Consider the following 72089-nt stretch of genomic DNA (forward strand, 5'->3'; position numbering starts at 1 on the left):
ATTATTAATTCAGCTATTCTCATTTTAAAAAAAAATTCCTCCGACTTCTTTAAAAATATTAATAGTAATATATATATATATATATATATATATATATATATATATATATATATATATATATATATATATATATATATATAATAAGAAATATAGTACGATTAGAAAATAATACAGATTCAAATTAGAACTCACGATATTAGTGTTTAAACTATAATAACTTACCATCTTCATGATTATTTTGAATGTCAAGTAAATATTTCAAGGTGTAATTTCTCAAACAAATGTCTTTAATTCAAGCATTTAATGAGAAAAGTCTATAAAAAGAAAGATTAGAACTGATAATTTTTTAGAAATATTTGTTTCTATATTTTCAGGTCCACGTCTTATATAACACATGATTTACCTTATGGTAAAAGAAGACATATCATATTATTTAAAACTATTAACAAATGAATTAAGAAAAAAGTGCAAACTCATTAGTGATTAACAAGTTAATGAGGTTTAAATAAATTAGGGATATTTTTTTCTTAAATTTAATTCACTAAAAAATTATCAAATTGTGTTGGGTATGAATTTGTGCTACCAACCAGCCTACTTATTATTTTGCTAAAAAACTTTATTGTAAATTTGACATTAGAATATGAGGAAAAAATAACACACAAACACACCAACAAAAAAAAAAAAGCAAGCCGATAAAATATTTGAAACCTTTTTATATTTTTTGTTGTTGTTGTTTAATTCTAACAAAATAAGTTTGAAATCAATGGTTAGCTCGGAAATGTAATATTTTTATTGAATAAAGATGCATATAAAATTTCTATTTTTAAATATATTATTTAAATTAACACGAATGATCTTTACAAAATAATAGGGGTACTACAATTAAAAAAATTATTTTTGTAATTAAGTGTTAGGCCCATGCTCAGCATGGTCCATCCCTCATCTAGTTAAGATAATATTTGGCTAACGCTGATACGAAAAATATTATGTGAAGTTGAAGATTGATAAGAGTGTTAAAAGGAGAAGCACATATGCCCCAGTCAGGAGGTGTGAGTGGTTGCTCTTGGGAGTAAGAGGAAGGGTAGAGGTAGGCCAAAGAAGTCTTTGGGAGAGGTGATCATGCGAGACATGACACAACTTGAGCAAACCTGTCACGACCCAATTTTTCCTATAGGCCGTGATGGCGCCCAACGTCACCGCTAGGCAAGTCAACGGCGAACTAGTCATGTATTTATTTATTAAGTAGATGAGTAGTGAAAAATTATAGTAAGGTAAATCATAAACTAATAAGAGAGTAAATACAGTGAAATAAATACTCAAACCATAAAGTGTCTACTAGAATACTCCCAAAATTCGGTGTCACAAGTTTATGAGCAACTAGTAGAATATACAAAGCACCTATGCTACTGTCTGGAATAAGATACACATAAAGTAAATACAAAAGAGAGACTGCGGGTGCTGCAGAACGGACACAGAGAGCAGCTCACCACTATGCCTCGGGATAACGGGGTTGCGTGCCTAATTGACTACCAGATGCACCTGCCTCAGATCTTGCACGATTAGTGCAGAAGTGTAGCGTGAGTACATAAATAATATGTACCCAATACGTATCTAGTCTAACTTTGAAGAAGTAGTGACAAGGGGTCGACATTGACACTTACTACGGGTCAATAAATAAAATATGAAAATTCTAAATAGGCATGGAATACATCAATAATAATAATAATAACACAATAACAAACAGTAAATAAGTGATTCTTTAACTAAAAATCAATTTAAAATCTCCAACTGACACATACTAACTTCAACAATTACGGGCCATCAAGTAAACTATAATTTCTCAAGTCATAAAAATAATATCAAGTGTAATCGGACTCCGAGCATTATCACGCGCGATTTATGCCGAGGTCGTACAACCCAATCCAGAATAATATGTATGCTGATGAGGATCGACCGGCATGAACCATAGATGTATCTATTAAATTGCTGAGGCGTTCGACTCGCTCTACAAGAAGAGAGAATACTCTACAAAAATCCGATTTAACGGTTATCACAAGAGTAATACACAAGGAGGCACAATTTCTATCAACGGTCAAGTAACTCGCCAAAACTTAAAGTAAGTGAAGTTCGGTCTTTACGAATCCTTTATCAAGTTTTAATCTAATTTAAGCACTTAAATTAACACGTTGAGTGCAAACAATACAAGTAATTTCATGGTAGGTTCCTAAAACTACCCGGGCATAAGCATGATTTGTAGCTACGCACGGACTCTCATCACTTCGTGCGTACGTAGCACCCACAATTAGAAGCAAATAGTAATTTAAAATACCTATGGAGTAAATTCCCTCTTACAAGGTTAGGCAAGAGACTTACCTCATCCCAAAGCTCACTTTTCTGTCCACAAATTCACTCTAAAGCCTTAAGTTGGTGCCGAACAATCTGAAACTAGCCAAATATTATATAAATTAATCAATATATGCTCAAAAGTTTATAATTTAGCCCCTAGAGTAATTACCCAATCCAAATTGGAAGAATCCTAAAATTCACTACCGGGCTCACGTGCCCGGATTCCGAAAATTTTCGAAGATTAATGTTACCCACAACCTCACGAACCCAAATATATAATTTTTACTCAATTCCATAATTATTTTCGTGGTCTATTCCCAATTTTATCAAAACCTAAATTTTTTAACTAAACTCATAATTTCTTCAATTTATATGTTAAGAATCTACCCAAAATTCGCGTATTAAACGCACATTAAGTAGTAATTACTTACCTCACGATGATAGGCGAAAAATTCCTCTCCAAGAGCTCCTCAATCGACCACTCCAAGTGAAAATGAGGTAAAAACCCACCTAAGTCCGATATAAATGCACCTCACTACCCCAATGATTTTCGCACATGCGACAAAACAGTCGTAGGTGCGGACCTTGCCCAGGCCAGCCACTCTCACTTCTGTAGACGAAGTCCTCTTCTGTGGATCTTCTCCACTCCTGCATGCACGCACCTGCGGACCAAGTCCGCTTCTACGCCCCCAGGCCACCTTGGCCATTTTCGCATGTGCGGAATATTCCTCGCACCTGCACTCCTAGGCCATCTCCACATACCTCGCACCTACGATGACCTCACCGTATCTGTGTGACCGCACCTGCGGCCATACCCTCCGCAGGTGCGAAGACAGCAGACTTCAGCAGCAACAACAATAACTCCCTAATTCCAATTTCTAATCCGTTTTCGATCCGAATTTCACCCGAGGCTCCTGGAACCTCGTCTGAGGATACCAAGTGTGTAAACATAAAACGGACTTGCTCAAAACCTTGGAACGCATAAAAAAAATCAAAACTAAGAATCGCACCCCAAAACCAAATCGAATTAACTTATGAACTTCAAGTTCTTCCAACTTACTCCGAATGCGCCGAATCATACTTAAACTACTCGGAATGACACCAAATTTTGCATGCAAGTTATAAATCACCACACGAAACTATTCACAAGCTCAGAATCTCAAAGGACCTTGATAATACCAAAACCTACTCCAAACCAAACTTAAAGAACCTGAAAACCTTCAATGCGCCAACTTCCAATATTAAGCATCGAAACGCTCTCAGGTCATCCGAAATTCGATCCGAACATATGCCCAAGTATAAAATCATCATACAAATATATTGGGACCATCAAATACCAGTTCCGAGGTCGTTTACTCAAAACGTTGATTCAAATCAAACTTAACCATTTTAAGCCATTATTAAGGAACTAAGTGTTCTGATTTCAACCCGAACCCTTCCAAAACCAAACTAACCATCCCCGCAAGTCATAAAAAAATAAAAACACATACATAGAGTCTTAATTAGGGGAACGGGGATCTAGAAAGCAAAACTACCGGTCAGGTCATTACATTCTCCACCTCTTAAACAAACGTTCGTCCTTGAACGGGTCTAAAATCATACCTGGAGTGTTGAATAGGTGTGGATATCTGCTCCACATGTCCTCCTCGGTCTCCCAAGTCTCCTCCTCGACTGTTTAAGCCCTTCACTGAAGCTTTACCACAGAAATCGTCTTATACCTCAACTGGCAAACCTGTCTGTCAACAATAGCAACTGGCTACTCCTCATAACCCAGGCTCTCATCTTGCTGAACCGTGTTGTAGTCTAACACATGCGACCTGTCATCATGATACTTATGGAGCATAGACACGTGGAAAATCGGGTGAACTCCCGGTAGACTGGGAGGCAAAGCAAGCTCATAAGAAACCTCCCCAACTCGCCTCAACTTCTTAAATGGGCCTATAAACCTTGGGCTCAACTTGCCCTTCTTCCTGAACCTCATGATTCCCTTCATCGGCGAGACTTTCAAGAGAACCTTCTCACCAACCTTAAATGATAAATCATGCAGCTTTAGATCCGCATAATTCTTCTGTTTGGACAAAGCTGTGCGAATTTGCTCCTGAATTAACTTCACCTTCTCCAAGGCACCCTTCACTAAATCAGTACCATATAACCTAGTCTCGCTGGGCTCAAACCACCAGATGGGAGAACGACATCACCGACCATACAAAGCCTCAAATGGAGCCATCTCAATGTTGGACTGATAACTGTTGTTATAAGCAAACTCGGCCAAAGGCAAGAATCAATCCCACAGCCCTCCGAAGTTAATCACACATGCTTTGAGCATATCCTCCAAGATTTGAACCGTCCACTCCGGCTGCCCGCCGGTCTGTGGATGAAAGGCTGTGCTGAGCTCTACCCGGTACCCAACTCGCTCTAAACTACTCTATAGAAGTGCGAAGTGAACTGAGGGCCTCTATCTGAAATGATAGAAGTATGCACACCGTGCAACCGAACAATCTCCTGAATGTAAATCTGGGATAATCTCTCTGAAGAATACGTAGTCACAACTGGAATAAAGTGTGCCGACTTGGTCAACCTGTCGACAATGACCCAAACTGCATCAAACTTCCTCAAAGTCCGCGGCAACCCAACTACGAAGTCCATAGTGATGCGCTCCCATTTCGACTCAGGTATAACCATCTGCTGGTATAGGCCACCTGGCCTCTGGTGCTCATACTTAACTTGCTGTCAATTTAGGCACCTTGCTACATACTCAACTATGTCCTTCTTCATCCGCCGCCACCAATAATGCTGCCTCAAGTTACGATACATCTTCGTATCACCTGGATGAATAGAATATCGAGAACTGTGTGCCTCATCTAGAATCTTCTCCCTCAATCCATCAACATTAGGAATACATAAATGACTCTGGAGTCGCAAAACACCATCATAGTAACCTCCTTGGCACCACCATGTAGTACCGTCTCCCTAAGAACCAGCAAGTGCGGATCATCGTACTGATGAGCCTTGATCTGCTCGAATAATGAAGATTGAGCAACGACGCATGCAAGAACTCGACTGGGCTTGAAAATATCCAACCTCACAAGTCTGTTAGACAAGGAATGAATGTCCAAAGCCAATGGCCTCTCCTCTACTGAAATGAATATCAAACTACCCATACTCTTTGCCTTTCTGCTCAAGGCATCCGTAACCACATTCGCCTTGCCCGGATGATAAAGGATGGTAATATCATAGTTCTTTAGTAAATCAAGCCACTTGCGCTGCCTCAAGTTGAGACCCCCTGCTTGAACAAATGATGCAAGCTGCGATGATCGGTGTAAACCTCACAGGACACCTCATAAAGATAATGCCTCCAGATCTTGAGACCGTGAACTATCGCGGCCAACTCCAAATCATGTACGGGGTAATTCTTCTTGTGGGGCTTTAGTTGACCTGAAGCATATGCAATAACTCGCCCCTCATGCATCAACACATAACTCAGGCCAACGTGTGAAGCGTCGCAATACACAGTATATATCCCTGAACCGGAAGGCAACACTAACATCGATTCTCTAGTCAATACGGTCTTGAGCTTCTGAAAGCTTGCCTCGCAATCATCAGACCATCGGAACGGAGCATCCTTATGGGTCAATCTAGTCAAAGGTGATGCAATAGATGAGAAGCCCTCCACACACCGGCGATAATAACCTGCTAACCCCAAGAAGCTCCTAATCTCGGTTGTTGTGGTATAAAGAGGCCAACTTTGAATTGCCTTGATCATCCTGGGATCTACCTTAATACCCTCTCCTGATACAACATGCCCCAAGAATTCCACAGAATCTAACTAGAACTCGCACTTGGAGCACTTAGCATATAGTTTCTGTTCCCGCAAGGTCTGAAGCACAACTCTCAAATATTGTTCGTGCTCCTCCATGCTACGCGAGTAGATCAATATATCATCAATGAAGACAATGACAAATGAGTCAATATATAGATTGAACACCCAGTTCATCAAATCCATAAAAGTCATCGGGGCGTTGATCAAGCCGAAGGACATCACTAGAAACTCATAGTGGCCATATCTAGTTCGAAAAGCCGTCTTCGAAACTTCTGAATCACAAATCTTCAACTGATGATACCCCGATCTCAAGTCAATCTTAGTGAATACCCTGGCACTCTGCAACTGGTCAAACAAATCATCAATACGCGAAAACGGGTACTTGTTCTTAATGGTAACTTTGTTCAACTAGCGGTAATCAATGCACATCCAAATAGTCCAATCCTTCTTCTTCACGAACAACACCAGTGCACCTCAAGGCAACACACTCGGTCTGACGAACCCTTTTGCCGGCAACTCCTCAAGCTGTTCTTTCAACTCCTTCAACTCTTTCGGAGCCATGCGGTACGGTGGAATAGAGATAGGCTGGGTACCTGGAGCCAAATCAATACAAAAATCGATATCACGATCTAGTGACATGCCTGGTAGATCAGAAGGAAACACATCTGAGAACTCCCACACCACGAGCACTGAATCAATCGTTGGAGTCTCTGCAGCAGTATCCCGAACATAAGCTAGATAAGACAAACAACCCTTCTCGACCATGTGTCGAGCCTTAAAGAAAGAGATAACCCGACTAGATGCATGGACAGATGAACCCTTCCAATCCAATCTAGGCAACTCTAGTATCGCTAAGGTAACAGTCTTGGCGTGGTAATCAAGGACAGCATGATATGGAGACAACCAGTCCATGCCAAGATGACCTCAAAGTCGGTCATATCGAGCAACAGAAGATCCACTCTAGTCTCGTAACCACAGAATATCACGATACATGATCGGTAGACCCAATCCACAACAACAAAATCGCCCACTGGCATGGACACATATACATGAGTACCCAAGGACTCACGAGGAACACTTAGAAAATGAACAAACAGAGATGAAACATATGAATACGTGGACCCTCGATCAAATAGTACTGAAGTATCCCTACTGCAGACAGAAATAATACATGTGATCACGGCATCTGAGGCTAATATATCTTGTCTGGCTAGAAAGGCATAGAACCTAGCTGGAGTGCCACCTGACTGGACTCCACCTCTAGGACGGCCCCTACCCACCTGCCCTCCGCATCTGGGTGGCCGGACGGCTGGTGCGATAATCATAGGTTGATGACCCTGCTGTACTGCCTTGCCCCGAAGCCTGAGGCAGAATATCTTCACTTGACCAAGATCCCCGCACTAGAAACAACCTCTCGGTGCGGAAGATGACTGGCCCTAAGTCTGACTTTGGGACCTGAACTCCTACTGGAGGAACCCTGAATAGCTGGAGGACGGTAGGAGCTCTCTGTAATAGCGCTGAAATAGGGCCACACTGGAGCACCCCGAGAAGGAGGCGGTGCTGGATATGTGGGCCTGCTAGACTGACCACTCACAAATTAACCTCTGCCCCCAGACGGAGCACCACTGAACCCTCCAGAATATTGAAATCGCTTGGCCCTCAGCGTCTGATCTTGGCCATACTGACGAATACCCTCGATCCTCCAAGCTATATTCACAACCTCCTTGTAAGGAGTCCCCATCTCAACCTCTCGGGCCATAGTGACCTGGATACCATATTGTAAACCCGCAATAAACCTATGCACTCTCTCTGTATCAGTGGGGAGTATTATAAGTGCATGGCGAGACAACTCAGAGAATCTAGCCTCATAGTCGGTCACTGACATTTGACCCTGCTGGAGACGCTTGAACTGACCTCGTAACACTTCCCTCTGAGAGGGTGGGATATATCTCCCAGAAAGAGACGTGTGAACTGGTCACAAGTTAAGGGAGGAGAACATGCTGGTCTGCTTAGAAGATAGGACTGCCACCATCTACGGGCCTTTCCCTCCAGTTGAAAGGTGGTAAAGTCCACCCTGTGGGACTCCAATATACTCATGTTGTACAGTTTGTCCTTGCAACGATCAATAAAGTCTTGGGGGTATTCATGTCGCTTACCTCCAAAGGCAGGAGAAAGTAGCCTGGTCGATCTATCTAATAGCTTTTGCGGCTTGCCGGTCGCGATTGGTCTGGGCTCTGGTATAGCCGCTGCAACTGGTTGAGCTCCGCCCACGGGGTGGTACACCCTGGGTTCAGATATACGGCAGCTGCATACTCTGGAGCCTAATCGGTAGGGATCTGTGCTCTTCCTCCCGCCGGATGTGGCTGGGTCTGCTAGAACTAAACCAGCCTGCGTCATAGAGTCCATAAACCTACAGCATACGGCCCAAGACCTCCTAAAATCTTGGTGCAGACATGAAATCCGCTAGGGTCGACTCTGCTGCAGGTACCTCGCCCAGCTCCTCAATAACAAGATCCTCCACTGGATCCTCTGGTGGCATAGCTGGAGCAACTCTAGGATGCCATCGTCCTCTAGCATGAGCTAGAGCCCTCCCTCGGCCTCTAACAATAGGGGAAGCAGCTCCTCCACGGTCGGGTACATCTGTCGCGCGCATTCTCACCATCTGTGAGATAATAAGAGAAAGATACGTAGCACAACATCAACTGCACGATAGGAGATTAAGAAAGAGAAGCTTCCTAACACCCTATAGCCTCTCGAAGATAAGTACGGACGTCTCTGCGCCGATCCGCAAGACTCTATTAGGTTTAGGCATGCTCATGACTTGTGAGACCTACGTAAACCTAGTGCTCTGATACCAAGTTGTCATGACCCAATTTCCCTTATAGGTCGTGATAGTACCCAACGCTGTTGCTAGGCAAGTCAACGGTGAACTAGTCATGTATTTGTTCTTTTTAATAATTTCAAAGTAGTTGATTTTTATTTATTAAGTAGATGAGTAGTGAAAAATTATAGTAAGGTAAAGCATAAACTAATAAGAGAGTAAATATAGTGTAACGACCCATCTTGTCGTTTTGAGTAATTACTCTTATATCTACTATTTGAAGTCTCGAATAGCTTCATATGATGTATTATGACTTGTATGCAAAATTTGAGGTCAATCGGACTGGATTTGATATATTTCGACATCAATTATTCAAGAATACGTGGTATCCCATTAGGAACATGAGCTCCAAATTAAGTTTTGATTGAATCATTAGATCCGTATTGAAATTTTGGAGCCATAGCAAAAAGAATCGTCGAATTCAGACGTCGTATGAGAGAGTTATGCCTATTTCTGTATCGGAAGAGATTTTCCGTCGCCGCGAGCGCCCAGGGTAGCGTGGGGCGCTAGCCCTGGCGCTGGGATATTTAAGGGTACTGGAAATAGCGCCACAGGCAGCGCCCCACGCTACCTATGACGCTCGAAAATACCAGAGGCTCTATAAACGGGTTTTTTGGCCATTTTTGGCATAAAAATAGTTGGGGAGCTCGGTTTGCGCGATATTTGGGCGATTTTCATGGGTAAACATTGGGGTAAGTATTATATATCCTATATTGATTATATTTCATGATTTCATACTCATTTACATCATGAATCCATGAATTTATGGAAGCAAAATTAGATTTTTTGTAAAATCTTTCAAAAATGTAAAATGAAGATTTGAAGGTCAATCCGATATCGGAATTTGATAAAATTGGTATGGGTGAACTCGTAATTGAATGGGTTGTCGGATTTTGTGAGTTTCGTCAGATTCCGAGACATGTGTCCCACGGGCGATTTTTGAGTTAAATTTCGGATTTTGTTGGAAATTTTGTATTCTCATATGGAATTAATTCCTACGATTCGTGTTGAGTATATTGAATTGTTTGTGACTAGATTTGGAGCTTTCGGACACGAATTCACGAGGAAAAGGTTTATTAGAATCTTGAAATTGGCTGCGAAACGAGGTAAGTGTCTTGCTTAACCTCGAGTGAGGGAATTACCCCATAAGCATCCAGTCTTATGTGCCATTTGTAAAATGTAAAAAAGCCGTGTGCGCGAGGTAACGAGTACGTACTCGGCTTATATGTGTAAATTTTATTGAGTTAAAGTTTAGAGCATATTGTGAGGTAAATTGGGTAATTATTGGTATATATTTAATCATCTATTTGTCGTGCCTAAATACTTGTTGTTGTTGAATTGTTGTTATATGACAATTTGATGTGATTGTTACTTGATTATTTATGTAATTTCTGAATTTATTGGTTTGATAATTATTGAAATTTAATTTCATTATGGATTTTTCCTCTACAAATAATTAATTAAATGAGCTTAAGAAGAGGTGTTTATATAATTATTAAAAATTTGAATTTAATGAAAACTTCGCTTTATGTTGAGTACTTTCTATCTCTATTGATTGTTTTTGGGTGTTGTACACATTGTGTGGAGCTTTTGGCTATTTGTTGTAAAATTAATTGACTTGGTTGTAGCTTTGGAATTTGGTTGTGTCCATTGGGCAAATTGTGATATGAACTGATTTTGTTATGTTGTTGTGACAATTTTCCATGTAAATTATTGTGTTGTGTGAATTGTTATTTTGGGAAGATAAGGGTGGCATTTCACCGTTGATATTATGTGGTTATAAGGGTGTCATTTCACTGTTGTATTTTGTTGGAATATTGTCTGGGCGGAGCGATAGGGGTGGCTATAGGAGCGATAAGAATGGCTATTGATATTATCTGGGCGGAGCGATAAGGGTGGCTATAGGAGTGATAAGGGTGGAAATAGGAGCGATAAGGGTGGCTATTGGCAGGGACGATATGTGATGATGTGGGGTTGTGGTGTTGATGATTTTTATGTAATGTTTTGATTTTTCTTGTGTTTATTTTTATGTCTTGTGCAATTGGTCTTGTTGATAGTAAATTGATAACAATCCGTGTTATGTTGAAATTGAGAACCTATGGCTATTGCCAGGCGGATTATAAAGTGAAATGCGGGCACGAGTTGCTGTGAGTAAATAATGATGATATTTGGTACGTGAATTGTCCGTGCAGTTGTGATATGAAGTGTGGGCACGAGGTATTGTGATGAAGTGGTAATGATATTTGGCATGCGAATTGTTCCCACAGTTGTGAGATGAAATGAGGGCACGAGGTGCCGGGGAAATATGATGATTTAATTATGGGCACGAGGTGCCGTGAAAATATGAAAATGGGCTGAGACCCGTGTTTACAAAAAATATAAAAATGGGCTGAGACCCGTATTTTTATGATTATGGTGACTTTTTAATTGAAAGAATTATATTCAAAATATTTATTTGGAAGGATTTTTACTTAGAAAGTATTATATGAAAGAATTGTATTTGAAGGATATTTATTCGAGAAAATTATATTTGAAAAGATTTATTGAAAGAATTATATTTGAAAAATAATTATTTCAGAAAATTATATTTTAAAGAGAGTTATCTGGAAGAATTATATGTGAAAGACATTTATTTGAAAGACTTGATTTAATTGGGTGTAATTGTGTTTATTAATTATTGAGTGATATTAATTGTATTCTTGTTGTCTATTGTGCAAATAACTGGTTGCTTTATCCTGCCCTTATTATATTTATTTTCTATTATTTTATATATTATATTGCACAGATTATTAGGCTAGTGAGTGTCTTGACTATACCTCGTCTCTACTCCATTGAGGTTAGTCTTGATACTTACTGGGTATCGACCGTGGCGTACTCATACTACACTTCTGCACATTTTGTGCAGAGCCAGGTATTGAAGGTAGAGTTGCTGGGTCGTCGCAGTCCCTTGGAGTCTTTTCATTTCATTGTACTGTTAACTTCTAATCAAACAGTATTGTATATTCGGTCCTCGTGATCATTCCATGTATTTAGTTAGAGTTCATGACTCAGTACTACCAGTCTTGGGAGGTTGTATATTCATATTTGTTCCGCTGTCAGTTTTGATTATTTATTTATAAAAAAAAATGGCTTCAAAAGGTAATTGAAATCGGCTTACCTAGTCTTAGAGACTAGGTGCCATCACGATGCCTGTGGTGGGATTTTGGGTCCTGACAAGTTGGTATCAGAGCTCTAGGTTCATAGGTTCTATGAGTCACGAACGAGTCTAGTAGAGTCATGCGGATCGGTACGGAGACATCTGTACTTATCTTCGAGAGGCTACAGAACTGTTAGGAAATTTCCATTTCTTTCATTCCTGTCGTGCGGAATTTGTTGAATTTGGAATTTGAACCTTTGTATCTCCATTCTCTCACAGATGGTGAGGACACGTACTGTTGAGTTAGCTGAGCAGGCATCCGCACATATTGCTAGGGCTGTAAGAGGCCGGAGCCGAGGTAGAGGCCGAGGAAGGGCACGTGCTATGACTAGAGCACCTATCAGAACAACAGTTGGGGAGCCACCAGTAGCTCCGGTTGGGGGACAGGTACCAGAAACACCTGTTGTTACCCCCGGATTTCAGTAGACTTTGGCACAGTTCCTGAGTATATTTGGTACATTACTCAGGCGGGATTTACCTCTGTTGCACCAAACATTCCGCAGATTGGGGGAGTAGCTCAGACTCCTATCACAACTCCAGAGCAGCAGGTTCACGTTGGTCAGGTTCTGGGTGTAGTACCGGTACAACCTGTTATTCCGATTCGGCGTAAGGTCATGCCCGAGGCATCAGGAGAAGAACAAATGAGACTTGAAAGGTTTAAGAAATACGATCCACCAACTTTCAGTGGCACAGCTACAGAGGATGCCCAAGAATTTCTAGAAAATTGTCACCGTATTCTCCGCACCATGGGTATTGTGGAGGTGTGCAGAGTTGCCTTTACTATATTTCAACTATCAGGCACAGCGTATCGGTGGTGGCAAATCTATGAAGAAGGTAGACCAGCCGATGCCACACCACCAACTTGGGCTCAATTTTTGGAAATGTTCTTGAAAGAGTTTGTTCCCCAGACTCTCACAGATGCGTGGCGCGCAGAGTTTGAACGGTTGCGTCAGGGCACTATGACAGTGTTAGAATATGCTATCAGGTTCAGTGAGTTAGCCCGTCATGCACCTATCTTGGTTCCTACAATCAGAGAGCGGGCCCGCGGATTCATTGAGGGGCTCGAATATGATATTAAAATATGTATGGCTCGAGAGTTGCAAACTGATGCTCCATTTCAACAAGTAGTGGAGATTGCAAGGAAGATTCAGGGTGTTTTAGGCGAGGAAACGGAGTCTAAGTAGGCCAAAAGGTCTCGAAGATCTGGAGGGTTCAGTGGATTTTATTCTTCAGCTAGAACTCATTATAGCGGAGTCTCGAGCAGCCAGTCAGCTCAGTCCGTACATCAGATTACTCGGGGTGCTCCAGTTTACAGTGCACCACCGACACGAGATTCTTACAATGGTTATTCCAGTTATCCAGCATAGATTCAGTACGAGCAACCGCGACCTCAGAGGGGTTGTTATGAGTGTGGTGATACTAGGCACATTATGAGAGATTGTCCCAGAATTGGAAGGGGTGGATTTCATCAGAACACTCAGGTTATGGGTCCCAATGCAGTTACTACCCCACGTACACAGCCAGTTAGAGGTGGAGGACAGGTGGGTAGAGGGCGCCTAAGAGATGGAGGCCTGACCTATTGATATAATTGCTATAATTTGGCTGAGGTTGATACACTAGATGGTGTCGTTACAGGTACGATCCCTATTTGTCATAAAAGGATAATTCTCCTTAATTCGATTCGGTTCTAGATATCGAGATGAGTCCTCCTATTATGCTCCACTTATGGGTGACCATCGTAATTTTGTGAACCACTTATGTGTTTATCCCTATTGGGAGATTTTATGGTGTTAGCCCACGTGTATCAATTTTGTTTTGCACATTATTGTGGGATATAAGTCCAAACGTGACTTTTTATTACTCACCACAGTAGGTTTTGATGTGATTTCGGAATAATTGATTTCAATTTTATGAATTTTATGCCCTATTGGAATGAGGGGTTCATTATGTGTTGTGAAAACTGTTTACAAAATATATTGAAAAGAAGAAAGAAAGAAAATTGAAAATTTCAGTTGGCACAAGGTGCAAAGTACTTGTGATTCGGAGTAGAGGACGAGATCCTCGCTTTTTTTTTTATGATGTGAAATATTTAAACTGGGCTACGAGCCGTGATGGAAGTTATATAAGGACAAGGTCCTTGTGGTAAAATTTTATGATTTTAAATTCTCCCTTTGTGAAGTTAAATTTGTACTATGGTACTAATAGGGAGTTATGCCTGATAGGCTTACGTGATAATTCTTTTATGTGTTTCTGTGCCATAATTGTGCTGTAATTATTAAACTTTAGCCTACGAGGTGAGTTCCCAGGTGGCGTTAAATGTGACTCGTTAAGTCGGGCAAATAGTTATGAGGTCTTCATGCCTCACATTCTGTTGTCAGTATTTTAAAAATTCGAAACGAGGTGTTGGTTAATATGAGATTAATTGATGATGCTGGAATTAATTATGAACAGCTTTTAAGACCAGAGATGTGGTGAGGAGATTACATATGATGTGCTTCATGTCCTGATATCATTATGTTAATGTAATGCTTGTAATGCTAAGATTAGTGTTATGGATATATACCTTGTGGTGTTTTGTTGGGTTGTGGAGGTGCTGTTAGGAGTTGTTTTGGTGTTACTCTGGTAGGTGGATAGGCCCAATTACAGGGGAGACTCTGCCGAAATTTCTGAAACATTTGGGAGATAGTAAAATTTGGGGGATTGAGACGTGCGAAAGAAGAGATAAGTTATGTTATATGTTTGAGGGCGGACTCTACTTCTCATTCAAGGGTGAAGAATCTTAAGTGGGGGAGAATGCAACACCTCGAAAAATTTCGAAGTACTTAAACGCTATTAAGAAAGTTGATGTGTGCATAGGCAAGAGTTGCTATATCCAGTTGAGACTAATACCGTGCGTTGATATGAAAATCGGACTTTTGAAAATGTTTGGAGTGTAAGAAATTTGGTCTTAAAGTTTACAAATATGGGTAAAAGGAATAATCTCAATTGAGATGGTATTGTCGGGCTTATGTTGAAAAGGGTGATGTGGGATCACCCTCGGGTATGTATGTGGTAAGATGTAATAGTGATTTGATGGCTTGAAAAACAACTCTTGGCACGTTCGAGGACGAACATATGTTTAAGTGGGGGAGAATATAACGACCCGTCTTATCGTTTTGAGTAATTACTCTCCTCTCTACTATTTGAAGTCTCGAATAGCTTCATATGATGTATTATGACTTGTATGCGAAATTTGAGGTCAATCGGACTGGATTTGTTATATTTCAACATCGATTATTCAAGAATACGTGGTATCCCATTAGGAAAATGAGCTCCTAATTCAGTTTTGATTGAAGCATTAGCTCCGTATTGAAATTTTGGAGCCATAGCAAAAAGAATCGGCGAATTCGGACATAGTATGAGAGAGTTATGCCCATTTCCGTATCGGAAGAGATTTTCCGTCGCCGCGAGCGCCCAGGATAGCGTGGGGAGCTAGCCCTGACACTGGGATATTTAAGGGTACTGGAAATAGCACCACAGGCAGCGCCCCACGCTACCTGTGATGCTCGAAAATACCAGAGGCTCTATAAACGGATTTTTTGGCCTTTTTTGACATAAAAATAGTTGGGGAGCTCGGTTTGGGCGATTTTTGGGCGATTTTCACGGGTAAACATTGGGGTAAGTATTCCTTAACCTATATTGATTATATTTCATGATTCCATACTCATTTACATCATGAATTCATGAATTTATGGAAGCAAAATCAGATTTTTTGTAAAATCTTCCAAAAATGTAAAATGAAGATTTGAAGGTCAATCCGATATCGGAATTTGATAAAATTGGTATGGGTGAACTCGTAATTGAATGGGTTGTCGGATTTTGTGAGTTTCGTCGAATTCTGAGACATGGGTTCTACGAGCGATTTTTGAGTTAAATTTCGGATTTTGTTGGAAATTTTGTATTCTCATATGGAATTAATTCCTACGATTCGTGTTGAGTATATTGAATTGTTTGTGACTAGATTTGGAGCTTTCGGACACGAATTCACGAGGAAAAGGTTTATTGGAATCTTAAAATTGGTTGCGAAACGAGGTAAGTGTCTTGCTTAACCTCGAGTGGGGGAATTAGCCCTTAGGCATCGAGTCTTATATGGCATTTGTAAAATGTGAAAAAGCCATGTACGCGAGGTGACGAGTACGTACTTTCTCGGCTTATATGTGTAAATTTTATTGAGTTAAAGTTTAGAGCATATTGTGTGGTAAATTGGGTAATTATTGATATATATTTAATCATCTATTTGTCGTGCCTAAATCTTTGTCGTTGTTGAATTTGTTGTTATATGACAATTTGATGTGATTGTTACTTGATTATTTATGTAATTTCTGAATTTATTGGTTTGATAATTATTGGAATTTAATTTCATTATGAATTTTTCCTCTGCAAATAATTAATTAAATGAGCTTAAGAAGAGGTGTTTATATAATTATTAAAAATTTGAATTTAATAAAAACTTCGCTTTATATTGAGTACTTTCTATCTCTATTGATTGTTTTTGGGTGTTGTACACATTGTGTGGAGCTTTTGGCTATTTGTTGTGAAATTAATTGACTTGGTTGTAGCTTTGAAATTTGGTTGTGGCCATTGGGCAAATTGTGATATGAACTGATTTTGTTATGTTGTTGTGATAATTTTTCGTGTAAATTATTGTATTGTGTGAGTTGTTATTTTGGGGAGATAAGGGTGGCATTTCATCGTTGATATTATGTGGTTATAAGGGTGTCATTTCACTGTTGTTGTATTTTGTTGGAATATTATCTGGACGGAGCGATAAAGGTGGCTATAGGAGCGATAAGGGTGGCAATAGGAGCGATAAGGCTGGCTATTGATATTATCTGGGTGGAGCGATAAGGGTTGCTATAGGAGTGATAAGGGTGGCAATAGGAGCGATAAGGGTGGCTATTGTCAGGGACGATATGTGATAATGTGGGGTTGTGGTGTTGATGATTTTTATGTAATATTTTAATTTTTTTTGTGTTTATTTTTATGCCTTGTGCAATTGGTCTTGTTGATAGTAAATTGATAACAATCCGTGTTATGTTGAAATTGAGAACCTATGGCTATTGCCAGGCGGATTATAAAGTGAAATGTGGGCCCGAGTTGCTGTGAGTAAATAATGATGATATTTGGCACGTGAATTATCCATGCAGTTGTGATATGAAGTGTGGGCACGAGGTATTGTGATGAAGTGGTAATGATATTTGGCACGCGAATTGTCCGTACAGTTGTGAGATGAAATGAGGGTACGAGGTGCCGGGAAAATATGATGATTTAATTATGGGCACGAGGTGCCGTGAAAATATAAAAATGGGCTGAGACCCGTGTTTACAAAAAATATGAAAATGGGCTAAGACCCGTATTTTTATGATTATGGTGACTTTTTAATTGAAAGAATTATATTCAAAATATTTATTTGGAAGAATTTTTACTTAGAAAGTATTATATGAAAGAATTGTATTTGAAGGATATTTATTCGAGGAAATTATATTTGAAAAGATTTATTGAAAGAATTATATTTGAAAAATAATTATTTCAGAAAATTATATTTAAAAGAGAGTTATCTGGAAGAATTATATGTGAAAGACATTTATTTGAAAGACTTGATTTAATTGGGTATAATTGTATTTATTAATTGTTGAGTGATATTAATTGTATTCTTGTTGTCTGTTGTGCAAATAACTGGTTGCTTTATCCTGCCCTTATTATTATTTATTTTCTATTATTTTGTATATTATATTGCACATATTATTAGGCTAGTGAGTGTCTTGACTGTACCTCGTCTCTACTCCATTGAGGTTAGTCTTGATACTTACTGGGTACCGACCGTGGCGTACTCATACTACACTTCTGCACATTTTGTGCAGAGCCAGGTATTGAAGATAACGGACTTGAGCGAAGTTAAAGCGGGATCGTAAGGATTCAAGGTAGAGCTGTTGGGTCGTCGCAGTCCCTTGGAGTCTTTTCATTTCATTGTACTGTTAACTTCTAATCAAACAGTATTGTATATTCGGTCCTCGTGATCATTCCATGTATTTAGTTAGAGTTCATGACTTAGTACTACCAGTCTTGGGAGGTTGTATATTCATATTTGTTCCGCTGTCAGTTTTGATTATTTATTTTAAAAAAAACAATTGGCTTCAAAAGGTAATTGAAATTGGCATACCTAGTCTTAGAGATTAGGTGCCATCACGACGCCTGTGGTGGGATTTTGGGTCGTGACATATAGTGAAATAAATACTCAAACCATAAAGTGTCTACTAGAATACTCCCAAAATTCGGTGTCACAAGTTTATGAGCAAGTAGTAGAATATACAAACCACCTATGCTATTGTCTGGAATAATATAGACAGAAAATAGATACAAAAAAGAGACTGCGGGTGTTGCAGAACGGACACAGAGAGCAGCTCACCACTATGCCTCGGAGTAACGGGGGTGCGTGCCTGAATGACTACTAGATGCACTTGCCTCAGATCCTGCACGATTAGTGCAGAAGTGTAGCGTGAGTACATAAATAACTTGTACCCAGTAAGTATCTAGTCTAACCTCGAAGAAGTAGTGATGAGGGGTCGAAATCGACACTTACTGTGGGACAATAAATAAAATACGAAAATTCTAAATAGACATGGAATACATCAATAATAATAACACAATAACAAGCAGTAAATAAGTGATTCTTTAACTAAAAGTCAATTTAAAATCTCTAACTGACACATACTTACTTCAACAATTATGGGCCATCAAGTAAATTATAATTTCTCAAGTCATAAAATTAATATCAAGTGTAATCGGACTCCGAGCATTATCACGCACGATTTATGTCAAGGTCATATGGCCCGATCTAAAATAATGTGTACATTGCCGAGGGTCGACCTCCACGAACCATAGATGCATCTATTATATTGCCGAGGCGTTCGATCCGCTCCACAAGAAGAGAGAATACTCTACGAATATTCGATTTAACAATTATCACAAGATTAATACACAAGGAGGCACAATTCCTATCAACGGTCAAGTAACTCGCCAAAACTTGAAGTAAGTGAAGTTTGGTCTTTACGAATCCTTTATCAAGTTTCAATATAATTTAAGCACTTAAATTAACATGTAGAGTACAAACAATACAAGTAATTTCATGATGGGGTCCTAAAACTACACGGACATAAGCATGATTTGTAGCTACGTACGGACTCTCGTCACTTCGTGCGTACGTAGCACCCACAATGAGAAGCAAATAGTAATTTAAAATACCTATGGGGTAAATCCCTCTAACAAGGTTAGGCAAGAGACTTACCTCGTCCCAAAGCTCACTTTTCGGTCCACAAATTGACTATAAAGCCTCAAGTCGGTGCCGAACAATCCGAAAACTAGCCAAATATTATATAAATTAATCAATATATGCTTAAAAGTTTATAATTTAGCCCCTAGAGTAATTACCAACCCAAATTGGAAGATTCCTAAAATTTACCCCTAGGCCCACGTACCCGGTTTCCCGAAATTTTTAAAGATAAATATTACCCACAACCTCACGAACCCAAATATATAATTTCTACTCAATTCCATAATCATTTTCGTGGTCTAATCTCATTTTTATCAAAATCTAGGTTTTACAACTAAACCCATAATTTCTATAATTTATATGTTAAGAATCTACCCAAAATATGCGTATTAAACTTACATTAAGTAGCAATTACTTACCTCACGATAATAGGTGAAAAACCCATCTCCAAGAGCTCCTTTATCAGCCACTCCAAGTGAAAATAAGGTAAAAACCCACCTAAGTCCGATACCCAACGATTTTTGCACCTACGACAAAATGGTGGCACCTGCGGCTCTGCTTCTGCGGACAAATCATCACAGGTGAGGACCTTGCCAAGGCCATCCACTCTCACTTCTGCGGACGAAGTTCGCTTCTGCGGATTTTCTCTGCTCCTGCGCGCACGCACCTGCGGACCAAGTCTGCTTCTACGCCCCACGCCACCTTGACCATTTCCACATCTGTGACCTCGCAGGTGCGGAATATTTCTTGCACATGCGATGACCCCACCGCATCTGCGTGACCGCACCTGCGGCCATACCCTTCGCAGGTGCGAAGACACTAGACTTTAGCAGCAACAACAACTCCCCAATTCCAAGTTCCAATCTGTTTGCGATTCGAATTTTATCCGAGGCCCCCAAAATCATGTCCGAGCATACTAACAAGTTTGTAAACATAAAACGGACTTGCTCGAACCCTCGGAACGCATAAAACAACATCAAAATTAAGAATCGCACCCCAAAACGAAATCGAATCAACTTATGAACTTCAAGTTCTTCCAACTTACTCCGAAAGCGCCGAATCATACTTAAACTACTCAGAATGACACCAAATTTTGCATGAAAGACATAAATCACCATACAAAACTATTTTGAGGCTCGAAATCCCAAATGGACCTCAAAAAAACCAAAACCTACTCCAAACCAAACAGAAAGAACCTGAAAACCTTCGATGCGCCAACTTCCAATATTAAGCGCCGAAACGCTCCTGGGTCATCCGAAACCCGATCCAAACATACGCCCAAGTCCAAAATCATCATACAAACCTATTGGAACCGTCAAATCCCGATTTCAAGGTCGTTTACTCAAAACGTTGACTCAAGTCAAACTTAACCATTTTAGGCCATTATTAATGAACTAAGTGTTTATATTTCTACCCGAATCCTTCCAAACCCGAACTAACCATCCCCGCAAGTCATGAAATAGTAAAATCACATACGTGGAGTCTTAATAAGGGGAACAAGGATCTAGAAGTCAAAACGACTGATCGAGTCGTTACATAACCGAGGACATGACCCTTAATAGAATGGTGTAGAGGTTAAGAATTAGGGTAGAAGGTTAGTAGGTAGTCGAGTATTTTTCTGTGTCTTCCTTAGTTCAATAATATTAGTGTTGGTATGGTATCCCTTTTATCCTTAGTTTGCTATTACCACATATCTTGTACTGTTGTTACTTGCCTTCTGTATGCCCTTAGTTTGCTATCACTTCATATCTTGTACTGTTATTACTGACTATTAGTACTTCTTTGATACTCTTTGTTGCTATCTTGGATTTCATTTTCTAAATACCTTGTTTTTTCTTTCATTCTTTCTTTAGCCAAGGGTCTATCGAAAATAGTCTATATGCCCTTCTAGGGTAGGGGTAAGACTGCGTATATCCTACCTTTCCCATATCCCACTTATGGGTTTACATTGGGTTATTGTTGTTGTTGTTGTTGTTGTTGTTGTTGTTGTTGTTATTATTATTGTTGTTGTTGTTGTTGTTATTGTTGTTGTTGTTGTTGAAGTTTGATAAGAGTATTTGGATGTTGAAGATTTATATTTGTCATTGATTTAACTTGAAAAGTTAAACTTTTGTGAAAATCATTTCACTTCAAAATTGAGATGTCCCTCAAACAAAATTTTCAACTTTCAAGTTTTTATTTCTAAGTTAAAGTTGTCACAATGAATTAAATTATAAAATATATTGAGTTGCATATAATATTTCAGGTTGAAGTTGAAATAATTTATGTTTAAATAAATCCGAATAATATTTAATTGAATATAAAGTCTAAAAGTGAATGAAGTTCTTAACACATAAAATAAATATATAAACTTTATAATAGCAAAAATGATTACTATTATTTTGTGAATTTCTTCTCATCTGTCCAATCCTTAATTAATACTTCATCCATTTCAATTTTTGTGAACCCATTTGATTGGGCACATAGTTTAAAAAAATAGAGAAGATTTTTGAACTTGGGGTGTAAAATGAGACATATATTTTGTGTGACTATAAATCATTACATAAAGGTAAATTGTTTTCAAATAGAGAAAATGGTCATTTTTTTTGATAAATTCTAAAAAGAAAATAAGTTCACATAAATTGATTAAAATGAAGGATGTATAATTTTATAGTATATGTCTTGGTAAGAGATACTAAGTAACTAATAAAATATTTAAAGTACTCACAAAGTAATTGGTACACCACCGTCATAAATTTTCTTTTTGGTGGACTTATACATGTTATATAATTCTTTATTAATATTAAAAAATACTAAAAGGAGCATCTTTTTCTCCTCAACACGTGGGATGTTATGATTGGTTGTAGGCATAAGACCGTCGAGTTTTATTTAAAAGGTGACTAGGTTTTACCGATTATCACAACAACGACATATGACTGGCTATTACCGGTTACCACTTTCAACGGTTGCCATCTGATTTTATTCTTTTAAGAATCTTACAAATACTTTTTTGAGCACTTTCTTCTCTAGTCTTTCTTTCCCTAAGTCCACCCCCCTCTCTGCTTCTCTAAGGTATGCCCTTTTCTCATTTCTTTCATATTCATTATATTTGACATAGTTAAGTGGATTTTCTTGATTTGTTTTCTTCTTAAGCACTTCATATTTGAACTCAATTTTATGTTGAAGTTATTGACTACGACTATTTATAAACTTGTGCAAAGATTTTGCTGGACCCTTCACTAATGTTTGGCAAAAAGAAACTTGTATGTAGTCTTTAAATAGTGATAAAGATTAAATTTTGTTAATGCAGACTTTGCTGTTGTTTTCTTGATTTTAAGGTGTTGTTAAAGTTTCTGTCTTTTTACTATTTTGAGAGCTATTACTTGTGTGTGTTCCACCTTTGAGCTTAAGTTTGTTATGGTTGTCACAGATATATTATATATTTATGACTGCAACTTCCATTTGGCATCATTGACTTTGAGGTTGGTTAGAGAAGTTTGCCAATTTGGCTGAAATGGATCCGAGGTTTAATGGAAACCCGAGTTCTTTGAATGATTTTCGACTAGGGAACCAATCATTACCTATTTCTTCAGATGGGAGTATGATTAATGGACCAAGATTTGAACTTATTTATCCAGATCAGAAGCTACATAATGGTCCTAGACTTGAAAATAGCTTTGTCCAACACAATTTTGGTGGTGTTGGATGTATAAACGGTGACCGTTTACCTAGTAATCTAGAATCAAGATCTGACCTTGGCGGCGTTGAGGAGGACTTCAATGAAGATATTGATTTCTCGGATGTAGTTTTGAGTTATATAAATCAGATGCTTATGGAAGAAGAAATGGAGGATAAGACCGACATGCTTCAGGAATCCTTGGAACTTCAAGCAAAAGAGAAGTCATTCTACGAGGCCCTTGGCAAAAAGTATCCACCTTCGCCAGAGCAAAATGCGTTTACTAATCAGTACAGTGAGAGTCCTGATGACTACTTCTCGGGGAGTATATACAATTCCACAAGTAATACTAGTGAAAATAGTGGTAACTTAGTCGATTCAAGGGGGGTTAACATTTCCACCGACTACAGTTCTGCTTATGTCGAAAGCCTTTCATTTCGTAATACTTCAGTATGCTCATCAAATAGTGGGAATACTATGGTAGATGGGTTCTTAGACTCTCCTGTTAGTTCTTTTCATATTCCTGATATATATAATGAGAGCCAATCTATTTGGAGTTTTAGGAAAGGAGTTGAAGAAGCAAGCAAATTCCTCCCAACTAATAATAAGTTGTTGAACAATGACTTGCCGTCTCGGGAGTCTAAAGGGGAAGCTGGTTATGTGGTTGGTCAGGTGGGAGAAAAGGACGAGGTAGACACTTCACCAACTGAAGCGAGAGGGAGGAAAAATCCTCAGAGGGATGATAATTATAATGAAGAAGAAAGAAGTAGCAAACAGGCAGCAATTTTTACAGAATCAACTCTTCGGTCTGAGGAGTTTGATATCGTCTTGCTGCATAGCATGGGAAAGGGAGAGGAAGCACTGGAAGCTTATCGACAGAACCTGAGGAATGCTAAAAGCAAAACCACAGTGCAGATACCAAAAGGATCAAAAGGAGGAAAGGGCCGCGGGAAAAAGCAAGGTGGAAAGAAGGAAGTCATAGATTTAAGAACTCTTATGATAAATTGTGCGCAGGCTGTAGCTGCTGATGATTCCAAGAGTGCGTATGAGCTGTTGAAACAGATCAGACAACATTCATACCCTTTTGGAGATGGAAACCAGAGATTGGCTCATTGCTTTGCAGATGGTCTCGAGGCGCGCTTGGCTGGTACCGGCAGCCAGATTTATAAGGCCCTTGTCAATAAAAGAACATCTGCAGCCGACCTTTTGAAGGCCTACCATTTGTATCTTGCGTCGTGCCCATTCAGGAAGATCTCAAGTTTTGCTTCAAACAAGACGATCATGATAAAGGCAAAGAATGCAACAAGGGTTCATGTCATTGACTTTGGCATCCTATATGGATTCCAGTGGCCTACATTCATTCAACGTTTTGCAGAAAGAGAAGGGGGCCCACCGAAGCTTCGTATTACTGGTATAGAGTTTCCCCAACCAGGCTTCAGGCCAGCGGAACGGATTGAGGAATCTGGTCGCCGTTTAGCTGATTATGCTCGGTCCTTTAATGTTCCATTTGAATACCATGCAATTGCAAAGAAATGGGAGACCATCACAGTTGATGATCTAAAGCTCGACAAGGATGAATTTCTCGCTGTCACCTGCTTGTATCGCTTTAAGAACCTGTATGATGAGACTGTGGTAGCTGACAGTTCAAGAACTGTTGTTCTCACCCTCATAAGGAAGATCAATCCAGATATCTTCATCCATGGAATTGTCAATGGGGCCTATAGTGCCCCATTTTTTGTTACACGATTTCGTGAGGCCTTATTCCACTTTTCAGCACTATTTGATATGCTTGAAACTATTGTTCCGCGAGAGATTCCCGAGAGAGGGTTAATTGAGAGAGAGATCTTTGGGAGGGAAGCGCTGAATGTCATAGCTTGTGAGGGGTGGGAAAGAGTTGAAAGGCCAGAGACATACAAGCAGTGGCAAGTCCGTATCCTGGGGGCAAGGTTTACGCAAATACCTTTTGAAAGGGAGTTTGTGAATAAGGCAGTAGAAAAGGTGAGGTTAGGATACCATAGAGATTTTGTAATTGATGAAGATAGCCGGTGGTTGTTGCTGGGGTGGAAAGGAAGAACAATTTACGCCATATCTTGTTGGAAACCTGTTTAAAGAAACTTGAAACACATGCTTCCTTCGGAAACCCCAAGTCCGCCCATATATTTGCAGAGATCAAATGCTGCAAAACAGTTTGTAAGACTCTTGATATATTTGTATAATTTCTTTTTTACATCTTGTTCACTACTCTTAACTGACACAATTTGCCGATGTCACAGGTAACTGGCTGTTCATGTCTTGATACATACAGTAATTGAGACTGCTTGCAGAAGCAACAAGAAGATCATTCGGTTGCTAAAGCCCTCGAGTTCGTACATGTGACAGGGCTGAAACTGCAGCTTTACAGCTTCAACAACCAACAGATAATCAGAGAAGATGAAGCGTTGGTGATGGTCATCTGTGTATAAAGCGAGAGGATTGACCCTGAAATGGTATGATTGACTGAGTCGATATTTCATAGATGAATGACCTAGGCCATAAAATCATACATTGAACAGCTTGCGGACCGGCCATTGCTGCGTAGCGTGCATCAGATATGTATACCGGAACGCTTTGAACTTAGCAATACATGTTTTTTTTAAAGAAGAATAAGTTTATTGATGATTCTTTGTGGGTACAATGTTGTTTGCCCGTTGATTCTTCTCTTGTTCTCCGTGATTTGAGGGCTTAAGCAACGTATTTCTCGAACGTAGAATGACGTGGACTTCCCTGGGATGTATTTGATCTCCGTGAAAAGGAAGAACATCTCTTGATCACTTCGGCGGCTTTGAGAAAGACAATATTTGATGTCTTTGATCTCTTTGAGAATATCCATGAGTTTATGGGATTTTTGAGATACCTTAGCCGTACATATTTAACATTTGAAAGTTTGTTCAACATACTTGTATCCCTTCTCCATTTGCCTTTCCATGATTGGAAAGAGAACAAGTTTTAGATCTGTTTAATTTCTCCATTTTATGATGTATTAACTGTAGGAACTAAGGTGTCCAAGTAGAATGGTACAGATTTGGAGGAATAGCCGACTCCAGCTAGCTTGGAATTTTGGATTGATGGGCTAATATGTTTGGTAATTTGAGTTGTAATTTGTAAAATGAGGCTAAATCTTCATTTGAACTTTTATAGTCTACTTTGTCTTAATATTATTGCATGGTTCTTATTGGAAAAAAAAAACATATGATTTCTCAAAATTAAATCACCTTAATTTTGGAGGTTGTTGCAATTGGTGCTTTCCTAGTAGAATCTGAACTATAAGTGAGTGGTCGCTTTACTACTATTTAAAATGAGAACAAAATCCTCCATGATTTGCCATGTTAGGGATTCCTTAAATAATTGCAATAAAAACTATATGCGACAAGTTGAGAAAGATTTATGTCCAATTGATTAGTAAAACACTTGGAAAATCGTGATGTCATTTAGCTGAGGGACAGAAAGGAGAGCTTATTAGAGGATTCTTAAAAGTTAGTAAAACTATATTTGGCCCATAATTCTTTGTGCAGAGAGCTTTTTAAAAGCTTTGATCGCTCAGGATGCAGTAACTCGAGGTATATATATATATATATATACATACATAAAATTATTTAATCTCAACTTGCATGGCCCTTTGACATAATAAAGCTTGTAAACTGAATCAAATTTAGAATTTAAAGTTTGTAAGCTCGGTTGAGTGTAACCGTATATGTATACATTCTTTTTTGTGTGCATACACTTACATACTTTAAGTAAAATATAATGAATTTAGTTGAATTCACAAAACTCGCTATAGATACATTTCTAGTCATAGCTAATTTTAACTTGGTGGTAGGTGTACATTTTCCCTAGATTTTGATGGGACTTATAGCATGTTTGGCCAAGTTGCAAAAATCAGCTTATTTTGAGAAGTATTTTGGTGAGAAGCAGTTTGTGTTTGCCTAATTAATTTGAAAAACACTTATGAGCAGCAATTAGTGTTTGGTCAAGCTTTTAAAAACCGTTTTCAAGTATATTTTTCTCAAAAATACTTTTCAAAAAAGTAATTTTGGAGAGAAGCTATTTTTTTCTGCTTCTGCTTCTCCTCAAAATACTTTTTTTTTCTTCCAAAAGATTATCCAAACACTTCAACTTTAAAAAAAAATACTTTTTTTTTTTTGAAAAAAATGTGCTTTTAAGATTGAAAAAACTTGGTGAAACAGGCTATTATTCTTAAAATTGCAGTCAAAACCAGAAAAAGAGAATTTTATAACACTAATAAGCACAAATAACGGCTGAAACGCCACTGACAAAGACATAGTGCTTGCCAATAAGTTTGTATAGATTAATATTCTCTTGGACCAATGAGAAATGAACTGAAGTATTGATTTTGGAAATAACATATCAACAGAAGTGATGTACTTATATATACATTATAATACCGACACTATTTTCCCTCAAAGTTGCTTAACCACTCACCTACAGCCAATCAGATCAATAGCCTTTGGTACAAAATAAATATACGCCTTCTTGTCGCACGCAAACCATAAATTAAAAGTCACAGTTCAAATCTTTTAAAAACAAAATGTCAGTTCGGTGAACGAAATATTTTGCGTTCACGTAGGTTTCGTATAAGAACCGTATCCCAAGAGGATGTGATGTAGGACAACCTACTTAATACAAGTATTAATGGCTGATTTCATGACTTAAACCCCGTAATTTATTGGTCATACGGAGACAAAACTTTATCATTATTTCAAGGCTCCCCTTCATAGTTCAAATCATAATAGAGACCAAAAAAAATCATCAGGAGATGATATGTGATTATGTTCTCATTTGCCTGACCTTTATGTTTGGAGAATTACTAGTTGCTTGTACCGGTGGAAGATAACAAGTATATATGCCCCTCGAAAATAATTAAATGCCTTCTCATCATGCACATAAGCAACCGCAGTAGAAACAAATGAGAATGAATATTGTAGTTCTTAGTAGGGGTGTCAATAGATCTTTAATATCTGACTAAATCGCACTGTATTAAATTTATTTTAATATAACTGTAGGTTTTTATATAAACTTATAATTGTACCGAATAATAGGGTAGGTTTTTAATTTTATAAAAATAAATCGAAAAAATATCGAACCGTACCGAATAAATTTATATATTAGAAATATATTTTAATACTAAGTTTAAAACTAACAAAGAAATTCTTTTTCTTTGGTCTTGGGATTATGAAAATGGCTACAAGTGACCAAATAATTAATATCTATGTCCTTACTTCCAAACATATTCTACAACTCATATCGAAACTAAATTAGTTCTAACATCTTGAGTAGCAAGCCACTAGGTATTCCAGCGATCTTCAATAGCAAGCCACAAGGTATTGGATATCTTTCCTCTCGTATAATTTAGATTTCTCTTGTTGGATACTAATCTTTTAATAAGTTGTATTCTTGAGTCCCAACTTGATTAGTATCTTTCCACTCGTATGATTTATATTTCTCGTATTTGCTTAATTTGTTTTACGCTACCATAGAATAGTGGAATTAATCTCTATTATGGACATCTTTCATGTTCCTTTGATCATCACTTTTAAAATAGTAAAAATATTTAGAGAGATTTGCCAAAATCCGATGCAAGTACACATTATCGCATTCTAACTTTAACTAGCAACTCTTGCATGATATTTTGAAAAAAAAAAACCGAAAAATTAATCAAACCATACCGATACCGAAGAGAAATCGAGATGATTGGGATGGTTTCGAAAAGTCTAGTTTTGGTTATACAAAATGGAATAACCGAAAATTTAATAAGGTACAAATTTTATAAAATAACCGGCCGAACTAAACCATTAATACCCCCGGTTCTTAGTCAAAAGCAAGCTAATTTAAACAAATTTTAAGATTTTTGTCAAGATCATCACGATAACTTGGTTAGGTGACTTTTAGTTTAGAAGCGTAAATGTGATACAATCAAAGCAATGATCATTCAATTATCTTCTTCAGTAACCTGGGGTAGTTTAGCATTGGACAGAAAGTGTTAATTAATTCTTTGACTATCAGAAAAATATAAGGTTTGTAGTATATCAAGGGTTGTTGGTGAAAGATATATGCCAACTAAACTAGGTTTTTAAATGTTTGTGAAACTCGTAATGTTAACTCCATTAGATGACTTTTAGTTTAGAACAGTAATCAAATCATTGTAGATATGTAATCAAAACAATTGTCATTCAGCTATCTTCATATATTTCTTAAGATAATACATAGTCAAGTAACAAAGATTATTATGCTTTTGGCCTTGAGTTATAGGGTCAAAGACGCCACTTCTACTTGGAGGACTTCAGTCGACTTCAATGATGGAAACAACCTCTGGCAGGGGTATACAATGACCAGATTGGTTCGATTTTTTTCAAAACCAAACCAAATCAACTATATCGGTTTGATTGGTTCGGTTTTGTCGAGTTTTTCGAATTTTTTTGTTACATGAATATTATTTCAATCTTACTTTGTTAAATTTTTGAGAAGCAAATATAGATTTAGTAAAAATTGAAAGAATTGACAAACATATGATCTATTAACATATTCTTATAGGAGAATTTTCTTAGTAACATATGATAGTTATTTTTTTAGTTATCTGACAATAATTTTTCGTTGATGTACATTTTCAAGGTTAACTGAATTTAATAATTAAACATAAAAATCAATATGATACATATATAATGATATGTTCTATTTAATTTTAAATTATCGAAATACCACTTCAAATTCGAAAAATATAGGAGTATAAGAATTTAATAGATGCAGCCGGTTACAGGCGAGTCAGAAGCCCATATCATCAATTTCAATCACGAGAATCTATCACTTGTTATTACTCGTGAGTTAATAGTACCATTAATAGTACCATAATGTACAATGTTGTACCATAATAGCAAAGCAGATTAGTGGAATGTTATTAAAGTTATAAAAGTTGTATTGCGTTATATTGATTCGTGAAATGGTATCAATGTTTTAAGATATCCAAATTGAAAATTTATACATATATAGAGCTAAAATAACAAAAAGATTTAAGTAAGTTTGATTCTTTATTAGATCATGGAAATTCACTCTCCAAACATGTAAACTTGGAACCATTTACTTGTGAACTTGAAAATCACGCCCTGAATCCAAGAAATACGTTTGTTTACAAGCAAAGAGGCATACTATTATAACCATGAAAATGAAACACTAATTGGTGAAACATGGAATGAAAACAAGTATATAGTTGTTTTTTCAACACTAGTTCAAAAATGCTTATTTAGTCTATCGCCTTCCCCAAGTATCAGATAGATGTACAAAGGCACATGATAAAAGCCTCCATTGTGCCATTGAATTGATAAAATATGATGTTCCCACAGAACCTATTGGCAGTCAATTGAATCAGTGAAGTTAGCTGCTGCGCAAGGGGGAAGGGGGAGGGACGGGCATTGGTACAACCAAACTCAGATGCCTTATCTACCTTAAGGCTTTAGCCTCACTTTTGAACAAATGTTGGAATAATAGAGTGATGAAAATTCGCACAGTCATGGTGAGCGGTATATCAGAAACGAGCACTGATTTGTGCAAATAGAGCCTTGAAATCTGTGGTTGGTGTGCCAGTTCCCTCAGGTTTCGAGGCCAGATCAAGTGCCTTAAATTTAGCTTCCTCATACTGCAGTGCCTGTCAACACAAAAATGCCACGAAGGTTTTTATTCAGAAGATGAGCGAAAAGAAAGCAAAGCTATAGGGAGTGAGCTGTAGGCGTGAAGCATTGAAGCTGACTAAAGAAGCAGCAAAACATCTAGATAGCGTACAAAAAGACCAAAGACCAATGAGTAATATACCTGAATGCAAACTTCTGCAACATCAGCCCTGGCAATGGTTCTTGTTTCTGTCTGAAGAAGTTCATCGTCCTTTCCTACAAGTAGTTCCCTTATACCACCTTCTTTATCTTGTAATCCTCCAGCCCTGAACAAAGAAGAGAAATGAAATGATGATCAGTAAATTTAAACCAAAGAGCATAACATGGAGATCATTTAACCATAATCGTTACACAGTGTCTGGACTGACATTAAAAATGATAGCAGGAACATCAAAATAAAATTTAGCTCTATCTGATGAAGATATAAATTTGATTTTTCGAGTACAACAACGAGGTAACTACAGAAGTTGATTCAGATTTGAAGTTATTTCCACGTGACCTCCTGGTCACATGACAACAACTTTACTAGTTACGCCAATGCTCCCCTTCCTTTTCTTTATATACTTGTGACATAGAATCCACGAACAAGTGGAAGCATGATTTAAATGTTTCTTGTTGACAACTCTCGTGAAAACTAAAACGTTTTAACAACTTTCTCAGGTTTGTGATAGTTTATGTAGTTCTCTTATCTTTGAAATTCCGCTTTCCAATATTCTACACATGATAGTATTTAAATTAGGTAAGTCTAATTCAATTTAGTTCTAGTTCGATTCCCTATGACTTACTCCCTCTGTTCCAGTTTATTCCCTACGGCTTATTACTTTTCATGCAAGCAAAAATCACCTAACGGAGCTAACGGAACCATCAAAATTCAAATCCGAGATCGTTTACACATAGGTCCATATCCGGTCTACTTTTCTAGCTTAAATTTTTCAATTATGAGACTGGGTGTCTTATTTCACTCCAAAACTACTCTGAACCCAAACCTACCAACTCGATACAACTCAACACAGTTGAACAACACATAAATAAGCAGAAATGGGGAAAACGGGCCTACAACTCTCGGAACGACTGGCCGGGTCATGGCCAGGTCGTTACACTTTAAGACACAACATATCCACAAAATGAGCGTGTTCAAATCACAAATAGCAAAATAGATGTGCGGTCATACAAGATCGTACCAGATTGGAAATGATCACATCAGAGAGAGGGTGCTAGTGACACACGTGACGAATAAAATGGGAAGTGGCATAAGATGGTTTTCATAATGTCCTACACAGATCTCTGAATGTACAGTTGATAAGTGTGCCATTAAGATGATTAAGGATACTAAGATGGGACTAGGTGAGGTAGATCATCAGGATAGTGTTATCACTTTAAACTTTTGCCTATTCTTATCCTTTTAGTTAAAGATAAGAATATTAGTAGTTTCCAGAGTCTAAAGTCCAAACCTCCCTTTCTATATGGACCAATATTTTGTATGTCTATGTTCTTTCTATCTTTTACTGGGGTTTGTTATTGTAAGAGTTGTTATGTGACCTGCATAGGGATTTCCAACCTTTGGTGAAGGTTAAGGTTCTTGTTCCCCTTGCCCTTCTATAACAACCCCCCAATCCTCCATCAGCAACTCTTTTTGACAATATTCATTCGAAATCCCATTAGCAAGACTAAGGCAATTCTTTACAAAACCTTTTAAATTAAACCCTTCATTTTGGAATCTTCTGTAAGATTTCCCATAGTTATGGGATAATGCTTTTAACTTAATGATCACCTATCGAGGTTTAGATATTTTTTATTTGATAAAGCTAATGAGGCTTAGATATTAGGAATTCAGTATCATCTAAAGGAGCACCTTTGGATTAACAAGACCAAAATTCAAAGTGTTTTTATTCCTGTAGGATCAAACAGAATTGATACAAATATTTAAATTGAACGGACCTTATAATTGTGTATGGAATACCAGAGTCGGCCAAGTATTGTTCAGCCTTTCTCTTCCAAACCTGTAACATTGATACAAGTTAGACTGGCAGAACTTTTGGATGAAAACGATTCCAACAAATAAAGCAGGTCAAAATGAAAGAGGTAAAAACAATTTTAAGAACCATCGCCTAAAACCTGCCAGCAATTAAAATTATTGAATGCCCTTGAACTACATTTTTTGCCCTTGATCTAAATAGTAGTACCCGCCTAAGATGCAATCAGAGGACTAATTTAGCAAGAAAAGTTCAGGTGAGATGGCCATCAAAATGGCAGAAAAAATACAACTACGCCCCAGTCCCAAAAAAGTTGGGGTTGGTAATATGATTCCTCGCCGACCATTTTTCTCATTTAAGTTCATCTCAGGCCAAAATAATAGAAGAAATAAAGAAAAAGAGTCAAGGAACAAACCAATATATTCCCATTGCCAATACTGTTCAAGGGGTGGTTAGGATTTGTCCCTCCCATTGACCCAACTAGCACGATCTGCTTCACACCAGCAGCTTTAGCTGTAAACATGCAAAAAGTATATCTAAGATAAACAGAGAGCATCCTATATCCAGTAACAATAGTGTCAAAGACGACTCCTTACCAGCATCTATTTGGTTCTTCTGGCCAATCCAGTCTACCTACAAATACAAAGTCAGTATTTTTTTGTGTCAGACAAAGACAACTACAAACCTGAGGACATGAGTAGCCATAGCTTTCTATACCTGTTCAGGGTATGCCCCATCCTCAAAATAGAATTCCGGTCTTCCACCTTGAGTTGGATCAAACCCGGGCTTCATTTTTGGCACAGCACTTGTAAGAATAACAAGAGCATCAATACCTTGTATGGCAGGAATAATACTCTCAGTATCCCTGATATCACCAATATAAACATCATCGGCACCGCCAATTTTTTGTTTGCTTTCCTCCGTTCTAACCAATCCTCTCGCTGTATATTTCTCTGACCTCTCCTTCAACTTCTTATAAACAATTGATCCTACAATGTAAACAACTTGTTAATGAGGGAGCCGTGAAATTGTTTGATCGTGAGAGGAACAGGAATAGCTCAATTTACATCATACCCTAAAGCTCATGGCCACTTGACATGATTGATTCTAGCATTAGTCATTTACTAAGAAGCCTAAGAAGCAAAATTCTAAGAATAGTTGTTGCTTTGGAATACTTCAAAATCCAGTATACGAACCCCTAAGTCATTGTTTGAAAGTTCAACATTTTCAAGTTCAGTCATGCATTTACTTATTAAACAGCCAATTGAAATGAGATGATAAAAAACCCACTAGACCAACCAAATTCGGAGTTAGAGCATGCAATTTATGAGTCATCTTCACCATTGGAAACAATTGATGAGTGATCCCAACTCCTAAGAATAAATAAATAGTCCTAAAATACAGCAAAATTGTACATTCTTGAAAGCTATAAAGAACCTCCTCAATAGATTTGAGAAGAAATGCTTATAGGACAACAATCCATATATTACTGTTACAAGACTTCAACGCAAAAATAATCTAACTGCTTGGGCTCCTATCTCTTCTTTTAGAGTATTCTTTTTTGAAGGGAGAAAAAGGGAAAGACAAAAGCAATATGTTATAGTACAATATGTATCACCAGACTTCCATTCAACAGTTTTTTCATATCCACCGAATACCTGCTACTTCTCACCAGCACAGTATAGGTATGGAGTAACTCAGTCCGTTAGACTGATGGGAAGAAATAACCTATTTTTATTTTTTTTTGGTCTCGAATTGGATTTGAACCCGTGGGATTTTAATTTCCATCCACTTAATTGACCAGTAGGCTAAGCCCTTTTATGAATACAATTGTGTAATCACCATGTGCCTTAGTTAGGTCTCCTTATGATCATGCTCATACAAATTTCAATGCCTTAATCCCACATAACCCGTTAACATTACTTCCAACAAAAAAAGCCAAAATCATAAACAGAATTCCCCAGAATTAGACCCCACAAACTGCATATATACTAAATTAACACCTCATAGCCAAAGATTAGCAGTGGTTACAGCAGTACTTCACATTCAACAATTTAAAATTTTCAGAAAATGAAGATTACATATATAAATGCTCTAAAACCCTTGAGCCATGAATGAATGTATCAAAATCAAGAAACCCCAAAAAAGGAAAATTTACCAGTTCTGCCACCAGCACCGGTAACAAGAACAGTACTTGTGTTCAAATCAGCCATGGCCAAAACTGAGAATTTGCTAAATTTCTTGTTTTTCTTTGGAAATGAAACAAGTGATGATGAGGTAGTTGCTAGAAGTGAGGACAACTCTGGATGTCTATGATTTACCAAACTTAATTTATGGCATTGTGATACACGTGTCAAAGCAGCCATTTTTATAGCAAGAAAATTTTAGTCCAATATTCAAGAATTATGTGAACTTAGAGGTGATACTCAAAAGTTAGTGTTATTTTGTTCTATTTTCCTGATTAATAGGTAGTTGGGATTATTGTACATTTTTCTTATCCATTTGTCAGATTTCCTTGTGACCAATCACCTTATCAACTTCTTATGTTGTTTTTTTGACAGTTCTCATCACTCATGAGGTGTTTGGACTTTGGAGTGGGGTTTTAGATATAAAATCTAATTATTGGGCCATCAAGTAAACCTAATGGGCTGGGGTCACACTCCATCTATTGGGCCTTCAAAAGTTTTTTCAAGGGATTTTACTTATTTATAATCAAGTTTTAACTTAATTACATGGTCATATGCAATTTATTAATTATATACATGTTAGTTTTAAATAAATATTCCTTTATTGTAGCCTTTTAATTTAGTAAATCCCGAAAAATCCTCACAATTCCTTACTTACCTAGACAAACCCCAATCTTTCTAAAGGATTTTTCTCTCTTTGAAATCAACATTCTTTCTACATCGATTCTACAAGATTTTTTTCTTCTAAAACTCATAATTTTCTCTAACAATGGCGAAGAAAGGGATTAATTTTTTATCGATTTGAATTTTGCCATGGCTGGAGTTTGGAGCTTTTATGGGCTTCCCTTTTCTTGTTGGTATTCCGATGGTAGGCTAGCAGTACATGTATATTAATTATTTGGATGGATTGTTCAAATTAAAATTTTCAATCAATAAATTTTAAAGGTGTTTGACTCTCCACCATTGACAGCAATTAAAAAGATTCGAAGCGTTGAATTCGAATTCGAATTTTCAAAAAATATTTTTTGTTTGGATTGGGTGTTATTGCAAACGATTGAGAATATTCTATGGATTTTATATCTCATTTTTGAGGGTATTTGGTGAATATTAGATTGATTTGGCTGGATTTTCATATTGAAATTCGGATAAGAAGCCGAAGAACACACCACATATAAAAAATATACAAATTATATACAAAATGTATATAAAAGACATTGTATAAAATTTATATGAAAATTATATTTAAGTTGTATGATATTTTAGTTGTATTTAACTGGGTAAGAATGATATATAAAAGTTATAGATAAGTTGTAAATAAGTTGTATACTGTATAATTAGTTGTATGAAATTTGTTTTAGTATGTATGTTGTTGTAGATATATCAAATTTTGTATGAAATTTATTTTTAATTTGTATGCTGATGTACCATACATTATCTTTTCTTAAAATAAGTAATTACAGAGAGAGGGAAGAGTTGCACTAATTATGGCTTAAAATAGGTAATACACAACTAGAAGGAGTCTTATTTGGATGGAAGGACAATTTGAACTTCGTTCCCTTCAGTTACGCCCTTTTCCAAGCAAAGAATCCCCTAAATTAAGGCACTAATAATTGATTGTATATAATTGTAAGAAAAATTTATTATACAAAATTTGGACAATTTTGATAAATAAGTTTCAAATATCGTATAGCAATAAGGAAAAAAAAAATCCTTTTTTCAATCATATCGAATCATCATCGCCTCACAGACTCGTTTATGAAACTAATAATAGTGTTATTTATCATGGAGTTTAACTTTTTAATAATCTAAAAGATATTTTTATGTAACCTTCATAAAAAGTGAAATTCATAATCTTGAAATAAAACAGATAACCTATTCAATAGTAAAAGTGACCTAGCGTAAAATATATTTATAACGTTGGTGGATATTAATTAAACTCTCACATCCCATTAAGAGGACATGAGATATGGAAAAAAAATCATTTGAATGTTTTAATCCCAAAGTGGGTCAGAAATCAGAAAACAATGAAAGTTCAAGCTTCTATTAAACCAAGGGATCTTACAGTCGGCCGGGTTCACCGTTTACTTTTATCAATCGGTATACATAAGTTATAAATAAAAACAAAAATAATATATATATATATATATATATATATATATATATTAAACAGTAAATGAATAATATTTTAGATTAATTATTCTTAAACCAAAGGCACGGTGCATACACCTTCCTTCTCAAGGCTGAAGCACATCCAAAGTTAGCGCTTCCAAGGCTTCAATCATAAGACGTTAGCCCCCATCCTTGAAGAGCTGAAGGCACAATCCAGCCATTGGGCCTGAGAAAAGATAGCTAAGCCCAAGAAACATTGCATATAACCGGGGCTTTTGCATCTATACTCGGTTTTGGGGTGACAATTGAACCTATACCTACTTTGCAAAAAACAATTGCAAGTCTACCCACTTTACGATCAACTTCAAACTTATCGGTTTTGAAGTTAAATTTTTTTTAGTCTGAAGTGAAAAAATTATACTTTAGATGCACTTAAGGCCAAATAGGTCTGAAGTGCAACCAATAATTTCATGCACTTAAGGCCAATAAGTCTGAAGTAAAAAATTGCACTTCACATGCACTTAATGCCAAAAGGTCTGAAGTGCAACAAACGTTTTTCTACGCTTAAGGCCAATAAGTTTGAAGTTAAAAATAACACTTTAGATGCACTTAAGGCCAAATAGATCTAAAGTGCAACCAATGATTTCATGCAGTTAAGCCCAATAAGTCTGAAGTGAAAAATTGCACTTCAGATGTACTTAAAGCCAAAAGGTCTCAAGTGCAAAAAACGTTTTCTTACAATTAAGGCCAATAAGTCTGAAGTGAAAAATTGTACTTCAAATACACTTAAGGCCAAATAGGTCTGAAGTGCAACCAATAGTTTCATGCACTTAAGGCCAATAAGTCTGAAGTGAAAAATTGCACTTCAGATGCACCTAAAGCCAAAAGGTCTGAAGTGCAACTAAAGTTTTCCTTCACTTAAGGCTAATGAGTCTGAAGTAAAAAATTGCACTTCAGATATACTTAAGATCAAAAGTCTGAAGTGCAACTAACGTTTTCATGCACTTAAGGCCCAATAGGGCTAAAGTGCAAAATGCCCAGAAATAAAAAATTGTTCTTTAAATTTTAACAATCAAATATACGATTTAATACCTAAATCTACTCCAAGTGAGCTCAAATTTGAAACATAACATCCAAATATCATCAAGAGCAAACCCCAATCATCAATTTATCAAAACAACAATAAATCTAACAAACCTATTTTGCAATTAAGAAAAAGAAAAAGAAGAAACCCTAAGCAATAGTAAAAAATAAAGCGCCACAACAGCTCACCACCGTAAAACATTATAAAACTACCTTAAAATATATTCACAAATACCATATAAAATTATTATTACCCGAAGAAGAAGAAGAAGAGGAGGAGAAAAGGGCTTGAAATTGTTTAAACAGTAGATACAAATTAAAAAAAATTAAAAAAATAGGTACATGTTAAATAGGGTGACCAAATAGGACGCCCCGTGCAAATTTTACCATATAACCTTCCTTTCTAATAAGACATTAGCTAGGATGATTTCTTGAAAAGACAAAAAAGGGGTAGGGGCAAAAAGGAAAATAATATAGTGAATAATCGCTTAGGTTACTCAAAACGTGGCCTGATGTAGCGGGAGCAAAATTATGAGATCTCATGTTCTTATTCTAGTCGAGGCAAAAATTATTAAGTGATTTTTTTTATTTGGTGGATAGAGTTATTCGATATCTGTATTGGTGGAAGGTCTGTTTAAACTTTGGTAGATAAAATTATTCGATATATGTATTAATAAAAAATAGTATATACTTGAAATAATAGAAGTGAGCGCAAGTAGACGGGGACACCAATGTCATCAAACGAAGGCGTCTCAACCTAGCCGTTGAAAATGAAGGCGTTTTACTACTGAACCAATCCCTTTAAATTCCTTTTGCAGCAGTATTATAGTCGTGGAAGAAAAATCCTTTCTTCCACGAACTTGCCTAGTCCTAATCCATCTACAGGCCTCAGACCACCACCTACATTAAGTCTAAATTAGTTCTTAATCATATCATTTGTCTTCACATGGAAATGCAGGCACTAATGACATCATCCCTACCCATCACACCTATAATTGCACAAGATGTCATATGGTCAAAATCTGAAAAAAAACAAAAAATTTCCAAAGCAATTATTGAGCTGATGCCAGATTGATACATACATCTTAATCATAATTTGTTATGTCTGAACAACGTATTAATATCAATATCCTTGCCATGTGATTCATGTTTGATACGTTACGCAAGTGGCTAAAACTATATTATTAGAACATTATTATGATCTTTAAACCAATCTTCTTGAGTCATTTGGGTAATAATAAAACTTCTATCAACCCCTTGTAAAATATGTTGGCTATTGTTTATAGTCCAATCATAGTAAATTATGGGTGTCAATTTAAGCCCAAACCCATTAAATTCGTTCAAGGTTGGGCCGCTCATTGATTCGTTTATTGTTGAACTCAGTTTATCTTGACCCAACTTATCTCATCCCAACTTTAAAATAATCTTTTTTTGTTTGAATGTTATATATGACCATAACAAAAAAAAAAAAAGTCTTATTTAATAATTACACAATTCATAAAAAAACAACACACATTAATTAAAATTTGGTAAGAGTTGAGCGGTTTGGCTATGACCCAAATTTTAGCCCATTTTGACCTAACTCAAGTAACTTTTGGGTGGGTCACCCGCCCATTTATTTACTCAGTTGATTTTAACCCTCACAAAATCAGCCCAACCAGCCCATTTCACGCCCCTACTTGAAATGATGCAAAACTTTACCCTTTAGAATAATAATAATAATAATTCAACTTTATATAATCATAGAAAGAGTAGAGGCTGATAAAAAGGAATGGAGAAAAAGAAGGGAGTTTATTTACAAGGTTTGTGGATCATTATCATCACTAGTTGAAAGGAAGTACTAATAGACTAATTAATTTGATAATGACAACAAAACATGTACATCATTTAATCAAATTGACAGGAAATTTTGGATCCCATAATCATTCATTGATTTTTTTTTTTCTCCCAACAGCAGCAGTACTAAGGCATGATATATTATCTTAAGCTGTCACAGATGTCTCAACAGCAACACCTGAGTAGTTTACTTCAGCCACCCTGTCAACTTCCCAAAGTTGTGGTAAGGCTTCCCTTATGTTGTGGATGCTTTCTAATGCATAATCTGCTCCTACAACTCTTTGGGAATTGCCAACCTGAAAATAACAGCAACAACAGTACAACATTAGCAACACAACAAAATAAGAGTGTAACGGGTTCGAGCCGTAGATTCAGCCACTGATACTTGCATTAGGATAGACTGTCTACATCACACCCCTTAGCATATGGTCCCTCTCCGGACCCTATGTGAACACGGAATGCTTTGTGCACCAAGCTGCTCGTTTTAGTGCACAAGATTGCTCCAGTAAATACTATTCCCTCTGTTTCATTTATTATGACACTGTTCGACTGAGTACATAGTTTTTTGAAAAGAAAACTTTCGCTCACATACCATAAAATAACCTCAGGATTTATCTTAAACATGTCATGATATTTTTGTGCTTATAAGACAGTGACATTAATGGTAAAATGCAGAATTTCCGAATATATAATGGTGTCATTATTTTTCAACATCCAGGAAAAAAGTGTCATATAAAATAAAACAGAGGAAGTACAACGTACCAATACTGTATCAAGACCAACACGCTTGCCAGCTTGAATGTTACGGACACTGTCTTCAAAGAAAAGCTGAAAAATGGAAACTTTCCAAATCAGTACATTGAGATAGCAATGATTTTTTAAAATAGGATTGAAGAAGTTGAACAGTTAATCTTACAGTTCTGTGTGGATTAATGTTGGCTATCTTTAAAGCGCGTTCAATGGCAATTTCTGAAGGTTTGCAAACAATTGGTGTTTTTGGCAATACTGATCCAACTTTAGGTTGAGCAAAATGTCCAATAATGTCAAAGATCTCAGTGCCATTAGTAGCAGCAGTGTTTGAGAATGTGGCTGATCCCAAAAACTCAATATCATCCTCATCATCTGATGGACTGCTCTTGTGAATTGGATTCAGAGTCTCAAAACATAAAATCCCTTCAAAACAATCTTCTAATCCTAGCCTACTCAAAGCTTTCAGAGCATGGACCTTATCAGCATTTGTAAAGATCTGTAATAGGAAAAAAAAAACATTCAAAAAAGGCTCTTTGGCCGGTAAATAAGGATCTTTACACAAATAGCCAGCCATATTCACTGTTTACTTTGACAAGAAGGGTCACGAGTTCGAGCCGGGAAAACAACCTCTTGTGGAGGGTATGGCCGAGTACAATAGACACTATTTACTTTTCTAGCCATATACATAGATTATACACATATAATACTTAAATCATGCAGGTATGTCCACCGGCTAGTTTTAGTTTTGACCAATTGTTTGTATGGCTATTTGGGTTAATTCTTCTAAATATAAAACAAAAATGTTCGTGAATTGTGAAAATGGACTTACAACTTTGCGGATTGGTAAGCTTAGCAAAAGACTTCTCAGAACAGGGTCAGGCCTTAAATTTTCATAAGGTAACCTCCCATGGACAAAACTGCAAAAAAACAAATCGGCAAAATCAAAATCAATAAACTAAAACAATGAGAGTTTAAAATGAATAGAGTGCAACTTCAGCTACAAATACTCACTTATGGTACTCATCATAATCAAAATCATAGCCAATTGCCTGCCAAAAAACCAAATGATTTATCTCATAAGTTAGATTTGTCAATAAAACTTAGTTTTATTAATGATCAAATGTTAAGAAAGGGTGAAAAAGATGTACCCTAAGGCCAGCCATTGTAGTCCCATAATTCTTGTACAGTAAATTACCCAACTCAGCAATTTTGCTTTGTTCTATACCAAGCTTTTCAACCATATAATCTGTAAAAGCACATTGAATCCTAAATTAGACATCATTTAACCATTTGTAAAAGGATATTTAGTCTTAAGAAATTTGAAGAACAGATCAAGTATACCTTCAATATTCTTGCGAACACTCGCCGCCAAACCAGTGCTAAGGGGATATAGAGTATCATCTAAATCTGTATTATTCAAAATGTTTAATCATCAAACTTGCTCAAAAATTGAATGAAAAAAATGGGATTTGACAACTAATTTTTTCAGAAAAGATAACATACCAAAAAGAAGACAGTCGTACTTTGGTCTTTGAACATGTCCATATTCCATTTTGGCCTAAGAAAACTTGAGTAAAGAAGTGAAATACGTAAGAACAGTGGACAAAGATAATCTAAATCCAGCCAAACCAATTTGAAAATTCAATCTAAGTCTCAATCTACATTTCTTCATTATGGCTTCAACAATTATTGAGTTCCAATAAAAATCCTTGAGTCAGCATATATAATTTTTACAAGGATAACAAAAAGAGGCTAGCATCCTATATGTCCCCCACTTCAGAGCGTAATAATACAATTTTTAAGTTCTGATAAAAACAAAGCCACAAGTTCATAACCTATTTTTTATGTCAAGCCAAAATAGAAAGTGGACCCTTGGCCTGAGGCTTGCTCAAGAAAAAAGAAGAAAAAAATACAAAATAGAAAAATTCATACTTTTTCAAATGCAGAAACAATTCTGAAACAAAAGCTAATGCACTTCATAACTAACATCATTTTAATCATCCAACATATTAACATCAAATACATATGTGTTTATAGCGAAAACTACACAAACATCACAAAATAGGAAAACAAATTAAAGAAAACACCCATCATCCACCAATGGTGGACTTTTGTTTAAAAAAAAAAAAATTAAAGAAAACAAGCCTTTCGCTATGATTACTCCTTTTGATTTCTAATTTCTCTAAAAAGGAACATGACAACCAAAAAAGAAAACAGAAACCAAACTTTAAGATAATAGAACTGTTACATAAAATCAGAAAGTTCACAAAACACATAAATTTTAACAATAATTAATAACACGGTAACTAAATTTCAACTGTTTTTATGATTTAGCTAATCATTACATAATTCGGTTAAAATGTTCGGTGCAAATTTTTTATTACTTCTTAAAAATTTGAATACGCTTAATAAAATTCCTGACTAGTTTAGTGGGTCAAAGAACTAACTTTGACCCTCCAACATACACAAATGAACATATTTATAAGATTTCACTAGGTATGTTATTATTTTTGTTGTTACCAAAAATCACTAGAATGAGAGAGAATGAAGAGAAAAACGTACCAAGAATCAAAATGGGAATGATCAAAGAGAAGAAAATGAAGATACACAGAGAGTTTTTCTTTGTAGTAAAAGCTTTTGTGTAGTATTTGAAAGAAGGGAAGGAAGAAGGGGAGGAATACGAGTTGGCATTGAATGGGTTTATATAGGCAAAGAGTTGCGTCTTTTCTCATTTAAAAATTAGAAGTAACTGATTATAAATCTGCTTAAGGCTTTCTTCGACTTTTCCATTTAATTAAAAAAAGAGACTTTTTTTTTGCCTCTCCGTTGTACTTTTGGGACTATTTTTATTGAAACGTTTGAATTTGTCCTCTCCATTTATTCTATATTTTCCCCCTAAATATGCCACATTTTCTCTTTCTCTACCTCAAAATCCCCTTGTTTTTTAAAAAAATTAAACAATTGTTATTTGAGGAGTACTTGAAAACTGTTTTGTGAATCTTTTGACAATAGAAGATTATGATTTAGAAATTATATAAAAATGCAAAATATTGAGGAATCAACATTTTGAATTCAAATGCCAAACTAGGTGTTTTGACCTTTCATTTCGAGAAAGGTTTATGTTTTATAAACTAAGTATTAAATTACATCTAATATGTAAAAAATACTTACAATGTGAAAAACACTTAACGCGTAGTGAAATATATTAAACTTAGCTGAAACACTACATATTGTTACTGAATTATAAGAACATTGATCAAAGTTTAAATTAAATATAAGATTAATTGACCACTAAACTGTCCAATGAACGTAATAGTATTTCATCAAGTAAATTATGAAAAATGTCGAGAATTTGAGCCAAGTGTTTTGGGAGAAAATATCAGGATATAATAATTGAACCTACCATATCGGGTTTTGGTGATGGAGTGATAAATACTTTTATATTTTTAATCAAAGGTCTCGAGTTCAAGCACTAAAATCGAAAAAACTTTCGGTAGAAGCATTTAACTCGTAAAGTGAAATTTTCCGTCGCGCATGCGAATTAATTAGGCCCCAAAACAAATATCTAACACAGATAAAAAAAACCAAAAATAAAAATAAAAATAAAATTAGCTATTTAATCGAACGCCTGTCTTGTGTGGTTGTTAGGGTGCGCGTAGAGCCATTGTGCGGGATATTCCATATTTGATCTCCATTCAATATTTCAACTTTCAAGATTTCAAATTAATTTATTTAAGCGTGCTATTTTTATCCAAACGAATATTCGTCCGAATTTCTGATCTATAATTAATGATCAGATGAAATTAGATCCTCTCCTTCTCTTCGAAAAATGTGGTAGGTAGACTACGTCCCATATACTTCACATAAAAGTTAAACTCAATTTGCATCAAATTCTAAGTTCTCCTCCCCACCCCAAAAATTTAAAACGCAAAAGGTTTAAATATGTCCTTGAATTATGCAAAACTGAGTGGATTTTAATATTTTGGTACACATGCCTATGTCGTCTAATACTTGCTTCAAATATGTCCTTATATTAAACATTCCATATGAAGGGCATTTTTGGTTCTACACGAATACTTTGAAAGCATATTTGGCCCATTAAAGTTCTTAAACTTTTATGTTATTGAGTTATCTTGTTAGTTTATGGCGACATAATAAAAGTTTATAATGATAAATTCCCCTCGATTACTTTCCTTTTGTAAATCTTAGATAGGCGTTCAAATACATCCATTGCTCTCGCTCGAGTTTTAAAATGCATATTTGTACTGAATTTCACAATTATCACTAAATATATATTGACGGAGCGGTAATACCTAGTGACTTAGAATATTGAATTTGTATATGAGTGAAACCGAGCCCTTTGGACGCCTCGGTTCTTGATGAAGTAAATAAAGCAAAGATATGACTGTAAGGAACCGGAATCGGGGCAAGGAGCCCCTCGAGTCGGGGTCCGGGCAAAACACCTGCCCTCGGAAGAATCGGGGCCACGTCCCCGAGGTCCGATTAGAACCCCAAAACGTTGGAGAGCATTATCAGATAATCGAGCACGACAAACAAAGGGACATGATATCCGTGCCCAGCCAGAAGTTACGGCGTGAATCTCGGCACGTATCGGCAGAAATCAGTGATTAGTAAAATAGAATATTTTTACTTCTTTTGAAATTGTACTTAGGGTAAAACTCCCCTACGATATAAAAGGGAGTCTAAGTATTCATTAAGTATCATTGTAACATGCATATCAAGGCAATATACTCTTATTTTCTCTATTATTCAAAGTTCTTACTTTTGTTCATCAGTTCTTCATTATCGTGAGCCCGAGATCGAAGGCAGGCATTTCATTAAAGTTTCTGAGTCCGGGATCACTCCCCTTAATTTGTTTTGACAATTTATTACGTCCTTTATCTGTTTAATCTAACACATTTTATCATTTGTATTGAATTAATCCGCGTATCCTTAAATCACATATAAATTTAATTGTTATCCATTTTTTAAGGTAAATTATTTGGCGCCCACCGTGGAGCTAAGGAAGTAAGGATAATAGTTGCAATTTGATACAAATTTTCATAACACACTCTATTTTATACTTGTTCTTTTAGCTCCTAATTTCATGTCAAATTAAAAATGTCAAATTTCCAATCTGCCCATTTGAACGTTGATGTTTAATCTGGCCACCATGGCGAGAACAACAATGTGGTGCCCAACAACGAGGTGCATCCTGTTAACCCCAACGGAGTTTCAGTTGCGGACCCGATCGATGCTAACTCACATGTGAAAATCGAAACAAACTTGCCAACCGACCCTGAAAACAGCATTCGCGGGGGAACCTGATCGATAGCCCGGAGTACACATGACGGCGAAGGCGATGGGATCAACTTGCGGGTGATATTCGAAATGTTACATGTTCAACAGGCAGCGATAACCCATTTGTAGAACCAGAGCCGCGCCCCAAGCAGAGTTGAGCCAGAACCGTCCCAGAAAAACACTTGCAGAAATGAACCAGTCACAGAAAGGCCGAATGAGGCTGAACCCAGGACCAACCTCGAGATAATAAAGATGCTCGAGGAACTGATAAAATAGGTAGAATCAGGAAAAAAGAAAATCGAAGCCAACGACAAAAAAGTGAAGATCTATAACTCCAGGGTCGATCAAATCCCAGGAGCACCACCGATACTGAAAGGCCTGGATTCCAAGAAGTTTGTCCAAAAGTCTTTCCCTCGAGCGCAGGTCCGAAGCCGATTCCGAAGAAGTTCCGTATGCCCGAAATTCTGAAGTATAATAGAACGAGTGATCCAAACGAACATGTGACCTCCTACACGTGCGCCATCAAGGGGAACGACTTGGAAGATGATAAAATCGAATCCGTTCTGCTAAAAATATTCGGAGATACCTTGTCAAAAGGAGCTATGATATGGTATCACAACTTACCCCTTAATTCTATTGACTCGTTTGCTATGCTTGCAGATGCCTTTGTAAAAGCGCACGCGGGGGCCATCAAGTTTAAGACCAAGTTAGACCTTTTCAAGTAAATAAAAGAGATATCGAGATGCTCAGGGAATTCGTGTCGACGTTTCAAATGGAACGGATGGATCTACCCCCGATCGCGAATGATTTGGACGTTCAGGCATTCACCCAATGACTCAACCCTTAAATCTCATTGTCTTCGTTGTAGTTGAAGCAAAATTTGATAGAATATTCGGTGGTAATTTGGGCCGACATCCATAACATGTTCCAATCATAAATTAGGGTCGAAGACGATTAGCTTGGGCCCCCTTCTGGATTCGTTTATCCCGTAAAGACTAGTGACAGGTCCAAAAGAGTCGTCGATCATGAACCAAGATCGAACAGAGAATGGTATCAATCATACAATGGAGATCTAAGGAGTAATGGGTCCGGACGCAACCCTGCAAGGAATGAAAGAAGAAACGATCGAGATCATATGGAGAGTACTCATGAGCAAAAACGGTTTTGACAGATCCATCGGGTCCAAGGAACCGAATACTGCCGAGAACTGAGAGAAGAAGTAGCCCGATTATTCAATAACGGACACCTCCAAGAGTTTCTGAGTGATCGAGCCAAAAATTACTTCAGGAATAGGGACTCTAACAAGCAGATCGAGCTAGAGGAACCTCAGCACATCATTAACATGATCATTGTAAGAGTTGACATTCTCCAAGGGTCGATGTTAAAGCGCACTAAAGTGTTAATTACAAGGGAAAAACGGACTCAAGATTACGTATTGAAGGGAACCGTTTATTTCAACGACGAGGAAGTTGAAGGCATCGTACAACCACACAATGATACACTGGTAATATCTGTACTCATAAATAAATCTCGAGTTAAACGTGTATTAATTGATCTAGGTAGTTTGGCCAATATCATCAGATTGAGGGTCGTGGAACAGCTGGGTCTACAAGACCAAATAGCGCATGCAGTTTGAGTTTTAAACGGATTTAACATGGCATGGGAGACTACTAAAGGGAAGATAACCCTGCCACTAAACACCACCGGAACCGTTCAGGAAAAAAGGTTCTACGTGATCGAAGGAGTTATGAGATACAATGCTCTATTCGGGAGGTCATGGATTCACAATATGAGGGCAGTACCCTCGACGCTACATCAGGCATTGAAATTTCCCACATCGGGAGGAATCAAAACCTTTTACGGGGAGCAACCAGCCACAAAAGAAATGTTAGGGGTCGATGAAGTAGTCCCGATATCCGCACTCTCGACATGATAGAAACCGAGTTCGATCACCAAGGAAGAAACCAAATAACAATCACCGACACTGGCCCCGACCGAACTAGAAAAGTAGGAGACATGCGAGGATAACGATTACGAAGTCCCCAGGTCTTTCATAGCCCCTGACTATTCCGATGCCACCAAGTCAACAGTTGAGGAGCTAGAGCAAGTCATATTGATCGAGCACCTGCCCGATCGGAAGGTATATATGGGCACGGGGATAAATCCCGAGCTCAAGAAAAAACTCATTGAATTCCTTATAGCTAACATAGATTGTTTCACTTGGTCCCATCTTGACTTGACAGGGATCCCGCTGGAAATAACTACCCACAAGCTGAGCTTAGATCCAAAGTTTTACCCAGTTAAACAAAAGAGGAGGCCTCAGTTCGAAGTCAAGCATGCATTCATTAAAGACGAGGTATCCAAACTCCTTAAAATAGGCTCCATTCGGAAAGTTAAGTACCCGGATTGGTTAGCAAATATAATGGTATTGCCTAAAAAGGGAAATAAATTAAAAATATGTGTAGACTACAAATACTTGAACAAGGCATGCCCTAAGGACTCTTTTCCTTTGCCTAACATCGACCGCATGATCGATGCGATGGCCGACCACGAGATACTCAGCTTTCTCGATGCCTATTCCGGGTACAACTAGATCCAGATGGATTTGGGCGACCAAGAAAAGACTTCCTTCATCACTAAATATGACACCTATTGTTATAACGTAATGCCATTCGGTTTAAAAAATGATGGTGCCACTTACCAACGCCTAGTAAATCGGATATTCGAAGAAAAATAGAAAAATCAATAGAGGTTTACATTGACGACTTGTTAGTTAAGTCCCTATGAGCAGAGGACCATTTGAAGCATTTGCAGAAATCCTTAACATACTGAAGAAATACAATATGAAGCTGAACCCGGAGAAATGCGCATTCGGAGTTGGGTCCGAAAAGTTCTTGGATTCATGGTGTCCAACTGGGGAATCGAGATCAATCCCGACAAGATCAAGGATATAGAAGACATCACCGTGGTGGACAATGTCAAGGCCGTTCAAAGGCTAACCGGGCGCATAGCCGCCCTGGGTCGTTTCATTTCATGGTCCTCCGATAAGAGCCATCAGTTCTTATCATTATTGAAGAAGAAGAATAACTTCTCGTGGACCCTGGAGTGACAACATGCTTTGGAAGAACTCAAACGGTACCTTTCGAGTCCACCTTTGCTCATACTCCGATGGCAGACAAGCAATTGGACTTGTACTTAGCGGTATCTGAGATAGCGGTAAGTGGAGTCTTAGTTCGAGAAGAAGAAGGTATGCAATTTCCTACATATTATGTTAGCAGGATTCTAGGCGAGGCCGAAACGAGGTATCCTCACCTGGATAAATTGGCGCTCGCTTTGCTAAGCGCCTCCAGAAAGTTAAGGCCACATTTTCAATGCCATCCCATATGTGTCGTGACTACTTACCCATTGAGGAACATAATTCACAACATGAGCTCTCGGGACGATTGGCCAAATGGGCTGTGGAAAATAGTGGGTACGATATTGAATATCGACCCCGAACTGCCATTAAATCTCAAAATTTGGCAGCCTTCATGGCCGACTTCACATCGGCCTTAATACCTGAAGTCGAAAAAGAATTGTTGTTAACATCAAGGACCTCCTCGGGGATTTGGACCCTCTTTACGGACATTGCCTCGAACGAAAAAGGGCCCGAACTCGGCATCATGTTGAAGCTTAACCTACAGGTAATGTAATTAGCCAATTTATTAGAACTGTGAAGTTGACAAACAATGAGGCCGAGTATGAGGCCATGATTGCAAGTTTTGAATTGGCAAAAAACCTGGGGGCCAAAGCGATCGAAGCTAAATGCGATTCCCTCCTTGTGGTGAATCAAGTTAATGGGACATTCAAAGTGAAAGAGGAACAAATGCGAAGATACTTGGATAAACTACAAGTAACGCTACATCTATTCCAGGAATGGAGCCTACAACATGTGCCTAGGGATGAAAATATAGAAGCCGATGCCTTGGCTAACTTGGGGTTGTCGGTTGGCGACGATGAATTCAGCTTGGGAACGGTCGTACAACTCATGAAATCGATAGTGGAAGAAGGCCACATCGAGATAAACTCGACAAGCTTAACCTGGGACTGGAGAAACAAGTATATAGATTATCTGAAGACCAGGAAGCTTCCCTCGGATCCTAAAGAATCGAGAGCTCTACGTACTAAGGCGGCCAAGTTCAACCTGTCTGAAGATAACACCTTGTTCAGAAGAACATTCAATGGCCCACTCGCCATATGTCTGGGACCGGGAGATACCGAATATGTTTTGAGGGAAGTTCACGAAGGTACATGTAGAAATCATTCGGGGACCGAATCGTTGGTTCGTAAGATAATCAGAGCTGGCTATTACTGGATCGACATAAAGACATATGCAAAGGAATTCGTACGAAAATGTGACGGCTGTCAGAGACACGCACCACTGATCCATCAGTCCGGAGAGCTACTACATTCGGTCTTGTCAATGTGGCCAATCATGAAATGGGAAATGCACATCGTCATTCCTTACCATGGGCACCCAGTAAAGCTCAATTTATATTAATTATGACTGGCTACTTTTCTAAATGGGTTGAAGCTCAGGCATTTGAGAAAGTCGAAGAAAAAGAAGTTATTGATTTTATTTGGGATCACATAATTTGTCGGTTTGGGATGCTGGCAGAGATCGTATGTGACAACGGGAAGCAGTTCATCGGTAGCAAGGTAAGCAAATTTTTCGAGGACCATAAGATCAAAAGGATCTTGTCAACACCCTATCACATTAGTGGGAATGGGCAGGCGGAGTCTACAAACAAGACCATACTCCAAAACCTTAAGAAAAGGTTGACCGATGCCACAGGAAAATGAAAGGAAATTTTTCCCGAAGTCCTGTAGGCATATCGTACGACCTCAAAATCTAGTATCGGGGCGACCACATTTTTGTTGGTCTACGGTGCCGAAGCACTAATACCGGTCGAGGTAGGAGAACTGAGTCTCAGGTTCTGATATGCAACCGAAGAGTCAAACGGTGAGGCCATGAGCACGAGCCTGGAACTATTGGATGAGAGGCATGAGGCCGCCCTAGTCCGGTTGGTTGATCACATCCAAATTCACTCCTCTAACGAGGTACTTTAATGTCAGGGACTTGGTGTTAAGAAAGGTGACACTGAACACCCAAAACCCGAACAAAGGAAAGCTGGGACCGAATTAGGAAGGTCCATATCAAATTATCGAGATTACCGGCAAAGGTTCGTACAAACTCGAAGCAGGAAACGGTGAGTGGCTACCGAACAAGTGGAACGTGACCCACTTAAAATGAATACTACTGCTAAGGTACGACCCTATTCATTCGTTTATATATATATATATATAACGAATTGGACTAACACTTGCAGGCCTCCTCGAGCATGGACTTGGTATAGGAAGTCTACCCTAAAATCTCTATTACACCGGGTTCCTCCTTCGGGGTATGGCCGGCATTCCTGGAAGTCTCGGCCCGGGTCTCTTCATCGACCCCCCGGGCCTGAGGGGGATTAGCTTCATGGATATCCTCTTCAACGGCTTCTCGCTCCTCGGGGGATGTCGGCCCGTGGGCCATGAAAAAATCATCTTCTTCGGGCTCATCCCTGAGTCGATAAAGTGAATCCGAGTCGGGCGCTAGAGAGCTAGAACTTTCCTTTGGCTTATAGTCGAACCTTTTCTTTGGCTTCTTCTCCTCTAAGCTCGGGGAGCCCAGAGCCTTCATTTTCTTCTTTTCTCCTGCTGCAACCCCGAGCTGCCCCAAGCGGAGGGGTCAACGGATGGATCCTCTTCCCCTACTAAAGGCCTAAGATCTATGGTCTTAGGCAAACCTGCAATGGGAAAATTGAAGAAAAGAGGCTAGGTATGATGCGAATGAGAGAGCCAGATGTTACCTATTTGAGGAAGGGTCTTACCGTGAGAACGAGCCTCCTAACAGCCCCTCGAGAGTTTGCGCCATGAGCGCTCGGAATAAGGCATCTGTGAACAAATGCCCCCGATCCACTCCTTGAGCCGAGGAATCGCGTTTGGGACTTGAGCGACGGCTGTACCACCACAAATATCAGTAAGAAAAGAGGAGATGAAGGTAAAATGGCATTCAAGGGAATACTATACTTACGAGATGCGTTCCACTTCTCGGGGAACGACATGAGTTCGAGGAGAACAAAGTCTTTGGTCTTCACCAGAACAAAACGTGCCTGCCAGCTCCGATTCCGGTCCTCATCGATGCTAAAGAATGGGGATTTGCTGTCCCGATGTGTGAGCTTTATTAGCCCCTTGGAAGATTTGGGGACCTTATAGGCGGAGAACGTGATCAATGGTGAGCTGACGGGACTCGGTCTTGTTCACTAAATAACAAAGGAGGATCACGATCCTCCACAGTGACATGTGGATTTGATCAAGGCATACTTTGTACCTCTTGCAGAAATTCAAGATAACCGGGTCCACCAAGCCCAACATGATGGGATACGTGTAAACATTTAGATAACCCTCCACGTGGGTAATGATGGCGTCCGCAGGCCCTGAGACTACTACATCCTTACCTGCCCAGTTGTTGTCCTTTAGGACCGCGAGAAGGACGTCTTTGGTAATGGATTATATATATCTTGATACTCCCTCACACCGGCCCTGCACGGACGAGGGCTTATCAACCTTAAAGTCATCGGTAACATAACAACTACCGGAAATAAACATTTTCAAAGGAGGCTCGACAGCCGGTTCATCGCTACTCGCGTTAGGAGTGGTCCTCTCGAGGACGACCACATCGGGAGAAGTCTCATCAATTTTAGCAGTCGGTTGTGAAGAAGAAGAAGAATCGACTATTTGGGGACCAAATTTGGAAGTTTTAGTCATTGTTATCTGGAAAAAGCTTGAAAACTATGAAGAGAGGTTGAAAGATAAAAGGTCAAGTGCGCTGATTTGGGTAGAAAATAAGTAAAAACTTACAACTTACTGAGAAGTTTTGAAGAACGGAGGTGAAAATATTTGAGTATGAAGAAGGGTAGTGGTATCATGAAAACCCGAAGGTAGAAGCTTGGTCAAAAGGTAAAAAAATGAATGAAGGAGGAAAGTATTTATAGAGGTTTCACGCCGTTTCACATTCAGGGATGACCTGTCGATGGCTGATGCGTGTTTGAAGTCATAATGACACTAATGACGGGACATTTCAGATTCTTTGTCGTTTCTGTCACGACATATTGAAGAAAGAATGGAAGTGCATATGTCGTTTCTCATCGTTTCCATAAACTTACTCTCCGAGAAACGAGGGGACTATCTGTATACGGGTGAAACCGAACCCTTTGGATGCCTCAGTTCCTGATGAAGTAAACGAAGCAGAGAAGTGACTGTAAGAAACCAGAATCGGGGCAAGGATCCCCTCGAGTCGGGGTTCGGGTAAAAGAAAAAATACTTGTTTTCAGCTACTCGACTTACAGCATTTTAATACTACAAAACATTATCCTTGATAAAAATCCAAGGTTAATGTCAAAATTTTGTCCACCATATAAAACACCTGTTCAAAAAATTTCCACCATACATAAATACCTATCTGAAAAGAAAATGAGAAATATATATTTTTAGTTGTTCCTAAAAATATAGCTGACAAACTATATATTTTTTTATATATATGAATTAGAGTGTACAAAGAAAATCCATAAATCGCACAAAACCGATAATTCGAGTCAAATCGACAAAAAAAACCCGATTGTGATTTAGTATTGGAAAAAAAACTCGATCATAATTGGTTTTGTTTTGTTTTGACTAAAAAAAGTGAAACCGAAATCAAACCAACCCGATAGTGCATTTATACAAGTTTTTAAAAATATTTTATACATATAAATATTTATTGTAATGTAATTTACTAATATTTCTTACACTTTTACACAGTTTCTTTTAACGTATTATTTCAAGTTTGAACTTAACAATCTTGAATAGTAAATAAATTTTATAGCCCATAAATATAGTATCTCAAACAAAGTTCAAATCAATACTAATGCTAACAAAAGAAATTCAATTTAACACTAGTAATGATGATAGTGTTGGATATCTATTTTTTAGTTTTATATTGGTTTATAATGAAAATGCATAACTTAGTTTATCTTTTTCTTTGGTGCTTAGTTATGTAATTAATAGTACTTATTATCTATACTTATTTTAGCATGACCTATATAGTATTTTTTAGATTATATTAATTTTTATTATGGCTTATTAATTAGCAATATTTGCTTTATGCAATATTCGACCCTGATATCAATAAATTCAACTATCGGTCAAACTTCTCAATCTCCCAAACCTTCAACTTTCTAGTTGTATTATATTAGGGATAAAGAAATATTTGGAGCATAAGTTACATATTTTGTGCTATGAAGACTTTACCGGAAAGAATTCGAAAACCCGAAAAAACCAAAAAATTCAAAAAAAATCAAGATTGAAAAACCCGACTTTATTGGTTTGGTTTGATTTATAAATTTAAAAATCCGGCATCATTAATTTGATTTGGTAATTGAAAAATTCTATCCAACCCCGACCTATATATACTCTTATAATATTATATACAAAAAACATATATTTTTTATATACTTCTAATTAGTTAGCAAATATAATTAGTTTTGACAGAAGCCGTTTTTCCAATGAACATTATAAGTTGGTCACTTAGGCAGTCTACTCGGTGCTTCAGAATCAATATTTTAACAATTAGATAGGTATAGCTCGTCATCAACTCTATAATCGCACAGATGGATCACCAATAGTATCTAACAATATAGAAGTGACTCAAAGGTTCTAGAGGCATTAAAATTGGCACTTAAATTACATAAACAATTCAACGGCCAATAGTTTTGCTCAACATTTTCTGCCAATGATTGGCTTGTTCATCTGATTTCAAAGAGTTATTTGTTAGGTTAGTGCGGTGTGAATGAGAAATGTTAGGAACTTTATCTTTCACCAAAAAAAATAAAAGAAAAATATTGTGTTTATACTGAGAAGCATTTTTTCTGGCTATTAAAGATTTTAGAAGAAAGTAACTCTAGCACTGCTGTCGCTTGGCTTCGGATTCGATTACGGTCTACTAACATTGTTGTGATTATAGTCATTTGGAACAACATATTTATTCTCGACAATTACCGTCTTTTTCCCATCCTCAAGCTAGAAGATTAACCGTTTAACTCAGTTACTTCCTATCCAGTTGGATTTTGAGCTTTTACACTGAAACATCTATATAATTCTGGTCACATGTTGTGCTCCTAGTCCTAATAATATGGTCACATTTATGAGTATGATATTTTAAGAAAGGACAAAGCAACATGTTATTAAAATTAATAGGAACAGCATTGTTAGTACAGAAACAAAATCGTACATAGCACCTGTACGAGACAAAAAAAGGAATGATGAATTATCGAAGCCTTGCTCCTCTTTCAAATTCATGCAACTATTTAAGTTAAAAAATACCCTCAAATTTATATGATAAAAAGAAACGTAAAAAGAAGTGCATAAAGTGGACAAAACATGTGCTTCACAGAAGATTAGGTAATGATATTAGTCCTACAATATTCAACGTGATTATTTAAGATATTGCAAACAATTTTTGATGGAATTTTGTGGTCAAAATGGAATTTTCTTGGGTTTTCCAGAAAGAAAATCTGCATGAAACTCTCCATGAAAAGTCACAAATAAATCCATAGGATATTTTTGTCAAAATTTTGTGGTAAAAGTAAATTTTTAGGACTTTCATGTGAATAATCGGTAAGAAAATTCCCATGAAAAAACCGCTAAGAAAACTGCATGCAATTCCCCAGGTAAATTTTTGTAGGTAAATCCTTAAGTAAAATTTTTAGCTAAAATGATACATTTTTGTACATTATATACAAAAATATACAAATTTTATATACTTTTTCAACTACCGAATATAATAATTTCGGCCGCGAACTAAAAGTAATCTTTGCTCAATTTCTTATTTAGCCTCAAAGTTTGTTCTAAATCCCCAAGAAAAATTCCCAACTATTTCTCAAGCAAATCTAAATGTAAAATATGCATGAATTTCCTCATGTAATTGTTTTCACAGGTAGATCCCAATGTAAAATTTGATGCAATTTGGGATTAATCCCCATGAAAATCAGTATCTAATTTGCATTTTTTTTTAAATGTTGATTGTATTTTTTCTTTATTCCCATCATGTTCAATGCAGCTCATGAATTGCTCTTGCAGCTTTTCCTACTCATTCTTTTTCCAAATTCTATTCAATACTAAACTCAAATCAGTCAAAATAAAAGGAAAAAATATAATTCATAACAGTAACACGTACTACTATATAAATCCTCCTAAGTTAATTTTTTCTTTCTATTACACTATATTATGGACTTAACTATAGAATAAATAAATTTTATTATAAAGTAAAAAAGAAAAAAATAGTTTTCAGACATATATAATGTTGGAACAAAATATTTCAGAAAAGTTTTCAAGCATATACAACGTCTATTATAAAGGTAAGTTTGAAAAATCTAATTGAGTGATCTTCTAAGTATTATAGAAATAGTTAAGTGACTTTTCTGTTATAAATAAAAGAAATATGACTTTACTAGGTTTTTACCATAAAAACAGATAACAATTGAATTTATATGTGGTTTTAAGGATATGTGGATTATTTCGATACGAGTGATTAATGACGTTAGATTAAGCAAATGAAAGACATAATAAATGGCCAAATCAATGATAAGAGTGATTCCGAGCTCGGTTGATGGCTCAATGAGGAACCTGCTCTCGATTCCAAACTTACACTTATGAAGAACTTAAGAACAAAAATAAGAGCTTTTAACAACAAAGAGAACTGAAATAAATTGCCTTGGTATGCGTGTTACATTGTCCGTCATGAATAATAAGCTTCCCCCTTGATTTAGTAGGGGAGTTTTACCCTAAGTACAGTTCTAAGAAAGGTAAAATTCTTCCATTTTGCTAATCACTGATTTTCTGCCAATACGAGTCGAGATTCACGCCGTGATATCCGGTTGTGCACGGATATCACTGCCCTTTGTTAGTCGTGTGCAGTTGTTTGGTCATGCTTTCCGAAATCTTGATTCTCGAACCGGACCCGGAGTATATGGCCCCGATAACCTCCACGGTAGGTGTTTTGCCTGAGCCCCGATAGGAGGGGCTCCTTGCTCTGACTCGGAATCATTACGGTCACGTTCCTATTCCGTTTACCTCACCGAAAAATCGAGGTGTTCAGTGGGCTCGGGTTTACCCGTATACAGATAGTTTCCTTATTTCTCAGAGAGTAGGCTTGCCGAAACGATAAGAAACGACAGATGACTCCGGTTCCTTCCTTTGTACGTTACAACGAGGGAGCCGAAACGTCCCATCAGTCGCATCGTTCTGACTTTGGACATGTGTCGCTCACCGACATATTGCCCCCGAATGCTAAGCGTCGGTTGTTTCCCTATAAAAGCTTCCTCCTTTCATCCTTTTTCTATTTTTCCGACTAAATCACTACCTTCGAGCTTTCCAGCCATCATCAAACCTTCTTCAAACCGTCATATCTTTATCCTTGTTCTTCAATGTCCATAGTAATCTCTAGATTTCTGCCCAGATTTTTTTCAAATCTTCATACTATGTTCTTTATCTTCAAAACTCGTTTTTCCAAAACTGTGCGTTCTTTCCTAAAATTTTCAAACACTCCCCCAGATGACAATGGCCAAAACATCGAAAACTGTTCCTTAACAAGTTGCCTCTTCATCTTCTCAACCGGCCGCTGGTATTGAAGCGGTTGCTCCTGAAGTGGTTTCCCTCAAAACGACTTCTCCCGTTGTGTCTTCTAACGAACCGACCGTCGAGCCTCCCTTGTCAGCGTTCATTCCCGGGGGCTGCTCAATTGCAGATGACTTTAAAGTCGAGAAGCTCTAGCGCAAACAAGATCGGGGTGAAGGAGTCTCGAGGTACATATGTTCTGCGACTGAAGATGTTCTTCCCAAAGTTCGTAAGGACTGCAATTGGGAAGGCAAGAACGTAGTCGTCCCGGGGTCCGAGGACGCCGTTACTACCCATGTGGAGGGGTACTTAAGTGTTTACACTTATCCCTTCACACTGGGCCCGATAGACCCGATCGTTCTAGATTTTGCAAGAGATACGAGGTGTGCCTCGGGCAAATTCACCCATCATTGTGGAGGATCATGACCCTCCTCTGCTACTTCGTGAACAAGACTGAATCGCGTCGGTTCAGGATCGACCACCTGCTTTGATTATACAACCCCCAGATGTTCCGAGGGAGACTGATCAAACTTACTCCCGGGATAGCAAGGCCCCCTTTTCGAGTATCGATGAAGACCGAGACTGGGGCTGGCAGGGACGCTTTGTCCGAGTGAAAACCGAGGATTTAAACCCCTGAAATACATGCCATTCCCTAAGAAGTGAAATGTGTCTCGTAAGTGCAATTCTATCTTTAAACATCAAAATTCTTTTTCTTCAATTTCTATCTTCTCATTCATGCTTGTGGTTGTGCAGCTGTCGCCCGGGTTCCGAATGCGGTTCCTCGATTAAATGAGTGGATCAAGGGCATCTGTACTCAGATGTCTTACTTCGAGCGCATATGGCGCAGACTCTTGAAGAGCCGATGGGAGGCCCGTTCTCATGGTAAGACTTATTTTTGAGTAGCCAATACTACGTTTCTACCTTTTATTATACTAACTCCTCTTTCCTTTTGTTATTGCAGGTTTGCCTAAGACCACCGAACTTAGGCTCTCAGAAGGGGAAAAGGATGTGCCTCTGCCCGTTGGTCCCTCCATTGTTGCCACGAAGGGAAAAAAGAAGAGGAAGAGAAAACCCTCGGGCTCCCCGGGCTCCGAGGTGAAGAATCCAAAGAAACGGGTGCTCCACAAGCCCAAGAGGGGCTCCAATTCCCGGGTGCTGGATTCCGACTCCCTCATCTGGCTTAAGGACGAGCCAGAGGATGAATCTATTTTTGTTACCCATGGGACGACCTATCCCGGGGTCTCAGATGCATTCGAGGGGGAGACTCGTAAGATCGACCCCCTAAAACTCAAAAGACCGATGTGGATACCTAGGGTGAAACTTCCCAGGATGTCGGCTCCGCTCCAAAGAAAGTGCTCGGCATAATCGAGATCTCGGGGACACACTCCTACACTGAGTCCATGCTAGAAGAGGCCCAAGCGAGAAAGGAGAAGTCCAACGAGGGGGTCCATGGTGCGGAAGATCCCCTTCACTTCTTTTTCGACGGTGTGGACTCGACTGCTTTGGAAGACTTCTCCGGGATGGGTGACCTGGAAGTTTCGAAGAAAGACACATCCTTGGGAACATGCGGGCCGAGCTCGATCCCTAAATTGACCGATCATTGACCTTCTCCGAGTATGGACCCCGGGAGCAAGAGATCGATTATACTGACTGTACTGGAGGATGCCCGGGTTTTGTCTACTCCCTTGGGGGTAGCTAGTTACTTCCGGTGCCTAGTGACCTAGTCGGATCAGGAAAAAATGAATGAGGTGAACGTTCCATGCCTCTTCAATGAGGCGCAGCAGGCGCTGAACAGGGTAAGGCACCGTTTCTTTCCATTGATTTATTGTTATCTTCATTTGATGTTTCTTACATTTTTTGTCCCTTTGCGGGCCTCGGTACTTCACCACGAGAGTTTTCTTCAGTACCGGATTGAGGTCAATCAACTCAAGCTCGAGATCAAGGAGCTTGCCCAAAAAAGGGACATGTACAAGCTTCTTAGCGATCAACAAGAATAGGTCGCCAAGAACCTCCAGGCCGAGTTGGATGCGGCTTAGAAAGAGGCATCAGCCTTAAAGCAGGAACACGCCGACTTGGTGGAAAAAGTAAACGTTTTTGAAGTTAGACACGAGGGTCCGGTAGCATAGGCTAGTAACAATACTTCACAGGTCCAGCAAAAGATCGACCAAATCTACCAACTCCGCAAAGAGATGGACGAGATCCAAATAATGGCCGACGGGTGGAAAACAAGATGGACTTGCTGACCTCGGAGAAGGAGACCGCCCAGGCCAAGTTGTCTTCGGTGGAAGTTCAGCTTCGGGTGGCGAATGAGAAGGCTGATATACGGGCTCAGCAAAATGAGGACCTCCAATCACGATTGGGCTCGGCCATCGCTGAATGGGGTGCCCTCGGCAAGAAGCTCGAAATAATAAGGTCGAGGTAGGAAGTAACCTCGGTTGATGCTGACGAGATGAGTCGGATTCCGATGAAGACCAGGCATAGATACCTTAGGATTTTTTAATTTTTGTATCCTTTACATATATTTACTTGAGGCCGTTTTTATTGGGCCTTTTTAAAGATATTTCGGAATATATAAAATTTTTCCCTTTTGGCAATTTTTAAGTCTATTATCTTGGCATCTTTTTACGATTGCAAACATTTCTAACGCCTTAGCACAGAATCAAACTTAGTAATAAATCATTTTTCGGAGGTCCGAACAAGACCTGTCCTCTATGCAATGTTTTCTCGAAACTTTGTGGAAACTCGGAGTGACCGGAAATTTCCCCAAAATGCTTGCTTAAATGCTTTTAGACTATATCTTTGGTGAGGGTAACCTTTGAATTGGTTTAGAATTTTGTTGAAGTCCTTATGTTTTGATTGCGGGCTTCGAACATCTCCGAACATCTCAGAACCCTTTTTTAGGGTGGTCGTAGCCTCTTAGGTTTAGGCACTGCCTAATAGGCTTTGTACTTTCGGGTTTCGATAACCCGAGCCGCCCGAACTTATTTCAGACGATAGCCTACGAGTGGGGGTAGCCCTTTGGGCTCGGATAGGGGTGGCCTTTGTTCTCGATAGTCCTCGGGTAGGAATAGCCCTTAGGCTCGATACTTTTAATAAGCAAAAGTGCGTATTAGCAAGGCAGAAACTTTCTTTCATTTTTGTGTATAACGTACAAGATTGTAAGTGTGTAAAAGCTCGTATTATGGATAACGTGGCCTACGCGGGCATGGTTCACTTGACCATTTGACCCTTACAATAAATCCTAACCATCGAGCCTAGACTGTTCAAGCACAAAGTTTCCTTCCTTGCTAAAACTCTTGATCCGATAGGGATGGCCCCCAGTATTCGAGGTCGATCTCGAGAGGGCTCGGATACTGTTGATGCGACCATTGACACCGGGTTAAAATCGATCTTCGATTCTAAATTAGCCCGATTTACTGTTGCCTCGTTAAAAACCTTGCCGGAAAACTCATTTGGGACAAAACCGGTTCAATGGAAAAAGAGTGCAACGCGTGCTTTCAGACCTAACAGCCACATTCTCCTTTGGTTGTTGCCTGTAAGTGTTAGTCCAATTCATAATATTAAGAAATAAAAAGTGAATGAGATCGTACCTTAGCAGTAGTACTGTTTTAAGTGGGTCACGTTCTAGTTGTTCGGTAGCTGTCACCATTTCCTGCTTCAAGTTTGTATGAAACTTTACCAGTAATCCTGATAACTCGATATGGACCTTCCTAATTCGGTCACAGCTTCCCTTCATTCGGGTTCCGGGTGTTCAGTGTTATTTTTCTTAACACCAAGTCCCCGATATTAAAGTGTCGGAGGTTGGCTTTTTGGTTGTAATATCTTTCAATCCACTGTTTCTGGGCGGCCAACCGGACTAGGGTGGCCTCGCGCCTCTCATCCAATAATTCCAGGCTCGTGTTCATGGCCTCAACATTTGATTCTTCGGTTGCATATTGAAACCTGAGGCTCGGTTCTCCCACCTCAACTAGTGCTTCGGCATCGTAGACCAACGAAAACAGAGTGGCCCTGGTACTAGATTTTGAGGTCGTACGGAATGCCCACAAGACTTCGGGAAATATTTCCTTCCATTTCCCTTTGGCATTAGTCATCATTTTCTTAAGATTTTGTAATATTGTCTTGTTCGTAGACTCCGCCTATCCGTTCCTACTAGGGTGATAGGGTTTTGACAAGATCTTTTTGATCTTATGATCCTCAAAAAATTTGCTTACCTTGCTTCCGATGAACTGCTTTCCATTATCACACACTATCTCGTCCGGTATACCGGTCGTCTTCGACCCACTTAGAGAAATAGTCAGTCATAAATAGTATAAATTAAGCCTTACCGGGTGCCCACAGTAGGGGACCGACAATGTACATTTCCCATTTCATGAATGCCCAAGGCGACATGACCGAATGTAGTAACTCTCCGAGTTGATGGATTATTGGTGCATGCCTCTGACAGCTGTGGCATCTCCGTACAAAGTCCTTCATAACTTTCTCTATGTCGATCCAGTAATAGCCAGCTTTGATTAACTTACGAACCAAAGATTCTGTCCCCGAATGGTTTCCGTAGGTGCCTTCGTGAACTTTCCTCAAAACGTATTCGGTGTCTCCCGGCCCCAAGCATATGGCGAGTGGGCCATCGAACGTTCTTCTGAATAGGATATCTTCGGATAGGCTAAACCTGGCCGCCTTCGTGCGTAGAGCTCTCGATTATTTAGGATCCGAGGGCAGCTTCCCAGTCTTCAGGTAATGTATATACTTGTTTCTCCAGTCCTCCAAGTTAAACTTGTTGAGTTTATTTTAGCATGGCCTTCTTCTACTACCGATTTCATGAGGGGTACGACTGTTCCTGAGCCGAATTCATCATCATCAACCGATGACCTCAAGTTAACCAGAGCATCGGCTTTACTATTTAGATCTTGGGGTACGTGTTGTAGGGTCTATTCCTTGAATCGGTGCAGCGTTACCTGTAATTTATCCAGGTATCTTCGCATTTGTTCCTCTTTCACTTTGAATATCTCATTGACTTGATTTACCATAAGAAGGGAATCACACTTAGCTTCGACCACTTCGGCCTCCAGGCTTTTAGCCAATTCGAGATCTACAATCATGGCCTCATACTCGGCCTCATTGTTAGTCAATTTCACAGCTCTAATAGATTGCATGATTAAGTTACCCGTAGGTGGCTTCAATATGATGCCGAGTCCGAACCCCTTTGCACTCCAGGCACCATCCATAAAGAGGGTTCAGATTCTTGAGGAAGTCCCCAAGGTTAACAACAATTCCCTTTTGACTTGGGGTATCAAGGCCGGAGTGAAGTCGGCCACAAAGTCTACCAAAATTTGAGATTTGATGGCAGTCCGGGGTTGATATTCGATATCGTACCCGCTAATTTCTGTGACCCATTTAGCCAATCGGCCCGAGAGCTCGGGTTTGTGCATTATGTTCCTCAGTAGGTAAGAAGTTACGACACATATGGGATGGCATTGAAAATACGGTTTTAACTTTCTAGAGGCGCTTAGCAAAGCGAGCGCCAATTTCTCTAGGTGAGGGTACCTTGTTTCGGCCTCGCCTAGAGTCCTGCTAACATCATAGATAGAAAATTGTGTACCTTCCTCTTCCCGGACTAGGACTCCACTTACCGCTAAGTACATGTACAACTGCTCGTGTGCCTTCGAAGTATAAAGCAAAGGTGGACTCGAAAGGTACCGTTTGAGTTCTTCCAAAACTTGTTGGCACTTCGGGGTCCACGAAAAGTTATTCTTCCTCTTCAATAATGAGAAGAACTGATGGCTCTTATCGGACGACCTTGATATGAACCGACCCAAGGCGGCTATCCGCCCGGTTAGCCTCTAAATGGCCTTGACATTGTCCACCATGGTGGTGTCTTCTATAGCTTTTATCTTGTTAGAATTGATCTCGATCCCCCGGTTGGACACTATGAATCCAAGGAACTTCCCGGAACCGACCCCGAATGCACATTTCTCCGGGTTCAGCTTCATATTGTATTTCTTCAGTATTTTGAAGGTTTCCTACAAATGTTCCAAATGGTCCTCTGCTTGCAGGCTTGCACAGACTTAACTAACTTGTCGTCAACATAAATCTCCATTGATTTTCCTATTTGTTCTTCTAACATCCGGTTTACTAGGCGTTGATAAGTGCCACCGGCATTTTTTTTAGTCCGAACGGATTACGTTATAACAATAGATGCCAAATTTAGTGATGCAGGAAGTTTTTTCTTGATCGCCCGAGTCCATACGGATTTGGTTGTAGCCAGATTAGGCGTCGCGAAAGCTGAGTATCTCATGCCCGACGGTTGCGTCGATTATGCGATCTATGTCAGGCAAAGGAAAAGAATCCTTAGTGCATGCCTTGTTCAAGTCTTTGTAATTTACGCACATTGTTAATTTATTTCCCTTTTTAGGCACTACTTCTACGTTAGCCAACCAATCTGGGTACTTAACTTCCCGAATAGAACATATTCTAAGGAGTTTGGATAGCTTGTCCTTGATGAATGCATGCTTGACTTCGGACTGAGGCCTCCTTTTCTGTTTAATCGGGTGGAACTTCGGGTCCAAGCTTAGCTTATGAGTGGTTACTTCTGGTGGGATCCCTATCATATCTAGATGGGACCAAGTAAGACAATCCACGTTAGCTATAAGCAATTTAATGAGTTTTTTCCTGAGCTCGGGAGTCAACCCCGTGCCTAGGTATACCTTCTGATCGGGCAAGTGTTCGATCAATATAACTTGCTCCAGCTCCTCGACCATCGACTTTGTGGCATCAGATTCGATCGGGGCCGGTGTCGGTGATTGTTATTTAGTTTCTTCCTTCCTAACCGACTTCGAGTTCTTTGATGTCGAGAGTGCAGACACTGGGATCACCTCATCGACCGCGAATATTTCTTTTGTGGCCGGCTGTTCTCCGTAAACTATCTTGATCCCTCTCGCTGTGGGGAACTTCAATGCGTGGTGTAGTGTCAAGGGTATTGCCCTCATGTTGGGAATCCATGGCCTTTTGAATAGAGCGTTATATCTCATATCCCCTTCGATGACGTAGAACTTTGTTTCCTGAATGGTTCCAGCGGTGTTCACTGGCAGGGTTATCTCCCATTTAGTAGTTTCACATGCCATGTTGACTCCGTTTAAGACTCAGACTGCATGCACTATTTGGTCTTGTAGACCAGTTGCTCTACGACCCTCGATCTGATGATGTTGGCTGAGCTACCTGGATCAATCAACAAACGCTTAACTCGAGATTTATTTATGAGTACAGAAATTACCAGTGCATCATTATGCGGTTGCACGTTGCCTTCAACGTTTTCATCGTTGAAAGAGATGGTCCCCAACGACATGTAATCTCGGGTCCGCTTTTCCCATGTGATGGACACCTTAGTGCGCTTCAGCATTAGCCCTAGGGGATGTCGACTCCACCAATGATCATGTTGATGATGTGCTGAGGTTCCTCTTGCTCGGTCTTCTTGTTAGAGTCCCTATTCCTGAAGTGATTTTTTGCTCGATCACTCAGGAATTCCCAGAGGTGTCCGTTATTGAATAACCGGGCCCTTTCTTCTCCTTAGCTGTCTGCAGTTTTTGGTCCTGTAGCCGTAAGTGCCATGATACTTACACATTAGGTTGGGGTCTCTTTGGGTAGGATCGAACTGTAATGGACGAGGCCACTTAGTGTCTTTGATGCGTCCGATGGCTGATACGATGCCGACAACATCGATGCTCAAGTTGTATTCCGATAATCTCGGTGCCTCCCTGGCCCCGATTGGCTTGTCAAAACTATTTCTTCTCATGAGTCCCTCGCTATTATGACCTCGATCGATTCTTTTTTCATTCCTCGCAGGGTTACGTCCGGATCCGCTGCCCCTTCGATCTCCGCTATACGGTTGATACCGATTTCTGCTAGGTCTTGGTTCATGATCGACGACTCTTTTGGACCCCTCATTAGTTCTGATGGGATACACGGACCCAGATAGGGCCCCGAGATGATCTTCCTTGACTCTGATTTTCGATTGGTACCTGTTATGGACGTCAACCCAAATCATCATTGGGTACTCTATCAAATTTTGTTTCAGCTGCTGTGAAGCCAAGGAGCTTTGGGGGTTGAGTCCTTGAGTGAATGATTGAACGTCCCAATCATCCGCAACCAGAGGCAAGTCCATTCTTTCCATTTGAAACATCGATACGAATTCCCTGAGAATTTCATTATCTCTTTGTTTCACTTTAAAAAGGTCCGATTTCCTGGTCTCGACTTTGATGACCCAGGGCTGAGCCTTTACGAAGGCATCTGCAAGCATAGCAAATGAATCAATAGAATTAAGGGGCAGGTTGTGATACCATATTATTGCTCCTTTGGACAGGGTTTTTCTGAACTTTTTCAGCAGCACCGACTCGATTTCGTCATCTTCTAAGTCATTTTCCTTGATGGCACATGTGCAGGAGGTCACATGTTCATTTGGATCCGTGGTCCCATTAAACTTTAGAATTTCGGGCATACAAAACTTCTTTGGGATTGATTTCGGAGCTGCGATCGGAGGGAAAGGCTTTTGGACAAATTTCTTGGAATACAAGCCTTTCAGTATCGGTGGTGCTCGTGGGATTTGATCAACCCTGGAGTTATAGGTCTCCATTTTTTTGTCGTTGGCTTCGATATTCTTTTCTCACGATTCCACCCGCTTTGTCAGTTCCTCAAGCATCTTTATTATCTCGGGGTTGGTCCCGGGTTCAACTTTACTTGGCCATTTTGTGGCTGGTTCATTTCTGTGGGTATTTCCCCGGGATGGTTAGGGCTCAACTCTGCTGGGGGCGCGACTTTGGTTATGCAACTGGGCTATCGCCGCCTGTTGAGCCTGTAGTATCTCGAAGATCACCCGTAAACTGATCCTATCGCCTTCACCGTCGTGTGTACTCCGGGCTATCGATCAGGCTTCACCACGAACGCTCTTTTCGGGGCCGATAGGGAAGTTTGCGTCGAAGGCTACATGTGAGTTGGCATCGATTGGGTCCGCCGACCGGAACTCTGTTAGGGTTAACGGGAGGCACCTCGTTGCTGGGCACTACATTGTTATTCTCGCCATGGTGTCCAGACTCAGCATCAACGTTCAAATGAGTAGATTGAGAGTTTGACATTTTTGGGTTGACCTGAAATTAAAATCTCAAAGAACAAGCGTAAAAGAGAGTGCGTTATGGAAATTTATATCAAATTACCACTATTATCCCTAGTCCCACGGTGGACGCCAAACAGTTTACCCTAAAAAAACGGATAACAATTGAATTTATATGTGATTTTAAGGATATATGGATTAATTCAATACGAGTGATTAATGACGTTAGATTAAGCAAATAAAAGACGTAATAAATGGCCAAACCAATGATAAGAGTGATTCCGAGCTCGGTTGATCGCTCAATGAGGAACCTGCCCTCGATTCCAAGCTTACACTTATGAAAAACTTAAGAACAAAAATAAGAGCTTTTAACAATAAAGTGAATTAAAATAAATTGCCTTGGTATGCGTGTTGCAATGTCCGTTATGAATAATAAGTTTTTCCCTTTATATAGTAGGAGAGTTTTACCCTAAGTACAATTCTAAGAAAGGTAAAAATCTTTCGTTTTGCTAATAACTTATTTTCTGTCGATACGGGTTGAGATTCACGCCGTGATATGCGGTTGTGCACGTACATCACTGCCCTTTGTTAGTCATGTGCAGCTGTTTGGTAATACTCTCCGAAATCTTGATCCTTGAACCGGACCCGAAGGATATGGACTCGATACCCCCGAGGGCAGGTGTTTTGCCCGAGCCCCGATACGAGGGGCTCCTCGCTCTGATTCCGATTCATTACGGTCACATTTCTGTTCCGTTTGTCTCACCGAAAAATCGGGATATTCAGTGGGCTCGATTTTATCCGTATACATAATCATTTAAGTAATAGACTCTTTTATCGTCTCCGAAAAACAAACACAACAAAAGATTATTTAATTCTCCCAATGCACTAATCTTCCAAAACTATATAAACCAGCATATATTTTCTCCCAGAAAACATAATAAAACCGATACAAACAAAAGAAAAACCAAACACTAACTGTTTATTTTAATCCTAAAGCCACTTAAATCTTGTCTTTAAATTCAAAACTTAGCTAATTTCAATTATAGTCTCGACATTATGTGGCGTATAGGGCGAAATTTCTTTCTTTTTAATTTTTTTTCCTCTATGACGGTGTTGAGGTCTTGAGTTTATTTTCACATTTCTAACTATTTTACCGGATACTTGCTATATCATAAGTGGTACGTTGAACACCCTTTGATTGAAAAGTTATATATACTTTATATATTACTTCTTGAACACTGTTAGCGAAATTTATAGTTTCTTAATTGCTTGCGACCTTCCACGAAATTATCAAAATTTTAAATTTTTGTTAAAATTTAAACCCTAATATCGTAATTTTATTCGCTTCATCATGTGTTAGGCTACACCCTTAAATGCAATACAGATCGATCTTTCTTGACAATGATGTGGTGGATAGTCTTGTCCATTTATCTCTTTATGTACCTAAAATAAATCGAAAAAGTTAGTAAGATCTACACACTCTCAACAATCACATGCTTCAAATGAAAAAGGCCAAATTTCAGTTCTTTGAACCTTACAACGTGATCCATCAAATCTTAGAACGTATTTTCAAGAAGTACAAAGTGTACAGCTCAACCTTTTCTTTTTACCTATCTTTTGTTTGAATATGGAGGTGTTTAATGAGGAAGGTGAAATTATGAGCTCATTGTTTCAAAGAGAGGAATTAGGTATTTATAGAAAAAAAGTGGGGTTCGCATTACTTTGTGCGTGAAATTTGAACTGTCTTCCAACTTGTGAGAGCTAGCTGTCCACCAAAATTAAAGCCTAGAGTCATACTTAATATATTGGTTCTTTTATTTTGTAAATCTTTGATTATCTAGAAACTAGATGTGTCCGATAGAATAATTCACTGACTCGACTAATTCAGATTTATGCCTGAATTGGTGAAAATAAGATTTTCACTAAAAGATAAAAAAAGTAAACACGGAGATTCAACATCTAATATAATAAATAGTGTAATTTTCGGCAAAGGGGTTCTGAACCCCCTTCCGTCCATCTAGCTCCTTCCCTGCATCCGATAGGTTCACTATCGGAATAAAATACTCTCTATCAATAATTTCTTCATTCCTATGACTTGAAACTAAAAATTCTAATTAAAGATGAAGAAATCTAAATCTCCCACCACATCTTTTAGGTGATCCTTCATTTTATATTACAAGTATACCAAAACTTTCCAGCTAAGATGTTAAAAGCAGTGTTCTTTTGAGTAATGTTTGGTTTGGCAATTTAGTGATATGATTCCTTGTTGGTTTGTATGTGGCCTTGGGGATGGAGATTGGAGATGGTCCTTCCATTCCCCAATGGAAAGTACAATGTAAAACTCACCAAATATACAAACTGACAAAAGCATCTCTAATCTCTAATTAAAGACTCTTGGTTGAATCCAGAGCATCTTGAGTGCTAAGAATTAAGTTAGAGTTACTGATATTGCAATTCTTTAAGAATTTGAATTTGTTTATCACTAGTACTATTCAACAGTAATGGATAGAATATATTGCCCTAGGTGTATTCTCGTTTTATTATTATGATAATTTTTACATGACATGATTTAACAGAATTAAAATTCTCAATAAAACAAATGCTTTAGTAATTAAAATTAGTACTCTTGGCTTAAATTATGAGTAAATTTCACAAATGGTCATATAACTATCATTTTTTTTTACCAAAGTCATATAACTTTGTTTTCTGACGCAAAAATCATAAAACTTTTACTAACTCACGTAAAAATCATAGTGACCGAAAAATGCAACTTTTCACTAGTATTTTCTTATCCCACAAATTTTTATTTTTTATTTTCAATCTAATAAGTAATAAGCCAATTAAAATAGGAATGACCCAACCCGGCCCGATCTACCCGACCCAAAACTTATATATAAAAATTAAAATAAGACTAAAAGTGAACCCTTCAAAACACAATACGTCTATCTTTTATTTTATTTTTTTCAAGATTTTCATTCAAATTGATAGCATTTTTGTTTCAACTACTCTATAATTATATAATTTTTTTGTCAGAATCTCATGCATTCCGAACTAAGTTTTTTTGTGGGGCAAGAATTCAATTTTAGTATTATTTTAATTTATGTATATAGGTATTGGGTAGGTTGGGTTGAGTCATTCCTATTTTAAGAAAAAATACAAAATTAACTGGTATCGAAACTAATCGCATTCGCTAGAAAAAAAGAATATATTTGGAAGCGGCTAAAAATATGTATTTTTTCTATTTTAATTGAGTTATTATTAATTAGACTAAAAATAAAAAATAAAAAATATGAAATAAGAAAATACTATAGGAAAATTATGTTTCCCGGTCACTATAATTTTTGTGTAAGTTAGTAAAAATTTTATGATTTTTGTGTGAGAAAATAAAATTATATGACTTTAATAAAACAAAGTCATAGTTATATGACCATTTGTGAAATTTATCGCCTTAAATTTTACAATGTAAAAACGTTCACACCTTGTCCATTTCACACGCTATATAATACTCCTACATATATTTGAATAAAAAGGTAAATAGGAGATGTACTTTGAACCTTTCTAGACAGTATAAATAAAAGCGTAATAAAGGCCTGGAAACTGGAAAATAAGAAATGTCTTAATATTGATGCATGACACCTCGAAATATGTTTCTCCCATTTGGGTGGTATATAAATATATAAACAAAGAAAAAATCTAAAGTCTGTGCCGCCATTACCTAATTGAAAATGACTAAGCATAAAATGACAATAAAAATTCTTGATTTGTTCAATAAAAAAGCACAATAATTGGAACCTAACAGTCTTCTGACTCTATAAGAAAATGTAAAAACTACAAAAGTCCCCTTAAAAAAGCTAAAATAGACCCTTATTCTAGTCTTTTTATTAAATATCTCCTTCACAGTTACATGCTGAATATATATTTAATTATTTAAGCATTACGCAATATAATCTTTTTATACTATTAATATTGTTTAATCAGTAATAAATTAATTATAATTATAAACAAATTATTATTATTATTTATAATAAATATGCTGAATTATCTTATGATCTTTGTGAAAATATTTTTTGTACAGTTAATTCATATAAATTAAATATTCAAAGGAAAGATCAATACGATAGACACAATGAAGTCATATGCTAATAATTGGTGGGTTTCTATATAATTGGTTCCCTTTGAACGTGAGCACTTAACTCTTTCACTTGAAATCCTATTCCCCCTCAATTATTTACACCACCTGGCTGGCTTTGATTATGACACATATTTAATCAAATGTTATTTTAACTGACACTCCTAATTATTTGCATCAATTTATTTAATTTCGTAACCTTCTAGTAGGTGAAGTCTAGTTTCCATGAAAGATACGGCAACGGGCATCCTAATTCCCAAAATCAATTACAATTTGATTAATTAATTTTTATTAAGTTCTTTAATCTTTTTATATTTGTTCCCTTTGCAGTGACATTTCCACCCATTTTCATATGAATTGTTACAAATATATATTAAATAAATAAAAATGGCAGCCCGGTGCACTAAGTTCTCGCTATGCGCCGGGTCTGGAGTAGGGCCGGACCACAAAAGTGTGTTGTACGCAGCATTACCATATATTTCTGCAAGAGATTGTTTCCACGTCTCGAACCCGTGACCTCTTGGTTACATGACAACAACTTTACCAGTTACCCTGCATTTTTACAAGAGGCTGTTTCGACGGCTCGAACCCATGACCTCCTGATCACATGGTAACAACTTTACTAGTTACCATGCATGCATTTGTACAAGAAGTTGTTTTCACGACTCGAACCCGTGGTCTCCTGGTCAAATAACAGCAACTTTACCAGTTATGCCAAGACTCCATTCGAATTGTTACAAATATAAACTATCAAAAGTGAAGAATAAACATCTTTTTAAAATAAAAATGGATAAATATTTATTCTTAATTTTTCTACAAACACATATTTAAAGAATTCATTAACTTCATCATTATCCAATGATAATGTGAAACTGACATTACTCTGGGGTGTGTACACAAAGACTATGGCCTATTTCATATGATTCTTCGACCTGTCCTGATATCATGTGTAATAATCATATTATATGTACAA

At 38.1% G+C, this 72089-nt stretch overlaps 3 protein-coding genes across 4 annotated transcripts; 1 reads left to right on the forward strand and 2 right to left on the reverse strand.

Annotated features, from left to right (window-relative positions):
* Window positions 1–22465: 22465 nt before the first annotated feature.
* Window positions 22466–26386, forward strand: LOC107792714 (scarecrow-like protein 9). Its single transcript, XM_075231425.1, has 3 exons — window positions 22466–22603; window positions 22962–25397; window positions 25481–26386. The coding sequence occupies exon 2, from the start codon at window positions 23046–23048 to the stop codon at window positions 25314–25316; it is 2271 nt and encodes a 756-aa protein (XP_075087526.1). The 5' UTR covers window positions 22466–22603; window positions 22962–23045; the 3' UTR covers window positions 25317–25397; window positions 25481–26386.
* Window positions 26387–30334: 3948 nt separating this feature from the next.
* LOC107792715 (uncharacterized protein At5g02240) lies at window positions 30335–35398 on the reverse strand. 2 transcript variants are annotated; one of them, XR_001649598.2, is made up of 8 exons: window positions 35054–35397; window positions 33613–33884; window positions 33492–33528; window positions 33311–33408; window positions 32861–32922; window positions 31065–31188; window positions 30700–30900; window positions 30335–30601 (listed from the first exon to the last, which is right to left on the reverse strand). XR_001649598.2 is itself a non-coding variant. In XM_016614951.2 (7 exons), exons 1-7 carry the CDS (start codon window positions 35259–35261, stop codon window positions 30781–30783), a joined length of 921 nt encoding a protein of 306 aa, XP_016470437.2. In that variant the 5' UTR covers window positions 35262–35398; the 3' UTR covers window positions 30335–30780. The 2 variants fall into 2 exon arrangements, 1 of the variants encoding a protein (XP_016470437.2); XM_016614951.2 differs by having other exon boundaries at window positions 30335–30900; window positions 35054–35398.
* Window positions 35399–39989: 4591 nt separating this feature from the next.
* Window positions 39990–43600, reverse strand: LOC107792716 (suppressor of disruption of TFIIS). Its single transcript, XM_016614952.2, has 9 exons — window positions 43422–43600; window positions 42363–42426; window positions 42201–42266; window positions 42008–42105; window positions 41871–41908; window positions 41689–41776; window positions 41026–41355; window positions 40872–40937; window positions 39990–40405 (listed from the first exon to the last, which is right to left on the reverse strand). Exons 2-9 carry the CDS (start codon window positions 42409–42411, stop codon window positions 40256–40258), a joined length of 885 nt encoding a protein of 294 aa, XP_016470438.1. The 5' UTR covers window positions 42412–42426; window positions 43422–43600; the 3' UTR covers window positions 39990–40255.
* Between the last annotated feature and the right edge of the window lie 28489 nt (window positions 43601–72089).

Source organism: Nicotiana tabacum, chromosome 2, assembly GCF_000715075.1.
Source record: "Nicotiana tabacum cultivar K326 chromosome 2, ASM71507v2, whole genome shotgun sequence".
NCBI classification, from domain to species: Eukaryota; Viridiplantae; Streptophyta; class Magnoliopsida; order Solanales; family Solanaceae; genus Nicotiana; species Nicotiana tabacum.

Excerpts from the sequence above, each read along its gene's own strand:
- LOC107792714 (XM_075231425.1), top strand. The coding sequence starts at position 23,046 with ATGGATCCGAGGTTTAATGGAAACCCGAGTTCTTTGAATGATTTTCGA.
- LOC107792715 (XM_016614951.2), bottom strand. The coding sequence starts at position 35,261 with ATGGCTGCTTTGACACGTGTATCACAATGCCATAAATTAAGTTTGGTA. Across the intron at positions 33,529-33,612 it reads ATGGGGCATACCCTGAACAG|GTAGACTGGATTGGCCAGAA; the intron begins GTATAGAAAGCT and ends TTGTATTTGTAG. Across the intron at positions 33,409-33,491 it reads GAAGAACCAAATAGATGCTG|CTAAAGCTGCTGGTGTGAAG; the intron begins GTAAGGAGTCGT and ends GCATGTTTACAG.
- LOC107792716 (XM_016614952.2), bottom strand. The coding sequence starts at position 42,411 with ATGGAATATGGACATGTTCAAAGACCAAAGTACGACTGTCTTCTTTTT. Across the intron at positions 42,267-42,362 it reads GTACGACTGTCTTCTTTTTG|ATTTAGATGATACTCTATAT; the intron begins GTATGTTATCTT and ends TGAATAATACAG. Across the intron at positions 41,909-42,007 it reads CTACAATGGCTGGCCTTAGG|GCAATTGGCTATGATTTTGA; the intron begins GTACATCTTTTT and ends GTTTTTTGGCAG.